Genomic DNA, 72,089 nt, shown 5'->3' with positions numbered 1-72,089 from the left:
TGGATTTCAATAAATTTAAGATAGAAATCATATAAAGCATATTCTCTAACCGCAATGCTATTAAACTAGAAATCAGTCACAAGAACAAAACTGAAAAATACACAGAGAGATGGAAGCTAACTAAGATGTAATTAAACAAGGAGACAACAAAGAAATCAAGGATGAAATCAGAAGATAATTTGAAACAAAGGAAAATGAGAACACAACCCGAGGAGTAATCCTAAGAGGGAAATTCATAGTATTACCAGCCTATTTCAGGAAATAAGAAAAAGCTCAAATAAACAATCTATCTTTAAATTTAAAGAAACTTGAAGAGAACAAAAAAAACAAAGCCCAAAGTGAGTAGAAGGAATGAAATAATAAAGATCAGAGCAAATACAAATGGAATAGAATTAAAAGAAAAACAATACAAAAGATTGATGAATCCAAGAGCTGGTTCTTTGAAAGGATAAATGATTGACAAACCTTTATCTGGATTCATCAAAAAAAAAGAGAAAGGGCCCCCCAAAAATAAAATCAAAAGTGAAAGAGGAGAAATGACAACTGACACCAAAGAAATGCAAAGGATTATAAGAGAGTATTATGAATGCAAAAGCTTATAAGAGAATATTATGAACTACTATATGCCATAAATAGGACAACCTGGATGAAATAGATGAATTCATAGAAACATACAATTTTACAATCTTTCAAAACTAAATCAGTAAGAATGAACAAATCTAAATAGACAGATTACACCTGGTGAAATTAAAGCAGTTATCAAAAAACACCCAGCAAATGAAAGCCCTGAAATTCACATGGCTTCACATGTGAATTTTATCAAATGTTCCAGGAGGAACTAACACCTCTCCTTCTCAAACTATTTCAAAAACTTTAGGAGGGAAGACTTCTGAGCTCATTTTAGGAGGCCAGCATTATCCTAATTCCAAAGTCAGATAAAAACACTACAAAGAGAGAAAACTTGTGGGCTAATATCCCTGATGAATATAGATGCTAAAATCCTCAACAAAATATTAGTAAACTGAACAGAGCAATATATCAAAAAGATTGTATACAATGATCAAGTGGGACTTGCTCTGGGAATGCAAGTTTTGTACAACATTCACAGATCAATAAATGTGATTCACCACATAAGCAAAATGAAGGATAAAAACCACATGATCATATCAATAGATACAGAAAAGCATCTGATAAAATGCAGCACCCATTTATGATAACAATCCTCAGCAAAGTGGAAATAGATATAATATAATCAAAACATAATAAAGGCCATATATGACAAACCCACTGGCAGTATCATACATACTCAAAGGGCGAAAACTACAAACATTCTTCTTAAGATCATGAACAAAACAGGGATGTACACTTTCATCTCTCTTATTCAACATATTACTGGAAGTCCTAGCCATAGCAATCAGACAAGAGGAAGAAATAAAAGGCATCCAAATTGGAAAGGAATCAAAACTGTCTCTATTTGCAAATAACATGATACTGTACATAGCAAATCCAAAAGATTCCACCAAGAAACTACTAGAACTCATAAAAGAGTTCAGTAAAGTAGCAGAATACAAAATTATGAGAAATCAGAATTTCAGAAATCAGTTACATTTTTATATATATGCCAATAACGAACTATCAGAACAATTAAAAAACAATCTCATTAACAATTCCTTTAAAAAAGAATAAAATATTCAGGAAGAAACCTAACCACACATGTAATAGACCTGTACTTGGAAAATTATAAGACACTGAAGTAAGAAATCGAAGAAGATACAAACAAGTGGAAGCATGTAATGTGTTCTTGGTTTCACAGGCCTGCACTCAATTCACTGAGCTACACCAGCCAGGGCTATAATGTGTTCTTGGATAGGAAGAATTAACACATTACAATGCCCATACTACCCAATGCATTCTATAACTTACCTAATTTGTAATACAAAAGGGAACTCACTTGTTTTGCAATTTTTTATGTATATAAATGTCTAAGAGAAAAAAATTACTTGGTTAATTAATCTGTTAAAATATTTATTGTCAAAAATTTTTAACTTCAAAAATAGTGAAAGATAAAAAATATTGAGTAATCTGAATTTGTAAATTTGAAAATTTATTACACTAATATATGACATTTTAAACTATAAGAAAATTAAAACACCTTTTTTACTTACTAAAACCTTATTTTAATGTAGTTTTACATGAAGTTTTATATTGTATATATAGTTAAATGGTTATAACTGATGAATAATAGAGACCATTAATTAATATATCATAATTTAAGCCCTGGCTGGCGTAGCTCAGTGTATTGAGCGCGGGCCTGTGAACCAGAGTATCGCGGTTCGATTCCCAGTCAGGGCACATGCCTGGGTTGCAGGCCAGTTCCCAGCAGGGGACTCAAGAGAGCAACCACACATTGATGTTTCTCTCCCACTCTTTCTCCTTCCCTTCCCCTCTCTCTAAAAATAAATAAATAAAATAAAAAAATATATATATATCATAATTTTACCACTTGAAATTCTAAAAGAAATTAAAAATTCTTAAAATTGTGTTTTCAGTTCTCAAAGAAAGAATTTTAGGGGAAAAGAAGAAGAATTTACAGGAACAAGTATAAAGGACATGTGGACAAAAACTAAGGGGGGTGGAAATGGGAGGGAGGTGGGGAGCACTGGGGGGTGAGCTGGGATGGGAGTAAAAGACAGAAAACTGTACTTGAATAATAATTAAATAAAAATAAAGATACTCAAAGTTCAACTGTAATTAAAAATAAAAAGTAAAAAATGTCAAAAAGACAGCCCTGGCTGGTGTAGCTCAGTGGATGAGCACCGGCCTGCAAACCAAAAGATCCCAGTTCATTTCCCAGTCAGGGCACATGCCTGGGTTGCAGGCCAGTTCCCAGGAGGGGATGCACGAGAAGCAACCACACATCGATATTTCTCTCCCTCTCTCCTCCCCTTCTCCTCTAAAGATAAATAAATAATTTTTTTTAAATGTCAAAAAGAAAAAAGAAAACCCATTCAAAAAGAGAAAGAAAACACAATTGAGCATAGACTTATCTATTAATCTACAAACATGAACAAGGAAAAATACATATGTAAAGTTTTATTGATTATTATTTCATAAATATTTTTAAAGTTATACTGAACTTTACTCATGTTTCATATATACAATTTATCAAAAATAAAAGATGCTTTGTTAGAAGATAAGAATTAACGTTAAACCTAGTGTTATACTCATCTACAGTGTTTACAAACCAGGTTAGTCTAAACATTGTCTAATCATTGTCATTTGATTCTGCCTCTCTGCCTTCTTTAAAGTACTTTATTATTGGTTCTCTGCAGTATTTAGAAACTCTGAGAACAATATGGCTCATCAGAGTATCCTTGCTCATGTTTCAGCCAGGAGGACTAGTTTATGCTGAACTAAGAACCCTCAAATATTGGTAATTTAATTTTTTTTTGCATATTGTGTCCAATGCAGGCTGTCTGGGAGGCCCTAATCAATGACCACTGCCACAGTGAGATAGGACAGAGAGAATCATACACATGACTGTTAAGGTACTCACCAGGAAATTGCACACATCACTTTCCTTTGTGTTATATCAGCCAAGTCAAATCATTTGGACAAACCTAACTTCAAAGGAGTTGAAAAATAAAACCCTACCATGTGTCCCGAAGAGCAAATTTGCACTGATTTGATAACCAGCTATAAAGACTAACTTATCCACCTATTCCCTATAGACTGCATTCTTGCAAAGGCTATTCTCTGATGCCTGTTCTTTGATAATCCCTCCCAAACCCATTTTCTTTTCTCCCTTCTAAAGAGTATTATGCTAAATGAAATAAGCCAGTTGGTAAAAGGCAAATACCATATGATTTCACCTATTATTGGAACCTAAACAAAACAAAGAAGTGAGAAAGATAGAATCAGAGTCATAAAAATAAAGAACAAAGTCACAGTAACCAGAAAAGGAAGGAGGGAGGGAGGAAGATAACCAAGGAAAGAATGGGAAGGGTCAAGTCAAGGAACATGTATAAAGGACTCATGGACAACGACAAGGGTGGGGGGAAGGACTGAATTTGGGAGGCTGGGGACAGATAGGAGAGGGGAGAGTAATAGGCAAAAAATGGAGACAACTATAATTGAACAACAGTAAAAAAATAAAAAATGAATAAATAGGCCCACTGTGTTTTTGGAACTCCATCTCATAGTATACAATCATAATCTCATTTCAAATTTTTCTACTTCCTTCTAAACTAAAATCTGAGTCTCACAAGAAAATTATTGTTTCTATTGCTCTCATAACTATTCACTGTTGTTTTCCCCATAATAATAACTAATAATGCATTTTCTTTAATGTAACCATCAAACAATAGTTTTACTAAAATTAAAGCTTTATTAAAACATGTACAAATTTACAGAACCAAATATAAATAATAACAACTATAAAACAATAACAATACACAATAAAAGCCTAATTTTATACAAGTCTTTTGGTCCTTTTTATCCTTCTCTAATGTCAAGTGAAGATCTGTCACTTAGGCCAGTCTTTTTCCCTAATTATTTTTCCATCAGGTTGACTTCAGTGGCTCTGATGACAACCATTCAACATAATTATATCCATTTTCTCACAAGCTGTTAGTTCACTAACTTACTAAATTCATATTCTATCTGTAATTCATTTCAACTTTCTTGGTAGTAGCCTCAAATTATTTCTATTGCTTTTTGAGAATTTTCAACAAAAATTTGCTTTTTTAACTCATACTTACAGACTTGAAACCCTGGTTATTTCTTTATATATCAATCAGTCCTTTTTTGTGATCATTGCCAACTATCTTGCATTTTTTCCCATTAGCTATTTTGAGTCTTGCCTAAGTCCTCTAGTCCCCAACCCTCCAACTTTTTTTGTTTCCTCTTTCCCTCTCATCAAATTGCCATAGTTTCTCTTTAAAGAGAGACTTGCCTCACTATTATTAAAGAGGGAGGTACTCATGCATTCATATTTGATCCCTGCTTTCTGTTCAAATAGAAAGTGAAAGGAAGTTATTTATCTAAGGTTAATTTTTCAAACTGTAACTGTGGAATACATAAGCATTTTCTCCCTGTATAGTATCTTCAGCACTTTTCTGAGGCCCTGTCCACTACCATTTACCCGTGGCTAAGAGCCTTTATTCTACAAAAACCTCCCTTTCTAAGAGAGATATATATATAGATATATAGATATATAGATATCTGTGGATATATATAGATTAAGATATATATAAAATATATATCTTAATCTGTATATATAGATTAATCTCTATATATATTCTATATATAGAGAGAATATATATATAATCTCTCCTGTTTCTTCCTTTCTCTCTCTCTTCTCTCTTTTCTTCATCCTTCCCTCTCTAATCTCTAACTTTTCATTATTTATTTATTAACCTGTCCTGCACTTTTTCAGTTTTACTTACGGCATTTTTGTCAACATAGGCACAGTCCTCTTTTTTGTTTTTTACTAAATCTAATAGCCTTTATTGTTAACTACCTCCTTATTAACATCCCATTCATTAACATCCCATTTCCTGCTCTGGCAACAGCTTCCCTGGTGGTCTTATGTCTCTGCCTCCTCTTCCTAGATTTTCCTTCATGAAATATTATTTATCTACATACCACTAAGTATGTTCATCTCCAGAGTTGCTTTTCACATCCTCTCATATTCATATCTCACACTCTATATGGTGATACTTACTCTTGTGCCTTCATATATCCATACATTAATTTGTTTTAAGCACACTTGTCCCATTATGACCTCTCTCTACGTCTTATGTGGATGTGTGTATGTGAATGTAACTACTGTTCTCCAAGCTTCACTCCTTGATTCTCTTTTACCTTGTATGGTCAACCAGTACCAGATAAAATAAAATATTGAATGATTCATGTATTCAGTTCACTTGCTTTCTTCCTCATAACCATTTGTTCAGCTTAGGACTATATAAATTCCCATACATATGTTCATATTTTCATTGTTAATGGTCTTTTTTCCCCTACTTTCCCTCTCTTTACAAGTTGTTCTCCATACTGCAGCTCACATAGCCTTTGTACAAGCAAATCTAATGATATCATCCTATTCCTAAATCCTTGGGCATCCCCTGACCTTCCCAATAAAATTCTCATTTTTCCACATGGCATAAAATTTCTTATGATCCGGTTTCTGCCAAATTCTTCAACCTCATCGTTTATAAGTCCTCCTTAAAATGCATGTTCTAGCCATACAGTCATTTTTTTACTTCTGAGCAAGGAAACCTTTTCTAAGCATCCTTCCTCGAGGCGCTATAACTATTGCCTGGGATAAAGTTTCCTTTGCGCCCTGACCCCCATTCTATCATCATTTATTCTCTCTAATCCTTTAGGAAGCTTGCCCTGCTATTCATAATTGGGTTAGTTGCCACTACCTTTTGCTCTACTGCCTAGTGCAACCTTTGTAAGCATCCAAATTGTAAGCTTCCTGAGGACATGAATAGTGTCTAAGTAATACTTGTATTCTTGACACCTATTACAGTGTCTGCTGGTATATAGTAATTACTGCTAGTAGTTGTTGGAAAATCAAGCAGGGGAATTCAGACCTTTTAATCAACAGTGACAAAAAGCTGGCAATACACTAATGGAAAAGCTGGTGAAATTCAAATAAAGTCTCTATTTTGGCTAGTAATATTATGCCAAGGCTATTTTTTAAAATTTTGATAAATGAGCTGTAGTTCTATAAGATGTATCTGGGGAAACTGGATGAAGAGTATATAAGACTTCCCCGCACTATTTTTTGCAACTCTTTTAGAAAGCTAAAATTATCTAAAAATTTTTAAAAATTCTCAAAGCTTTAAAAGTATCACTCCCTCTTGCCCTTCTATTTTCCTGGATTCATAGAGAATCTTCACATTTTTTATGAAATATTTATAAAACTAATGTTGCCTCTTACAATCCTTTACCTTTGTACTATTTATTTTGTCTTTTAATGATGTCATTTATTTATACCATCTTGGGAGTAATATGAGTAAAATTATATGTGACTTTCCTCAAGGCTGTAATTACTTAGTTATCAATTTCTTCACTATTATCTTACAGCTCCTTCTTTTTGATTCTTTTCTGCTTATCAGTACCTCTGATTATAGCATTACCTAACTTTTGTGAAAGTGTTTTAGAATCTTTATTTTATTATGAATCTTTTCCAAATTATTTTTATATTAGATGATACATCCTCTTCCTCAGGATAGCAATGGCCCATGATATATAGCTCAATTAAAATTGTACTTTTTGATAGCATGGAACTTATAGCTGGGAAGAATCTGCAAATGTAACTTTTTCAACTTTCTGCTACCCCATTAGAGGAAGATGCAGCTTTATAGAGTATGCTTGCTTTAAGTCATGGGTTGCCTGGTGAGGCCTACAAAAAGTGTAAGCTTTATACAACCCAACACCCTTTATTCTGGCTTTCCGAAGGTACATCTTCCCATTGTTTCTTGATTACTCACTGGTAGCAGGTGGGAGCTTCACAGCTCTTTGATTCAGTGGCTGATGTGTCTATTCTTTGAGAACACAACTGGCATCTTGGCAGTCAGCATTCTTCAATGATCAGTGGAGCTCAAACAGGATCTCTTGTTTTATGCAGCTCTTTTGCGAAGACTTCAATATCTGTGCCAGCTGAAAAATATCATATATAATGAGCCCTAAACTTTAAATCTAGTGAAGCCTAATTGCCTCTCTTTGGAATACTGATACCGCCAACTACAACAGCACTTTTGTATTACCTTACATAAACTGAATGAATTTGAATTAGACTACCTAATCACATTGAAAAACCAGAGTGGAAGACATTTATATTCTTCTGGCAGATATATATTACTTGCTACTCAAATTGAATGTCTGTTCCTTTTAAAGTTTTTCTTTTTTTTTCCTTTGGCAAGACCACAATTTCTGACAGTACCCTAACATCTCTAGCTATGACAGCTGTTGTATTTAGAATTGACAGGGCGTCTGAACAATTCAGAATTGCTTGATGTGTACACAGAGCCAACTTTGTAGAATGTAACCAATGTTACAACTCAGCTTTGGGGCACTTCAGCCGCCCCATATCTCACCCCTTTCAACACTAAGCCAAGCTCCTGACACACTGGCAAGAGTCTAGTTTCCTTTGGAGTGAAAAGTAGTTCCTGCGGAGGGAGGTAGGAGAATGCAAAAGAAGACACATGTTAGGCATAAGACTTTAGTACATAGATCCCCAGTACTTGGCTTTATTTCTGTGGATTAAGTCATTTTATGTGATCAGTTTCAGTTGTTTTCTTCGTAAAATGTTAATAAAAGGAACTATTCCCCCTGCCTTGTAGAGTTTTTCAGTAATCAGTTTGGAAGAGCTGCTTTTTAAAATGGACAGTTCCAAGCACATTTAAGTCCGTACTGCTAGTGCTTTGCTATGCCTGTGGTATGGCTTTGGGCTCTGGCTTCTGCCTCTACGTTCTCATTTTTGGCTGTTTTCACCAAAGGTTCCCGAATGTCCAAATTTTCTGAGGCAGTAATACTAGCTGGCATCAAATAAAATAATTCATTTATACTGAAATTAAACGCACGCAGAAGCCTGCTGAGCATAACAAACTTAAGTTTTCCCTCATTTAAAGCCGTGAGTGCATTTTCTCTAGGTCTTTTTCTTTCTTTCTTTTTCTTTCTTTCTTTCTTTCTTTCTTTCTTTCTTTCTTTCTTTCTTTCTTTCTTTCTTTCTTTCTTTCTTTCTTTCTTTCTTTCTTTCTTTCTTTCTTTCTTTCTTTCTTTCTTTCTCTTTCTTTCTCTTTCTTTCTTTCTTTCTCTCCCTCTCCCTCTCCCTCTCCCTCTCCCTCTCCCTCTCCCTCTCCCTCTCCCTCTCCCTCTCCCTCTCCCTCTCTCTCTCCCTCTCTCTTTCTTTCTCTCTTTCTCTCTTTCTTTCTTTCTTTCTTTCTTTCTTTCTTTCTTTCTTTCTTTCTTTCTTTCTTTCTTTCTTTCTTTCTTTTTCTTTCTTTCTTTCTTTCTTTCTTTTTCTTTTTTCTTTCAATAAAAAATAAGCGTGGACACAGGGAACACACTGATAGATCTCAGAGGCAGGGGACTAGACCAGCGGAGTGGAAGAACACAAGTGTGTACTGAGGTAACCTCCCAGGGACAGGGCAACAATGTGGTCAAGACGGGGCAGCGGGAGCTTGGTGGCCTGGGGGGGCAGGGGAGAAATGGAGGACATATATAATACTGTCAACAATGGAAAGATAAAAAATAAAAATTATTTTAAAGAATAAAATAAAAACACTAGAGAATTGATTTGAATGTTAAACTTAATAGTGACTTGCAATGATTTTTATTTTAAGACTGTTTACATGTAGAAAGGAGAGAGTTCAACATATGTACCATCTTTGTTTTAGCAATTGCTTCCTCCTTGGGATGTGAACTTCAAAATCACCATTTCAATGAGATTTTCTCTGTGTGTCTGTTCTAAAATCACAGTCCCAGGCCTGACTGGTGTAGCTCAGTGGATTGAGCACGGGCCTGCGAACGAGAGAATCGTGGTTTGATTCCTGGTCAGGGCATATTCCTGGGTTGCAGGCCAGTTCCCTGCAGGCCAGTTCCCAGCAGGGGATGCACGAAAGGCAACCATACATTGATGTTTCTCTCCCTCTCTCCTTCCCTTCCCTCTAAAGATAAATAAATAAAATTAAAAAAATAAAATAAATAAAAAAATAAAATTACAGTCCCTTTTCTTAAATCCACAGCTGTTTTTTTTTTCCTACCTGGCTTTATTTTTCTCCTTGACACCTATAATTATTTTACTATGTGTTGTATTCATTTATATTTTTTAATGTCTGTCTGGCCCCTTAATATGTAAATACCAGGAAGTAAGATAGTTTTGTGTCTTCTTTACTGCTATGCTTTCAGCACCTAAAACAGTGCCTGACATACTAGCATTTCAAACATACGTGTTAATTAAATGATAAGGTTCTAAAAACCTAGGTTAAAATATTTTCCTAGCTCGACTACCATAATAATATTTATTTGAAAACACCTCTTATTGTTAATTTGACTGCAACATGAAATGGTAATTTTCTTCTAGATTGTGATTAATTTTATTATAGCCTGCTGATTATTCATCAAAATTAAGCCCAAAGTCCCATTTTTGGGACTTCTAAAAGCAGTGGTTTTCATCTGCTAATTAGAATCTACTGGGGAGCTTTAGAAACATAGAGATGTCAAAAATTTATCTTGGACCAATTAAATCAGAATCTATCACTATGTGAGGACAAAGGCCAGGTGTTTTTATTTTTGTTTATTTGTTAGTTTTATAACTCCCTTGGAGATTCTGATGTGCTTCCAGGATTGTTAAGTATTAGCCATCACCCTCTGGGATACATCTGTTAACAAAGTAATTACAGGATATTTTCTTTTGTAATTTCAACTTAAAAGATGTTCAATATAAAAAAGCCCCACTTTTCTCATAGACCCTGCCATCTTTCCTAATCAGAATTAGAAACACATCAATATCTCATCTCACTGAGGTGGGAGATAAATAATATCTTCTCAAAGATAACTTCCCTTTTCCTTCAATTCCTCCAAATTGTTTCTTTCTTGTTTTTCTGTAATCTTCAGCACTATTTACAAGTGACATGAAATTTAAGGTTACTTAACTCTGCTAGGTGTGAGTGATTATGTAGATCAGACCTTAATATGACAATTTAGATTGCTGTTGACTTCTCTGGAATTTTAAATGTGTGTGCATTTTATATGCATTGTTTTTCTCTTGGTAAGGGGACTGTACATTTAATTAGGTCACAGTCTCCTGCATGGAGGCTGTGACCTTCAAAGAAGTGAATAATCTCAGGACTAGGTGATCTTCGAATGTGTTTTATTCCAGAAAGTTAGTTTTCTGACTCCCAGAATGCTTGTAAGGATCAAGTGAGAAAACGCATATGAAAGGAAATATGAACTGTAAACATTACACACGTATATCATGACAGCCATGGTTTCATGTGGGAGAAATCAATTATTAGAAATATATATATTAAATGATTTAAAATAGAAACATTCTGGTCTTGGAAAAAAAGTGTGTGGTCTTCAGCAGATTTGCTCAGCGGACAGAGGGAAAAGATGAGTTTCATTGAGCAATGCTCCAAAGCTAATGATACAACTATTTTTTGTCCACAGGAGGCTCTACCACTAAAAATACATTGCAGAAATATAAAAGTAAGGTTTATGCTTTAAGATAAATCTACAACCTATTAGACTGGCTTTTTAAAAAATCTACCCTTTGCCATGTCAGAGGAAAAAAAGCTTACTATAAAAAGCTTTTTCATTAATGGAAAATAAAGCAGGAAAAGTGAAGTAGAATGTGGCAAACTTAATAAAGAGATAAAGAGAAATCTTCAAGAATGTTTAAAATCAGACCTCAAATTGAGTTTACAAATGGGTTTATATTGCACCTTTAATTATAGTGGCTGATGCATGAATTTAGAATCAAGTTCAGTTCTATTTGGCAACTATAAAGCAGTCATATAGAATTTGATCATTTAAAAACGCATTTTAAAAATAGTTTTCAGAGTTCCAGCCAAGATGGAGGCATAGTTAGAGACCCTTCTCTTCCTCACACAACCAAAAGGAGAAAAACAATGAATCTGTAATCAATAAACAACAAAAAGCACCAGAAAATCAAGCTGCATGGAACTCTGACAACAAAGAAATTAAAAGGAAAAAAAACAGACCCCATAAGGCTGCTGACCACATGGGCCAACTCAGAAAAACCTCAGCGGAGCTTCGGACCTTGGGAGTGGGGCTCGCTGCCTCGCTTGGAGGGCTGTGCGACAGGGCTGACTTAAGGGGACTCGGAGGCCGCTGTGGGCAATGCAGTAGGGGAAGCACCCAGTCTCACCCGAGAGTTCATTGAAAAGTATGCTAGACAGGCAGGGGAGCTGCACTGTTCCCTCTGTAGCCCCTGCCCCACAGGCAGAACCACAGTGCAGCAAGGAGTGTTGACCTGCCCAGGTGAATATCTAAGGCTTCTCCCCCTTACAACTTAACAGGTGTGCTAAAACAAAGAAATATGGCCCAAATGAAAGAACAGAGAAAAGCCTCAAAAAGAGAGCTAAGTGATGAGGAGATACCCAGCCTATCTGATGGAGAGTTTAAAGCCTTGGTAATCGAAATGCTCACAAATTTGATTGAGCTTAGTCAAAAAATGAAAAAAAAAAAAACAAATGAAGGATACCCGAAGTAAGATAAAGCAGAGTATTCAGGGAACCAAAAAGTTACAGGAAGAAAACCAGGACTCAAATCAATGATTTGGAACAAAAAGAAAAAAAAAAACAATATCCATCCAGAACAAATGAAGAAACAAGAATCGAAAAAAATTGAAGAGACTTACAAACCTCTGGGACAACCTGAAAAGTTCTAATATCCAAATTATACAGGTGCCAGAGGAGAAGAGAAAGACCAAGAAATTGTAAACTTATTTGAACAAATAAAGAAGGAAAACTTCTAGAGTCTGTCAAAGGAAATAGACTTCCGGGAAGTCCAGGAAGCCCAGAGAGTCCCAAAGAAGTTGGACCCAGAGATGAACACACCAAGACACATCACCATTTAGTTACCCAAGATTAAATATAAAGAGAGAATCTTAAAAGAAGCATGAGGAAAGGAGAGAGTTAGCTACAAAGGAGTTACCATTAGACTATCTGCTGATTTCTTAAAAGAAACTTTGCAGGCAACAAGAGGCTGGAAAGTAACATTTGAAGTCATGAAATCCAAAGACCTACATCCAAGATTGCTCTATCCAGCAAAGCTTTCATTTAGAATGGAAGGGCAGATAAAGTGCTTCCCAAATAAGGTCAAGTTAAGAAGTGATGATGATCACCAAGCCCTTATTATATGAAATGTTAAAGGGACTTGTTAAGAAAAAGAACAAAAATATGAACAGCAAAATGACAAACTCATAATGATCAAATGAACCTAAAAGAAAAGAAAAATAACAAAAATATAAACAAAACTAAGCAAACAACCAGAACAGGAACAGAATCAGAGAAATGGACATCACATGGAGGGATTTCAGTGGGGAGGGGAAGGGAGGAATGGGGCGGAGTACAGAGAAGAAGCATAATGAGTAGGCATAAGGTAGACTGGGAGAGATAAAAAAATGGTATGAGAAACAGAGGACTCAAAAAACTGACATGTACAACCCATGGACATGAATTAAGGTCAGGGGATGCTGGAGTGCAGAGGGGTGATAGAGGGGGAAAAATTGGGAAAACTGTAATAGCATAATCAATAAAAATATTTAAAAATAGTTTTTAAACATTTAATATTCATTCAACAGCTCTGTAAAAATTAATAATCTAGACATTTTTCAGAAAAAAAGGAGCCCTGGCTGGTTTGGCTCAGTGGATCGAGTGCCAGTCTATTAATCAAAGAGTCACCAGTTTGATTCCCAGTCAGGGCACATGCCTGAGTGGTGGGCCAGGTCCCCAGTTGAGGCAACCACACATTTATATGAGAGGCAACCACACATTTATGTTTCTCTCCCTCTCTTTCTCCCTTCTTATCCCTCTCTCTAAAAATAAGTAACTAACAAATATTTTAAAAAGGAAAAGAAAGAAAGTTGTGTCTCCTTAATCTGACCATCTATTTGGTAGTAATTGAGATTTTTAAAAGGTTTTATCCAGATTTCAAGAATGTTGGAGGCAAATGAGTGTATCATCTTTGGAACTTTCCTATCATATGCTTTGCTTTACTTTGTTCACCTGCTAGGCTATTATCTGAAGTAATTATTTAAATTTACTGAGCCTCTTTTTGTTTAAAGGTAGACATTAGAATTTAAAGTGGCATGTTAGATATCTGAGAAAATCATGTGTTGCCACTCATTACAAACAGTATTCCTAAAGGGAGTTAAATGAAATCCATGGAAGGGCTGAATGTTAATTGTAATACTGCTCTGCGGCCCATTTAGTTCAAATGGGTTATAAATTATTTATGAAGCATGCACCACACTAGCAATATTTCTGTTAACTGAGCTCATGACCCTTCTCTTACCTAATCTTTTAGTGTGAAGCTAATAATAAAATGTCCAGTTATTAAGTAACATACTAGGTAAGCAATTCAGGGCATTGGTACATAATGATTCCCCCCTTATAATTTAAAACACTTTTTTACTATTAATACTGCTTTTATGGCCAATTATAAAAATGGGAATATTTTTGTAAAATAGTGAATATTAATCTTAGGATAAAAATAATATAGAATAATAAATAAAATTAATTTTTGGCATTTGTCTTTCTGTCTTGTTTTGCCTAACTCTATGAGATGGAGGGTTCAAAAAACTCAGAATTTATTTATTAAAAAATTGTGTATTTCTTCTTACATGTTCAAAAACCAGTTACCTCCAAAGTACTCTCCATTGGATGCAGTACAACTATCAAGATGTTTTTTCTACTGCTCAAAGTGGTTTTTGAACTCATCATTTTCATGCATTCTAGTGCTTCTGCTCTTTTTGTTTCACCTCTTCCCTACCAGCAAAATGTTTTTCTTTGAGAACTTTTTTTTCATATGAACAAACAAACAAAAAAGTTGCTTGGGATGAGATGGGTTGAATAGGGAGGGTGGAGCATGGGTGTCATGCCATTTTTGGTCAAAAACTTCTGAACCCTCAGTGTGGTGTGGGCAGATGCACTTGTGACTGACCCATACAATGAAATGGGCAAACACAGTGAAAGAGTCTTCAGAAAAGTTCACTGAAGCCAAATGCAGCCTCTCACAACAACACCGGCTGCTACCCTGATACAGATGGGTTCCCAGAACATTCACCTAGTGGGGGAAATCTGTATACTACAAGTGGCCCACCAACCAGAAGATAATTCCATTATTTTTGACCCCCCACTTATAGATGGCGTGTGATGAAATGTACAGAAATGAACACAGGTATTTAAGATATTAATGTTTTGTATGCCAGCTATTCTTAAGGTTCAAACTAGCTTAAATAAATTAGTTAAATAATTTATTTAACTAATAAATGTTGATGCTTTAACAGAAATGTTGACGATTCTTTTTCTATAAGTTAATTTTCTTAAGCAAGTAGCATCTATCTTTGCCTGATGCAATGGATTGTAATGAGTTCAGGGTGTATTCAGACAATTTTATTGCTCTGTATCTAAATGTGCTTTTGACTTAATAGAAGTTTCAGAGAATAGCTTAAAGTACCTAACAGAAAATTTTAAAGATTAAAAACACTCTGAATTTTATGGTCTTTATATAAAATATGTTTTTTGGCATCATAGCTATCACTAAAATTAAACTATGATTCTGAGAAAATCATCAGCACTTATGAATATTTTTCTCAATGTTAAATTATTAATATATATTATACACAGAAAACAGTTAAGTGTTATTGCGAATGTAACCAAGCATACACAATACTAAAATAAAAATGTGATAAAGTGAAAACTCAGCTAGACAGTCTGGGTTCTTTCTACACAGTATCAAAAACATGTTAACTAATTCTTTTCATAATCAAGGAATTAGTTGATTATTTATACTGTTTTTAAGCAGATCCAGCTTCTGGATGACATTCTCTGTCACTAGTTGTAATTTTTCACATTTTAAATACTCTATACCAGAAATCAAGTTATATTTTAGCATTTATTATTTAATTTTATATTTATAGCTTATATAATTTTTCAGTCTTTAACTCTCTTTGTTAGGAATCACATGTATTTCTAAGTATTTTAGAATATTTTTATTAATATTAAAAAATTTATCTTAATTATATGGCTGCAACTTATTATATTACTGAACTTAAGTAATAAATACAGTGCTTACAGTAGTGCATCTTCACAGTCAAAGCTGTTAGTTATCAGGCATTATTATCAACTAGGACAATTCTAAGCAGACCCTCCTCCTATAGAATAACAAAAGGTGGTATGGATTCATTGTAGGTGAGACATTCTCTTATCACCATGAATGTGAAATCTGGAAACCCAGATTCTCCCTTAGCAACAGAATATTTGTGAAATCACTATTGAAGTAAAGATTCATACCTTTCAACTGTGGGTGGTTTCTGACTTGGCTTTGAAGAAAAGAGACATTTCATTGAAAAAGTACCCCAGTGCACTCTAATTCTAAGACATTCTTGCTGGTTCCTGATAACCTACTCCATTTCTCATAATCCTCTTTACGATTGTACATTAAGAAACTGGAATATAAGTGTCAAAAAAAAACTTCTTTCTTACTAAAAGATTATAAATTATTTTTCTTCTGAAAATGTATTTCAATTGAAAAATAGTTTAGTAATTCATTATAATCATATTAAAAAGGGTTGCAAATTAAGAAGTTATTTTAGTTTAATTTTCTTTATTTTTTGTTTAGATTTTATTTATCTTTAGAAAGAGGTGAAGGGGGGAGAAAGAAAGGGAGAGAAACATCAATGTGTTTTTCCTCTCATATGCCCCCCACTGGGGACCCAGCCTGCAACCCGGGCATGTGCTTTGATGGAGAATTGATCCTGCAACCCTTTGTTTGGTTCACAGGCCAGCACTCAATCTACTGAGCACACCTGACACAGTAAATTTTCTTAGAAAAAATTATAGGGTACTGATGGGCATCTAGGTTGCTTCTAGCACTTGGCTATTATAAATTGTGCTGCTATGAACATTGGGGTACAACCTAGGTGCCCCTCAGTGAATGAATGGATAAAAAAACTATGGTCCATTTACACAATGGAATTCTATGCAGCAGAAAGAAAAAAGGAGCTCCTACCCTTTGCAACAGCATGGATGGAACTGGAAAGCATTATGCTAAGCATAATAAGCCAGGTGGTGAAAGACAAATACCATATGATCTTACCTTTAACAGAAACCTAAACAACAAACAAAAAACAAAGAAGCAAAATATAATCAAAGACACTGAAATTGAGAACAGACCAACAGTGACCAAAGGGGACAGGAGAAGGAATTTCAGGGGAAAAGGGTTGCAGGAACAAGTATGAAGCACACATGGACAATAACAAGGTGGGAAGTGAAAACAAGGGAGAAGTGGGGAGGGCTGGGGGGTTTGGCTGGGATGGGGGTAAGAGGCAAAAAACTGTACTTGAGCAACAATTAAAATAAAAGAAAAAATTACAGGGTAGACAAAAAGAAGCTTAAAAATGTTAACAGGTATTTCTCATGTGTGTAAAATTTACTTCACATTTTATCAGTTATTTACATTGAATAAAAACAAAAACATTAAACATATTTTAAGGCATATTTTTTGTGATTATGTAGGCTTTATTAATAATTACAATAATACTTGAAACCCAAGTATGTATTCTAACAATATGTAAATGTGTCTCCTGGAATTTTCACAATGATATATTATATGCTATAATTTGCCCAACCTAGAATCTTTTGGAAGCAAAATTATATGTTGATTTTACTATTGTAATTCACATTATTTGAATTTGATATTAAATATAATATGATTAAAATAATCTTAGAAATCATCAGATTCAGCAATAAAATTTTTGATCAAATGACATCCTATCGAGGCTGAAAGAGGCAGGCTAACCCTCGGGAGCTTTGGCTCTTACCCAGAGCTGCCATCAGCTCTAAGCAGGAAAGAACTGACCCTTTCACCCAGGTTGGCCCCTCACAGGAAATGCACAGCTAACTCTAGAAACTATTCACTACTGGAAATAATCTTGGATAGAACAAGATGTGTCATGCAGGAATGGGGGAACACACCGTCATCTTCCTTGAACAGCTTCTCCCAAGGGAGATCCAGGGGTCCCATCCTCCAGATTGCACCAGAACCCCCGTCAGAAACAGACAAGTCAGCAGCTAGGCTAAGACTAATGGCAGGAATGCTGATAAGAGGCAGGTGCAGTGCTTTCAGTCATTAGTTGACCCACCCTGGGCCTTGTGTTGATAAAAAGCCAGCAGTATGGAGCAGCAAGGACCATCCCAGATGCAGCCAAGCTTGAAGGAGACAGCCACAGACTGTGGATTGCTTGTAGCTTCAGACAGGCTGCCTAGAGGTCGATGGGAAGAGCATCTGACATTGGCTTACACCAGACAACACCAGATTCATATCCAGAAGAAGCCAGCAGGCAAACACTAAACTCTGCTGAGCCAAATTCCACTTCATTCTTTTCCATTATTTGCATTATTTTTTCTCTTGCATAGCTTTTTAACATTTTTCTTTTTCTTCACTGTTGTTCCTGTTTTTTCACTATTTTTTTATTTTAAGTCTTATATTTTATTCTCCACTTTTCTTACTCCATTTTGCCTTTTTCCTTCCCTTTCTTATTTTTCATTACAAATTTTACTTTTTCTTTTCTTTGACCTGTTGTGGCAATTCCTTTTTTTCATTTCTTATTCTTATTATTTTCCTCCTTCTATCCTCTCACAATCATGTTTCTTTCCTTCAGTCATCTTATATTCTTTTTTTCTTATAATATTCTTATTCTCTTTATTAATGTTTGCTCATTTGTCATTGCAATTGCTATTGTTGTTGGGGGTATTTTTGGTTAAATGTGTTTTGTTCTCTGTGTTGTTTTGTTCTGATAGCACCTGTACAACAGTGTTCAAGATGTGGTGAGGGTTGAGCTCTTAATCAGGCAGCTGGAGGGGAGAACCAACCTATGGACAGAAAACCACCAATCAAAACCCAAATATAATAGTAGAGCCCACATAAACTGTGTAAAAGGCATCCATAGAGTATCCAAATCAGGAGATCAAGGAGACTGCACCACTGAGTCCCACAAGAATCCTACCCATAAACCCACCCTCCAAGGCAGGGAGTCGAAACAGATCAACATAATACCCAGAAACAAACAGAAAAAGTCAGCTTACATGGGAAGACAAAGAAACAACCCCCAACTAAAAGGAAGGGAGGAATTCCCAGAAGAAGAGCTAAATGAACTTGAAATAAGCAATTTGTCAGACATAGAATTCAAAGTAATGATAATTTGAAAATATTTCTAAATTTTACAGCTAATTGTATTCAGTAACAGTGTGTTAGAGTGGAAAGAACTTTGGATTGGGAGAAAAAGATCTGAAATCTGCCCTTGCATACAGCTGGAAAACAAAACAAAACAAAACAAAAACTCTGATGATCCTAGAAATTCTTACCTCACAATCAAGTCACCCAAACTTTTTGAACCTCAGTTTACTTAAAGGTTAAATGGGAATGTTTCAAAAAAAAAAAAGGTTAAGCCAAATTCTATAGAACACTTAAATATATTAAAAATTTAAGTCTAAACACATATAAGTTGTCTGATCATGTTGATAGTAATTGAAGTATTCCTGTTATGGACTTATATACCTAGCACAATTTTTCTTTTAAAATAAATGCATATAATTAGAGCATTTGACTACATGCACATGATAAGTGTTTTGATTAGAAAAGAAGGATAAAGAATTAAACTTTACCTTGATTTACTTTTGACTGTCTTTAGGGGATACAGTTTATAAAAATGTAAGAAAATGTATAATCTGGGTTTAAATTGAACTGATTATGTAAATATATTGAAAGTGAGTTGGAGGTATAAATCACAGATGTTAACTTGATGAAAGTTTGTTACGAGCAAAATCTACTGCTCCCAAATCCTAACATGTTAATTACAAGAAGGCATCTGGTATACAGATTTATGCTAAGGAACGTACAGACTAATGTTGGATATAGTATGTCAAAGAGATATGTTACTGTCTCCTATAACTTGCTGGATGATTTAAGATGTCATTATTGCATTAGTGTATATGACTGAAACAGATTGTGGTTATTAAGTATAATTACTAGTATTATAGATAAGAGTGTGTGTATGTTGTACACTTCAAAAATAAATGTAAAAAATTGAGAGTTCAGGAAGAAGAAAAAAGATTTTAAATACGAATCATACTTTTGGAAAAAATATCGTTAACTTTAAATATAAAATAAAAATAATAATCTCAGCATAGGAAGTATTGAGGTAATTTAATATTAGCCAAGCACAGTCCTCAACAATTGACCAAAAGCTCATTAAAGAAAACCTATGAATATTGTGCTGTATTCATCAGAAGTAGTACTTTCCCTCTAAAAATAAACCTTGATGTCTTTTTATGGGGCCTAATATCTTCTGTTCCTCTATGTACAGGTCACCCATGTGGATGTTATTACTTACCTGACTTGTCATAATTGGTGCCATTTAAATATGCTTTCTCAAATAATTCATATAGATTTGCAATGAAAAAGACAGCATTCCTACCCAAAGGTTCCATGTTAACTTTTACTTCCTCACTCTTCACAATTACTATTACAAAGTAAAAGTGACTTACAAAAAAAACCAAAACAGATCTCAACAGAGGTCTAATTCTTATGTCTTAATTGATATAAAAATGCAAGATAAATTTAGAATTGTGCGTTTTTAGTGGCAAGAAAGAATGTTCTATTAATTTTAGGAAATAAAATCTAATTGGTTGTGATTATATGTTATAACCTCAATTGTAAGCATGAATCTTGTCAATGTATCACCTTTGAGAATTATTTGTGACTACTCATTTTTATGCACTCATTTATCAATTATTTGTTGAACACAGTATATGCTGGGTATGCTTAAAGGTGCTGGGTATATAACAGTGAACAAGATATTCTCACTAGATTGTATTCAGGAAGCTTGCAACCTAGTGAGAATATCAAGACAGTAAAGTATTTTCAAAGTCAATATATGTATATAAAGCTGATGATAGTTCTATGCAGAATATTAATATAGAGGAATGTGAAAATGATACTAGGTAGGAGAAAAACACTTGTAATCTACATTTTTCCAGAACATACACACTAGGAGAAGTAGTGAAGTTTTAGTAACTGATAAAAATATATTAAACAGCAGATTATGCTAAATGACAGCTGATGCACAAACAAAAGTTCCCCAGGATATCAATCCCAGCAGAAGTCTCTGCCTGAAATATAGGAGGAAACATAAAAGTAACATGGCTTATGCAGGGTCTTTTTACATGGACAAAACTAAAGTGTCACAATTTAAAGACAATAAGGAAATCATAATTTTTATAAGGAGATAATAGAAAAAATAATGAATAAATTGGGGCCACTTTGTAGAATGATTTGAATTTCATTCCCCATCTCCCCTACTCCCTCATGCCAAAAAAAAAAAAATAATCTCAGGAATGCCCAAATGCCTTAGGCAGATGAATCCAGTGGTTTGATGCCTGATTGGTTTGAGATGGGAGAGAGAGAACTGTCTACCACAGCAGAGAGCTCACTGAAATATTAAGTAATAATGCAAGAGTATAATAACATCTTGCAATAGGATGACAGCAATGGTTGTTTTTATGAAAACTCTATAAAATGAGATATTTTGGGTATTCCATTATAGATTAATACATAGATTGGCAAATATTTAAATAATGCATTAATATAATTTTAATGTCATCACATACTGCTTTTAGTTTTATTTAAAGAGTGACCATAGTTTCCTAATACCCATTTTTCCTATCCAGTATTTAAGTTTCCTTGTGAAAAAGGAGACAGATATAAATCACACACACTAATGGATTGGTCGCTTAGATAATTAAGTCTCCCTTAAATGTACATCTCTACTTAACACTAATATCCATCATATCACATGGGTCATATCTATATATAATTGGTTAGATATGAGTATCTGAAATATGTAGACATGTGTAGGAAATAATATAGCACCTGTAAAATTTCATATTTTAAACACTTAATGATGACAATGTGGAACTATTAGTGAAATGATAGTAAAGTTAATCATAGTGACATAGAAGAACTGCTTTATTCACAGTAAAGTTATTAACAATTGGGGATCTGACAGAGTTAAATTAGCATTTGATAAAGAGAAAAATGGCAGGAAAGATGGAATGACCTTTGCTAAAAATGGAATAATTTGAATATCAAATGTGTTTTTTAAAAGCCCTTTGGAATACAAACAATTTTAGAATATTTTTGCAAAATTGAATGTGTTGTTAATATTATATGTAACTAGTATATAACTAAACATAAGATTATTTGTAAGAATACATATATATATAATTAATTATAAAACAATATTTAAGTATGTACCATACACTGTTATTAGAAAAATTGGGGCAAAATCCAACACTTAATATTTTAGAGGTCATGGGTTTATCATTACTATGATAAATTCCTATTACTTATTGGTGGATATACCAATTTTCTTTTTTCCTTTGAGGACCTTTGTACATTTTTTTGTGATATGGCCTTATTTCTTTCTAATTCAAATAGTTAACATTTATTTATTTCTTCTCTGTGTCAATATGATCTATATTTTATTGCCGCAAGATCTTTAGTCTTAACTTGCTTACTGCATAAAAGTATACCTGCTTATGCAATAAATATCTTATTAAATAAAAATGAGTTTTTAGTTGGAATTAGCATAGTGCCAAGGAAATCTAAATAAATAGTGGAGAGAATTGAAAGTAGTCAACTGTGTACAATGCTGTTAAAAAATGAAATAGAAGGAGGACTACATGTGTCTCATTGATCTGCTTTACAAGAGGATAGAAAGCATTTAGTGATGGCAGCAGAAGCAATTTGCAAGGAGTTGAGAAGGAAGTGGGGCCTATCCTGGAGTGGGATGAGGGTTAAAGATGGAGGCAAAGGAGGGTAATAGCTGCACACATGCAGATTCCTTTCTGCCTAATTTAATTGTGAATGGGGCTAGAGAGAAATAATGCTGATATATGTTATAGTATTTTTTTAGTGTTGATAACATTTCACTTGCTTTTGCTTTCTTCTTTGTTGAACTTGTTTCTTAACTTTGATCATACAATTTTCTGCCTTAAAATTGTTTACATGTTTATGTACTATTTTAAAATATTTTTTACATTTTCTTTTCATATCATATGATGCAAAAGTTTTTTCCCATAAAGAATATAAAATAGTTTCTTATTATGTAGTTATGTCTTTGTTTTTGCATTACACTTTTTAAACATAAAATTTTATTTTGATCTAAGAAATGAGGAATACTTTCCATGTTTAGAATTCATTTTATTTTCCCTTTTAATTTCTTGTGTGTTGCCTTATAAACAAGACACATTAAGTTCTTCTTTGAACAATGATCAAGTGTTCTATAGCATCAAGATACAACAGCAGTTTAGGGTGGTTTTCAAGTGTTTGAAAAGAAGGTACATTTTCTATTTGAAGGATAGTTAGAAGATGAACCTTATTGATTGGATTATTCAGATCCTGAATATAAAAATATGTTACACTTGATCTCTCCCGTTTGTTGAATCTAATTACTACAACATTTACATCAAAATCTCAGTATTTATTATCATTCTTTGTTTTTATTTTAAATTGAGAGAAAAAGGAAGAGAGGTAGAAAGTGAGGGACAGAAACATCAATGTGAGAGACTAACACCAATTGGCTGCTTTTTGTATGTGCCCGAACCTGCAGTCTAGGCACCTAGGCATGTGTTGCTGACTGGAAGTTGACCTTTCAGTTTTTGGGACCAAGGCCAACCAACTGAGCCACATTGCCCAGGGCTGTATCATTCTTTATATACGAGTATACTTTGTTATTTTAGTTGACCTTTTTTTTTTAAACATAAAATTTTATGGCTGGTAAAGTTTCAATTATTTGTTAAGTTTCTTTGTCACATTTAAGATTTAAACTTTAAAATTTATTATTTACATTAACATTAATAACATCTTTCTCTTTGTACTTGTGTGGTATATAATTGATTCCCTTTTGTATTCCAAACTTTCCACTTCACTTTTCTATACCTATTATTCTTCTATGTAACATAGAGTGTTTTTTTTTTCTTAACTCAAGGCCTTTTTTCTTATATTATTGTTTATTTGTTTTGGTGAGTAGATTCCTTTTACATTTATTGTCAAATAAATAAAACTGTTATTCTTTTTTCTTTATTTATTTTTTAAATTTTTCACTGTTTTTTACTTTTTTGCTCTTTCCTTTGTTCACGTCTTCTTTAATTCTGCCTGCCAGCCCCCCACCAGCTCTGGAAATCTGGAAAGCACGAAGTCTATCTTTGAAATATAGTGTTGTTCCCAGTTAAAAATTAAGCTTATATGCTTCTACTTAATTTTCCATTGCTATACTTCAGAAGCAAGGAGAATCTGCAGGGTGCACTGTATCTAACAGACTATAAGTGAGGGACTGCAGTTATGCTATTACAAGTCCTCACTCCAACTCCACTGCTACTCTTTCTGGGAGTTGACTGTGCTCTGTGCTTTCCCCCAGTGTGATGTAATTAACATACGCTTACACTGCGCACTATACCTATGAAAAGTTTTCACATTTAACATTTATGGACTAAGTGCTCACCTTAGTTCATGTCTGTCATGACTTATTCATTTATCCTCATGCTCATATTCAACAAATAAAATTTAACTTCTCTGTTATGTGTCAGTCAATGAACCAAAAGATATAACAGAAAAAGCAGACAAACCCTGGTCCTTTTGAAGCACATCTGTGAGTCTTTTTTTGTGATTAATTTCACATTGCTAAGTAAAGTCTTTCAGGAAGGATAAATAGAAGACATATTTCCTGAGTCTGTCACATCTATCAATATTTTTGTTATACTCGATATGAATAACAGATTATCTGTAATTTGAGTTGTATGCTTTTTCTTATGAAAACTCCAGTAAGATATTGTTTTGTAGCATCTAAATAAACTGTAGAGAATACTGAATACTGTTTTTCTCCCTGCACACTTTGTTTCCTTGTTTATATGTAGGACTTTTCCTTAAATGTCATGATTCAATGATGTCATTATAGCATCTTACTGTTGAATATATCTTATTAACATTTCTTGAAATTTACAGTAGGTCTATAAATCTTCAAATCTTTTCTCTGTATCATGAGAGTTTTTTTATCATTGTTATTATTCATTGTTATAGCTTTGAATAGATGTTTTCTTTTTTGTTAGTTTACATAGTCTTTATTTTTAAAAATTTAATTGTTGTTCAAGTATAGTTTCCTGTCTTATATTCCCATCCCAACCCACCCACCCAGCCCTGCTCCTACTCCCTCCCATTTCCACCCCCCTAGTGTTTGTCCATGTGTCTTTTATACTTGTTCCTGTAAACTCTTCCCCTTTCCCCCTGAAATTCCCTCCCCTCTCCCCTCTGAACACTGTCAGCCTGTTCTCTAGTTCAGTGTCTTTGGTTATGTTTTGCCTGTTTGTTTGTTTGTTTTGTTGTTTAGGTTTCTGTTAAAGGTGAGAAACTATGGTACATTTATGTAATGGAATTCTATGCAGCAGAACAAAAGAAGGAGCTCTTACCGTTTGCAACAGCATGGATGGAACTGGAAAGCATTATGCTGAGTGAAATAAGCCAGGTGGTGAAAAACAAATACCACAAACATAGTCTTTCAAACAGATACAGAAATGACCTATGGTTTGAATTTAATTTTATACTTCAATATTCTTCTGAGTTTTTCAGTGTATTGATTTTTGTTTTATTTCTATTAGTTCACTCTTGCCTTTTCAAGCTTCTCTTCTATTCCTTAGTACATCAGTTCACCATATACAATTGTTTTCAATCTGAGTTCTCCACTTGCATTAATTTTCCTCTTAATTTATGTTTTGCAATTTCCACCTCTATTTTTCACTTAGTATACTCAATTTCCCCCTTGTTTCTTTACAGTTCACATTTTAAAAACACTGTTCTATTTTGTTGCCATTGTATTTATTTACTATTTTCTTCTTGGAGAGACTCTATTTCCAGTTATCTATTTTTATTGTCCTCTGAATGCTATGTTTCTTTTTCTTCCTTACTGCTTCAGGAGTTTATAAAAATATTGCTGTTTTCTATATATTAATCTTTCAGTGTAGCATAAAGTTTGCCACTCAAATAGTGTTTGTAACATCACATTAATTCGTCCTGTCAAGTATATAAATTTTTCTGTTTCATTCTCCTCTTAGTAATAGCTGTATGGTGGGAATTGGATTGTTTCTAGTCTCTGCTCATCTTTCTCAGCTAACTGAGAAAGTTTAGCTCACTTTCTCAGCTTAACTCAGCTAATAGCTGCATGGGTAGGACTTAGGTCCACTGAAGCTTCACTGGGATCAATTCTAGTATTTGTTGGTTTTGGAAATTTCTGTCCTCTGGCCACATCAGGCTGCACCTGCAATGGTTTGTCATTCAGGAGCATTTGTCAGTGGGGGCTAGAGTTGGAAAATACATTCTGTTTTTTTTTACCTGTATCTTCAGGAAACTAGCATATACATAGGTGGACTTTTATTTACTGGAGTCCACTTTCATCCGAATGAAAACTCATTCATATAAGTATTTCTGCCACCTTTTGCCTCAAGACTTGGCCCTTCTTTCAAAATCCCCCAATACTTAAGGCCTTGAGTTTTCTTCAGCATCCTGCCAAACACAAGCCTGAAACTCAAAAGCCTTGAGAGAGTCCTCAAGAATGTTCTATATTATTCTCCACCACAACTGATTCTTAATGAAGTTTTGAGTTGATTTGTGATGTGATGTTCAGTATTTTTTAAAATATCCTCTATCTGCCTGTGATTCTTCAGAATTTGCGGTATTAGGTTGAAGTTATGCCCAGTTAAAATGCAAATCAAGTTTTGGATTCTATTTTTTTCCACTATCTTTCAAAGATGGTTTATTATATGCATCCCTTTGCTTCCATGTTTCCTGAAAGATGTGTGTTTAAAGCCATGAAATCCACTTATTCTTTCCTTTATTTCTCTTGCTCTAGGAGATAATTGTACTTGAACAACAATAAAAAATGTTTTAAAAAATCCTGAATTTTGAATGTTAGCCAGTGTTGTCTTGATAACAGACCAGTGATTGTAGGGGTAGTTGTTCTATCCCATTCGTGAATGCCCAGAACACAGATTTGGAATGTGACATAACTGGATGCTAATTTGAAGGCTGAAAAACCTGTGTGTAAGTTCTTAGCATTTCAAGGACTCGCAGACAATGAGTATGCTCTTCATTCCACTTATTTTAGCCTACTCAAACATTCTGTAAACAAAATTATTACCAGGAAGCTTTATTTCTGATTTAATTACAGGGCATTTTTCTTGAAGTTCCTTTAAAATTTAAAAAGCATTTATTGGTTTCCATGGGGCTTTTAAAAACTCTTTGTCCTGTAAACTTAAGTGATTACTTTAAGTAAACTTCAAGTAATTCATTCACTAATTTCAGAATTATATTTTAGGATCTTATTGTAAAATATATGCCAATATTTTGCTCAGTTTTCTTTATTGGTTACATTGCACTTATCATAAGGTAAATATAGGATTTGAATCTGTAGACAACAGAATTTATTTATGAAATTTGCCTCAACTTGATTGAATGAATTAATATTTGAAAGTTATTATGGAGATATGATAAGTGGCTTTTGATATGTTATTTAATTAAAGATGAGCACCAAAAACGTTGAATGGAAGGTTAGTGTTTCTGTCAGCTGGAAAAGAAATCAACCTGAATAACTTCAGTAGTTCATTAATAAAATATGACTTGTATAATTTAATTATCTGTTCCTCAACTTTCTAGTCTTTATAGTGAGCACAGTGCAATGGAAACATACATCTTGTAGGAAGGAATCTAAATAGGATTTTTATGGATAACTTTCATTGAAAAATTTGAAGTGCTCTACAGGTTTCAATATCCCCCAGTGTTATATGTGAAGGCTGTTTCTCGGGATATTGACATTGTTTGCCCAAGGTCACACAGTAATTGGCCAGACTAGAATTAGAACTTTATATTCTGTACAACATTGGGTTATTTGTAATTAAGAGAGAGTTTTTTTCCTTTTTCTTGAATGTGTAACAATGCTTATTAGGTTTTAAATGGGTGATGATGACTAATTTACATACTTTAACTAGTTTAATATACTGTAATTTTTAGATTGTATTCTGATTGAAGTCTTGTACTGTTAAAATTTTCCCTTCAAGGAAATTACAATGTTAAATACCATAATAAGAAAAGCTATTCACTTTACTCATTTTGTAAAGACAACAACAATGATAGTTTATTATAACCTATTTTCACAACTTTCAAGAATAATATTTAGTGTCCATTCATATTGCCTGGAAATTTTCAAACCTTAAGATCACTAAGCACTAATTTATTTTTTAATTATTTATTTGTTTCCATTTGTCATAAGTGATAAGATTTTAAAAATAATGACTTTATATAAAATAAAATGTCAATTAGAAATGATGCTACTGATAAAATAAGCAAACATTAGAATTTGTCACTTTATTTACAAAGTGAATAAATATAATGCATATGTGACAAATATAACACACTGATACATATACACATATGTGCAGGTATATGCAATGTTATCTTTTTCATTAATTTCTATATTACAAAAATGATTTTGTCAGATTACTTTTCTCCATATACTGTTGTAAATTAATATCATAATATCTCTAAATAAAAGAAATGTATGCCGATGTTAGAAGTTACAAAAACAGAACAAAGCTGCTCTTCCAAGTTCACAAATCATTATAGTAATTATTAAATTTACTCTTTCGTATGTGAATCTGAGAGAAACTTTGCTAGTTTCAAGGTGAACTTTTTCTGAATTATTATACCTTTTATTGTCGATGATAAATTTATTATGTTCTGCTATTTCCAATTTTTTCTTCTAAAAGACAAAATTACCCAAAGGCAAAATTACCCAAAGCTGATTGAACTTAATGTGATCACATGAGCCAGATAACAATTGGTTCCAAATTTTCATGTTGGGCAATTTAAAATGCTTAAATAAATATTAGGTATTATAGAAGGCAATAACAATTTAAATTTCTTATGATCATACATATTAAAATAATCAGTATATTAGATGCACTAAGCACTCAATTTATTTGTAATATAATATCTTGATTTACTCACATTTAATTATTGAAAATGCTGTTAAACGTATTTTACATGAATTTTTTTCTCCATGCATCTCTTTTTGAAATACTTTTAGATAGGATTTTTGTTGTGAATATGATTATTTCCTTAAGAACAATATTTAAATATTCTTTACCAGATTTGCATTTAATTTGAGTCACTTCTAGGATGTCATAGATGTTTTCTTTGTTTTTTGACTTCACTTTTACAGTTGACACCATTCCAGATGTCCCCCCATTTCCCCTCCTTTGCCCACCTCCATCCAGCCCCCGCCCTCCCATCCCTCTGGCCATCACCACACTGTTGTCCCTGTTCATGAGTCATGCATGTATGTTCTTGGACTAATCCCTTCACCTTCTTCCTGCAGTCCCCCACTTCTGACAGCTGTCTGTCTCACACATCCATGCCTCTGTTTCCGTTTTGTTCATCAGTTTAATTTGTTCATTAGATTCCATATATAAGTGAGATCATATGGTATCTGTCTTTCCCTGACTGGCTTAACTCTAGCCACCTAGGCACAGGAAGAAGGAAAGGAAAAACAATACATTTTTGAATATTTCATGTTATTCGCAACATTGGCTAATGAATGTTACAAAGGAGGTTGTTACTGTATATAGCACAGTTAATCCTGATACTGGGAAGATGCCCAGCAGTTCCTGCTCAGCCTTGTCAAAGCCACAGTATCCTGTGGATATGGATACTGATACTTCACTGCCACTGGTATATATCCCTCCTTGCAGACTACATACTCCTACTTGCTTAAAAATTATTTCCTTGTTTTTTTTTAATGTTAAGTAAGTTCCAGGTTTGTGGAATACAGTTTAAATTATTAAAAGCAAGATTCCTGATTTCTGTAATGTGAATCTCAACAAAAACTTAATAGCACAACCATTTAAGTTTAAGATGTCATTCTGGATTAAAAATATAAATTACTGTATTACTGACTTAACAAATCAGGAACATCTATAAAGGACAAATGGATAAAATCAAAGGGGGTAGGATTGAGGGTGGGAGGCAGGGATGGCTGGGGTGGGGGGAGTGGTGGGGGAAAATGGAGACAATTGTACTTGAACAACAATAAAAATAAAAATAAATAAATAAGAAGTGTTGAAAAATAGGTTTATGTTTATGAAGTATGAAAATCAAATATTATTTTCACATGTTATTTTTTTCTAACCTTATTCTAACATCTTCTAAATAAGGACTAATGAACACCAGTTGATTTACCGTGTTCTCATTAATGTTATGAATTCTGTAATTTAAAATGTATGTTAAACATCTTTCACTTAATACCATGCCACAAGATTTTTATATTTTATAATATTTCAAAATTAACTAAATAAAAAGTATATTAAAAAACTGTATAAAGTTTGTCAGGTGTGTTTAAAATTTTTACTATGGTTGATATACAGTATTATATGAGGTTTAAGTATATGGCATAGTTATTCATTTATATACTTAACAGAGTGATCACCACAATAAATTTGATAACTGTCACTGAGCGAAGTTATTATGACACCATTGACCATATTTCCATGATGTACACTTCATCCCTATGACATTTTTTATAACTGGAAATTTATATTGCTTATTTTTCTTCACACTTTTCACTCATTCTCCCATCTCTCTAGCAATCATCACTTTATTTTCTGTATTTATGAGTTTGTTTCTTTTTTGACTCATTTATTTATTTATGTTGTTTTTCAGATTCCACTAATAAGTGAAATTATATGGTATTTGTGTTTTTTCTCTCTGGCTTATTTCATGAATACCAACATCTGTATTGTCACAAATGGCAATGTATCATTCTTTTTTTATGGCTGAGTACTATTCTTTTGTATGTATAGACCATGACTTTTTATCCATTCAATGATCAATAGAACTTAGGTTACTTCCATATCTTGGCTATTGTACGTAATACTGCAATAACATAGGAGTGTATTTATAGTTTCATTCTATTTGGATAAATACCCAGAAGTGAAATTACTGGGTCATATGCTAGTTGAACCTTTAGTTTTTTGAGGAACCTCCATATTGTTTTCCACAGTGGCTGCCCTAATTTGCAATGCAACCATCAGTGCCCAGGTTCCTTTTATACATACTTTCACCAACACTTGTTATAGTTGTCTTTTTTGATAACAGCCAACCTGACAGGAGGGAGGGGACATCTCACTATGGTCTGATTTGCTTTCCCTGATAATTCATGGCATGGAATACCTTTTCACGCATCCTGCTTGTTGGCCGTCTGTGTCTTCTTCTTTGAAGCAATGTCTGTTCAAGTCCTCTGCCCATTTTTTAAACTTAATTTTTTAAATTTATTTATTTTTTGAATTGATTATGCTGTTACAGTTGTTCTATTCCCCCCTTCATTCCCCTCCACCCTGCCCCCCAACCCCACCATTACCCCCCTTTAGTTTATGTCCATGTGTCTCAAGTCCTTTAGGTTCTATATTTCCCATGCTATTCTTGCCCCCCCCCATCTATTTTCTACCTACTGTCTATGCTACTTGTTTTCTGTACCTTCTCCCCCCATCTCCTCCTCCCACTCCCCTGTTGCTAACCCTCCTTGAGATCTTCATTTCTATGTTTCCACTCCTGATCTAGCTGTCCTTTTAGTTTGCTTTCGTTTTAGGTATGGTTGTTAAGTTATAAACTTAATTTTTTTGATGTTGCCGATATGAATCCTTTGTATATTTTGTATTTCAACCTTTTACTAGATCTTTTAATTGCAAATATATCATACCATTCAGTGAGCTTTTTGTTTCATTGATGGTTCCCTTCACCATGCAAAATATTTTAAATTTGACATAATTCCACTAGTTGTTTCTTCTTCTTCCCTTCCTCCTCCTCCTCCTCCTCCTCCTTCTTCTTTGCTTTTTTTGTCCTTGTTTGGGGAGACATAAAAATATTTATCTTAGTATGATGTCAACATTTTACTGTTTATGTTTACTTCTAGGAGTTTTATGGCTTTGTCTCACATTTAAGTCTATATTCCATTTTGAGTTCTTTTTTTTTTACGTGGTATAGGAAAGTGGTCCAGTTTTTTTTTTTCATGTAGCTGTTCATGTTTCCCAATATTTATTGAAGAGATTGTTTTTCTCCATTATTATATTTTTCCAAACTTTGATACAGATTAATTAATTATATAAGCATGAACTTATTTAGGGATTCTCTACTCTGTTTCATGGATCTATTTGTCTGTTTTTGTGCCAATACATACTATTTTGATTACAATATCTTATAGTATAATTTGAAATCAGGGAATGTGATACCTCCAACTTTGTTCTTTTTCAGGATTACTTTGGCTCTTGGAGAACTTTTGTGGTTCTACACTCATTTTAGAATTATTTGTTTTAGTTCTGTGAAAAATGTCATTGGTATTGTTATAGAGATTGCATTGAATCTGTTGATTGTTTTGGGTACTATGGACATTTTAGCAACATTAATTCTTCTGATCCATGAGCACAATACATTCTTCCATTTATTTACATAATTTTCAACTGCTTTCATCAGTGTCTTACAGCTTTCAGAGGTTTTTTACCTGTTTGGTTAACTTTACTCTTAAGTATTTTTTTTTATGCAGTTGTTAATGGAATTGTTTTCCTCATTTCTCTTTTGGGTATTTTGTTATTAATTTACTATATTATCATATTTAGTTCTTATTGGTTCATTTTAATATTTTCTTTGTTGAAGTTATTTCTACATACATGCTTCTACTGAGTTCATTGAGCATTCTTATGATCATTATTTTGAACTTTTTACCTGGTAAATTGCTTATCTTAATTTTGTTTAATTCTTTTTCTGAGGTTTGATTTTGTTCTTTCATTTGGAATATATTCTTTTTTTCCCCTCATTTTGCCTAATTCTTTGTGTTTGTTTCTGGGTATGAGGTATATCAGCAGTGTCTTACAATATTGAATGTGTGGCCTTACGAAGAAGGTGTCCTATAGGCCTCCGTGGCTCAATCACCCCGTCATCAGAGCCAGGTACTTCAAGGTTGTCCCCTCTGTGGGTTGAATGCACACTCCTGTTGTGGTTGTGCCAGGACTCTTGCGAAGGTGCTGTTGGGGGAGGCTGGCCCTACACCTGGCTGGCTGCAAGGTCAGGCCATGACTTCTGCCAGTGCACTGTTGTGTGGGGCACACAATTGGCTTGGCCATCTGTGGTGTTCAGCTGCAACTGCTTCTGATGCTCTTGTGTGTGATATAGGCCTCTGGTGGAGACCCCACAGTGCCTGGTTTCCATTGTTGATATGTGTGGACTGGCCACATGAAGTGGGGCACTACTCTGGAGGGGCTCTGGCACCAACTCCTGGGTGATGGGGGACAAAGCACCACTTTGTAATGTCTTGGATGCATGCTGTCTGGGATGGGCAGGTTGGGCTGAGTGAGTTAACCAGGGAACACTGGTGGGGTGAATTTTTAGCAGGTTAATGGAGAGTGTCAGAACTAGCTCCCACTAGCATGGGGCTGGCTAGGTAGAGAAAGAATAAAACAAAGTCAGCCAAGGATAAATGGTGCCCATCATTAACTCCAACCCCAAAGAAAGTCCCAATATATACCCATTCCTCTGGCACATGTCCCCAATTTAGTCAGTATATCTGCTTTACCTATAACCCAGGGGCTCCTTTTCTTTGTGCGTGTCCCGCATCTCCCAGCTGTGGAGCCCAATCTGGGTCTCCAACACTTTGCTCCTCAGGGGGAAACTTCATGGCTGTGATATCATTTGCACTGTGGGTCTGAGTATGTGGGTCCTGACCAGGCCATGTTGCTGCCCCTCCTACCACTGGGATGTGGAGTTTTCTTTATATTCTCAGTCATAGAGAATCTGCTCCTCTGGTCCTCCGATCGTTTTTACAGATAGTTGCTCTAAGTATAGTTGTGTTTTTGTTGTGTCGTTGGGAACAGGTAAATCAAGGAGCTTCCTGTTTTGCCATCCTGACCCCACCTCCCAGGTGTGTCTTTTCTGAGTTGAGGCACAAACAAAAAGAATCACAGTGAAGATCATTCTTTGTCTAGTGTGTGGCATTTTCAATATTTAACTCCTGCTGATGTTTCGTGTGCTATTTTTGTCATATTTTTCCATCAAATAGTTCCTTTCTAGTTTATATTTTAAAGATAAATGACCATGCAAAATGTTTTCAGGCATCTCTTTAATTAAGAAAAATATTTTATGATTATTTCTATAGCTATAACCATGACTTATTTATGCATATATTATGAATACTCCTATAATGACCTTATAAACAAAGTAAATTAATTGAAATTGTAGGAGAACTTTGTTCTTTGTATGTGTGTGTATTTTTTTTGAGCATCTGTTATGTTATAGGTACTATGCTGAGACTGTCATATGGGTTTTTACATTGAATTTTTACAGCTACCAGATCTGAAAACCAAGGCTCAGAAAAATAGAAAACTGGTAAAAATCATGAAAATAATAAAAACCAAGTCAGATTGCAAAATAAAAAAGTCCTAAACTGATTTTTTTTTAAGAATAGGAAGGTTTGTTCTGGCTGGTATGACTCTGTGGATTGAGACTGGCCTGAGAACTGACAGGTTGCTGGTTCTGTTCCCAGGCAGGGCACATGCCTATGTTGCAGGGCAGGTCCTCAGTTGGAGGCGTGAGAGAAGCAACTAACCGATGTATCTCTCACACAGTGGTGTTTCTCTCCTCCCCTTTCCGCCTCTCTTCCACTCTCCAAAAAATAAATAAATACAGTCTTAAATAAATAAAATTACAGCAACATACTTTTAAGGTCGAAGATGTGGGATGGTGCCTCCTCATACGAGTAAAATCCCAAGGCCTCTGTAAAAAAAAATAGAAATTTGTAGAAAGAGTTTTAAATTTAATATTGGTGTTTATTTGTTGGATAATTTCTTTTTACTATAGCTGTAAAATGGATATTTATAGCTCACAGTGAGTTCCCCCTTCCTTATTGCTATCTTGACTTTTCACTCTTCCACGAATTTTAGCATGAGCTATTCCTGCTATATAAAAATCCCCTTGTGATTTTAAACACGAGTACTACATTATAGTTTAATTAACTTTTGCTCTCGTTAATTGCAATGCTCCCAAAAATTATTTTCTCAACTGATGCACATCTTCTTCTGTCCTTATACCATGGGTGGTAGATTTATTTTGTTACATTTGTGCCCAATACTTTCTTTCTTTGTTGCTTCTGTGTGAATACTAACTTTCAAAGGTATTCTGGTTTTTAGTTACTTATATGTAGGAAAGCAAACTGGGAGAATGTTCCTATTTGCTGAACATGCTTTGGAATTGTTTAAATTTTCTATGTGGGCAACCACTTCATTTGTTGATTAGTTGTTTCTTTTTTTATTGTTCTATCTCTTTTGCCCACTTTAAAATCAAGTACATTGTTAAATAGAAGCAGGGATAGTGTACTGCACTATCACTTCCCTGTCTTTAAAAGGAATCATTTTTAATTTTGCCATTAGTTTTATATTATTATAGGATTTTAGTTATCTTCACTAGGTTAGGGGATTTCTCTGCTACATACATTCCATATGTAGATATTAATTTTTGCCAAGTGACTTTTTTATTTACCATAAGAAACATATGGCTTTTTTCTTTAATCTACTATCTTGAGTAAATTAATGTATACATAAGATAATGTTGAACCACTTTTATATTCCTGAGATGAACTCTGTTTTATCACAAGGTGTTATTTATAAATGTATGGTATACATTTTGATCACTTATAAATTTGTTTGCTATTGACAAGAGGCATTCCCTTAAGGGTTTTATTTTTGTTTTGTTTGAGTAGAAGTGTTTTTCCCCCCTCTGGCTAGTTTTACTCTCTGCCTGTGGTGTTCTGCGTTTTCACTTGTATGTGTCAGGGTTTAGTTCTTCTTGGGACTTCGTCTGAAAGTTCAGTTTGAGAATGCACATCTTTCGTTACCTCAGTGAAGTTTCAGCCACTATTTTTTGAATCTTGCTTCTTCAGTGTTTCCAGTTTTTCTCACTGTAGCTAATATTAGGTAAATTTTGAATGTGTCCTTCCTTAATCTCACTTAACCTATATGTTAGGTGATTAAGACGGCTCCACAAATTCACAATCCACAAATTCTCTCTTCAAATATAATGAATTTTATTATAGTTATTATATATTTCATATTAAAAAGTTCTTACTTGGTTTTATTTCTTTTTATCTTTTAATCATTATACTTATGCTTTATCATCACTTTTAGTGTACTGTATTATTATTATTTTAGGCTTATGGGTTTCTGGTTGGTTTTTTTTTTTTTTTCATCTGCTGATACTCAGGACAGATATTTTTTTGTATTTCTTTGTAAATATTATATGCCCTGTTGTATAAATTACTGTATTGTGGATGTATGTTTGCTTCTACCTGGTATCCTAGGAGAATGGCTGGGTCAACACTGAGTTATATGTTAGGTTTTTGGCAGGTTGCTTTTCGCATCAGAAAATAGTGCCCAAGACAAGTAATGACTGATTTCAATACTGAGGCTGTTTTTTTTTTTTTTTTTCACTTGGAGTCAAGGTACAAAAGTTTCTATGTTTTATGGTCTTTCTGAGCCAGCGAGCACACTTTTCTGTTCAGTTTAATTCCCACCATCTTAAGTAGGAATTTCTTTCCACTCCCAGACTTGTACACACCTCATACTTATCACCTGTACTTATATGGACACTGTATCTGAAGGATACAGATCCCTGGATCCACTTCCTCCTTCTTACTTATGTCAAAACAGCAGCTCATTCATTAGTTGTTCCTGTTTTTATTTCTTTTGTTTCTGACATCTGGAATTTCTTTTTTCATGGTTTGTGTGACCTTTAATGCTTTTATTTGTTTTTATTTTTTATTGTTCAATTACAGTTATCTCCACCCCCCCCCATTATTCTCTCCTGTCCTACCCATCCCCCACCTTCCACTTTCAGCCCACCCTACTATTGTCTTTTTCCATGGATCCTTTATACATGTTCCTTGATGACCCTTCTCCTTCTTTCCCCTGTTCTCCTCCACCCTCCCTCTGGCCACTGTTAGTTTGTTCTTAGTTCCATGTCTCTGGTTCTATTTTGCTCACTTGTTTGTTTTGTTGGTTAGGTTCCACCTATAGGTGAGATTATATGGTATTTGTCTTTCAACGCCTGGCCTGATGTATTTCACTTAGCATAATGCTCTCCAGGTCCACCCATGCTGTCATGAAGGGTAGGAGCTCCTTCTTTCTTTCTGCTGCATAGTATTCCATTGTGTAAGTGTACCACCGTTTTTTGATCCATTCATCTACTGATAGCCATTTAGGCTGTTTCTAGCACTTGGCTATTGTAAATTGAGCTGCTGTGAACATTGGGGTGCATAGGTTCTTTTGAATTGGAATTTTTTCTATATTGTATTTAGCTATATGTATGTTGAAAAGTTAGTTGGTTTTTCCAGGCTGATGGAATAGTTGGTTGGACAACACAGCATCCTCCTGTGCACCAGAAGGTTACTGGTTTGATGCTCAGTTGACACATGAATGGGAGGCAATCGATCAATGTTTCTCTCTTTCTTATCTCTGTTTCCCTTAAAGCAATAAAAACATCTTTGGGTGAAGATTTAAAAAAGTTACTTTTATCCAACATTTCTATATGGTTGTGGTGAAAGTACTTCTCAATTGGTTTTGTTCTTCAACTTTCTGAAACATGAACTCTATAAAAAGCAATTTAGAATTACTCCTTTGATCATGTATAATCACATAATAATATATCATAATAAATATTATTTTAAAAAATGTAGTTACTGAAAAGAAAGTAGAATAATATAAAACACTTTTGTGAATTATGAAAACCCAGAATCCATTAATCTAACAAAATTATATGTTACTTTATGATATGTTTTACATACTTTACTCCACATAATATCTAATTTATCAGAACTGCAATTATAGTGCACATGACTGTAGTGTGTTTTTTAACACTGTGCAAAATCGGATCTCTTTCTTATAAGTATATTTTAAAATCTACATCAAAAACAGCCATAACATTTTTAGTAATTGGTTATACTATCATTTCCTAATGTTGAATTTTTAGCTTGCACCTGAAATTTGACAGTACAGAAAATGCTGCAAAAAACATCTTCAAACATGTTATCATTTTGTTTCAATTTTTCACCCTAAAAAAAGAGTCCTAAAAATAATATTTATTTGTCAAAGGACATGTTCATTTTCTGTGGCTTTTCTTACATATTGCCTATATTATATGTCTTCTAAAGCATTGTTCAGATAGATACAGCATTCCTAAATAACTATTCAATTTCAATACATTACTTTCAAAACTTATTTTATGTTTTTGACTTTAACCATTAAAACATTAGATTAGAATTTACATTTCCTTTTCTCGGATAAGTATTTTATACACTCTTTTCCTTCCGTGTATCATTTCTGTGTTCCCTGCTCCTCCTCGTCCTTCCCTCCCTCCTCCTTTTCTTCCAGTACAATTTGTTTGTCCAGCTTTGGTTATTATATACTCATATGCATTATTTGTTTATTTTGGGGGCTGACATTTTTATCATATATTCGTATGTGGATGTAATTGGTCATCATTTACAATCCCAATTATCATTCTTTTATCTCAGTCCATGTACATATGCACCCATATTTTATTTTTTCTTTTTATTTTCCATATAGGAAATAAATTTATTTGCATTTATTTTCCATGTTTCAAATGAAAAAGCATGGATTTATGAAGATCTGCGATCTATTTACAGGATTGGCAGTATGGAGAGGATGCTGAGTGTGGGGGGAAGAGTGTTGTGGAGAAGAGTCGTTTCCTGAGTAGGTTGGGGTAATAACATCAAAGAGATTGTTGCAAAGACTCTGCTCTTGGTTGCTTCCAGGAAGAAGGAAGCAGGAAGTATTTAAGGGAACAGAGTCACTGAAGGACAGGGGGCCAAGAGTATTTCTGGGCAGCAATTACATTTGCTTAGTATGTAAAAGATGATAAAATATGCTTAAAGTCTCTTGTCAGAATTTGCTACTCTCATCACATCTTGCTGATCAGCTCTCTTGTATATTGCCACTGTATCACGTTATCTCTAAAAGTGCTTCTCCCTTTTCTTGGACTTTTCCAATAATAAAGAGTTTGGTCATCATTATATTAGTAAGAAAATCAAAAGAACAAAGGGCTATTCCAGGAATTATGCAGAAACTTTACATGGAAATTGATTCTGATTCTTAAAACAACACAATAAATTTGGCAATATTATCACCTTTGTGCAGGTGCAAGATCTAAGAGTGGGACCCACAGCTGCTCATGGTAGATCCAAGTTTTTAGTCCACTTCTGTGCTGCTGAAATTGTGTGCTCTTGTCCCCACTCTACACTATTAACGTTAGCATTGTACAATAGCATAGAACCTTTTCTCAGACTTCCTCAGAGTTCTTGGGCAGGGCAGACATGAGAGCAATTGGCCATTAGGTCTGAACGAGGACAGATAGGTAATGTCTGGGCACTGGCCAGAGTGCATAGGGCAGAAGGTGAACCTTTCAATGGTAGACTGGTTGGCACCATCCATGAATCTCAAAAACTGTAGTCATCTCTATTATACTACATACTTTTATAGGTTTTTTCTCCATTTTTTTCCCAAAAGTGCACCTGTGGGACACTTGACATCTATACTATTCACACCTGCTGTCTAGTAAGTTTTGATGTTAAACATGAACACTATTTGAAAGCTTTCTGTGAATTGTGCTTCTAATTTCCCTCTTTTTCTGAATTGCTGTGGGTTGTCATAATACTATTAGTAATTCTGTCTTTGTTTAGCAACGCTCACTTTTCCATTTGAATAATTGTATGTGTGGTTTTCAGATACCCGATCCACATTGTGTTTTACATATCAGATATTTTCCTTAGAGCCAGGCCCACAGTGTCACAAAGATTGTTCTCTAATAGGATTTATTATTCACTTACAAATAATGGAGCAGCAGGTGGTGTCTGTCGGCCTTCATTTAGACATTGACTCTGTTACTGCTCTTATGTTATTTCAGTCAAGATATTACATTTCACAAGCATCAGTTTTTTTCATATAATTTTAAGAAGGGCCTTAGTAGCCCTGGTTGGTGTGTCTCAGTGGATTGAGGTCCCACCTTGCAACATAAAAGGTCCCAGGTTGATTCCCAGTCATGACACTTGCCTGGGCTGTGGGCCAGGTCCCCAGTAGGGGGCACACAAGAGGCAACCACAGATTGATGTTTCCTTTTCTCCCTCCTTTCCCCTCTCTCTAAAAAGAAATAAAAATTTTAAAAAAGGAAGTGCCATAGTAAAAACGGTATGCTCCTCATTAGATTTTTGGAGGACTAAAACAAATACTGTGAGGAAAAGATCTATCATTCAACAACTCAGAGGCCAAAGGCGTCATAGTGTTTGTGTTATTATCAACAACAATGGCACAAAGACCATTATGTTTACTTAAGGTTTCACTCATTTACTTTTTCTATGTATATTTTTCAATAAATAATCATAGTTTCAAAAACTATGTTTTGAATGTATTTAGAATTATGCTATACCTATATATTTATTACATCTATATAGTATCTACTACTTGGAATTATGTAGCAATTAGTCTATAGTATTTAGAGTCTACACACAGTTTTTAGTTTTGGAAATTTTGTTAGCCTGTTTATTTACCACTTTTGTATGGTATTAATCGGAGGATCCAAGTCCGTTATATATATTTACATCTTCTTCTAAATATCAATAAAATGTTATCAGTAGCCTCTTTTTTATTTATGTGTAAAAACTATTGCTGCTAATGTGAGGCATACCTAAGATTTTGCCATCATCAGATTTGCTTCTGTGATATTTTCTGTTATCATTTGTCTTTTCTTAATGGTCTTTACTGAAGTACATAGTTGTTGGATTATCTATCACTTACCAGGATTGATGATGAAGTCTTTTTTATTATTACTAGTAGGAATTTAGCTGATTCTTTCCCATGCTTTCAGGGTTATCTATAAGTATTCACCTCTGTAACAAGTAGCCCTATTCAGTCTTCTACTTGAATTAACAAGAGCCTCTCTAATTGAACAGTAGGGACAGCGGCAGGTAGCCATGTTTGTTATTGAACTGGAGGAAGTTATCACCATCACTTGGCTCTTATTATGGTTTTGGGGTATGTGGTTATTACTTAAAGGAATTCTTCTCTTCTTTGAAAGTATTTATTGGGTGATATATTATTCTTTCTTCAATAAAAAATATTGATCAACAGCTTAAATTTAATGACCAACAATTTAAAATTTTTACATATTGACATGTTAACATTGTTCCCTGAATTACACTTTCATTTCTATGGGCAATGACACCATTAATTTACCATATGAAAAATGTAACATTTTAGTGTTACAAATTTGGTTAACTAATAAGGTTAATCCTTGATTTGATTAAATTTTGGACATGGAATCATAAGTAATTCATAGGAATGTTTCTTTTTTTGGTAGGTGGTACATGCCTTTCTGTGAGGTGGTATTCCCCCTCACAGCATTTATAATGATCGAAAATATTTTCCCATTTATAATGCTTAAGTTGTATATATGTATAACTATATATCTAGTTGAAGACAACAAATACTTATCCTTTATTTTTTAACAAAGAGTTATTTTCAATCTTTGTGTAATCAACTTCGAGGTCCAAAGTTCTCTCACTTATTTATTATTTTATGTTATTTTTAACCTCTGCAGAGTAGAAGGGGTATTTTGTGGTAAATTTTGTGACAGTTCACAGTTCTGAAGTTGTGTTTATTTCATCTTCATAGATGAATGACAGCCTGCTTGAGTAGAGCAAAGTTCTTGAATGACTTTTTTTGTAAAGCCGAGGTCATCTATTACCTTCTGATGTTGATTGTTACTTCAGAGAACCCTGTAAAATAATGCTTTGCCTTCTTTGAAATATATTTGCTTTTATTCTTTTAGAGACATAGGGGAAATTTTTCCCTTTCCTTGAAATCTGAAAGTTTTCTTGGTAATTTTATTGAGGTCATTGTGAATGCAATCTCAATTCTTTGAAAGTTCTGGAAAGTTTCCTTTAATTTTGTATTTCCACCTTAAGTTCTTTTGTGAAGAGATATAAACAAAATGAATTGCAATATGCAGCTTATTCTTGAATATTAATTCAATTCTATGTTTTCTGTATTCTATAGTCAGTCAATCTCATGTGTTTTTTTCTTGCTATCAAATTGGAATTTATTTTATATGCATTTTCAGCTTAACTTCTGATTTACTAATACATATTTGTGTAACATAAATTCTAATATATGCTTCTTTGATGACTTTTCAAGTAAACATATTTTAAAATTATAACAAAAACCTGTAGTACCAGCATTCCAAAAGTATTAATGAATGTACGATATTCATAAGTAGAAAAATGAATGCAAATATAACGTACATTATAATACCTTAGAGTTCCCTATTCATTTTTGACTCAGCATTATGTCACAGATATTACTTACAGCATCACAAAAAATGTTGAAATTTTATAAAAGCAAGAGGAAAATATTATATGTGATGATATTAAACAAAGACAAAGACTACTATTCAGTTGATAATTACCAATGAGAATATACCTACAATTTATATAGTATTCCTATAGTCTGTTGATTTTATTGATCCAACACATTTTATTTTTATAGTTTTATACTTTAAACATTTTCATGGCTTTAATAAAACATTACATTGATCTGAATGGCTCTGTTAATATTAAGGTTCTGTTAATATAATGTTTGATGTATTAGTGTCTCTTTTTACCTATTTCTATATACATGTATAAATGTACAAATATATGTATATGTGGATGAGCGTGTGTGTGTGTGTATAAAATGAATAATGCTGTGAAGGACCTTACTAAACAGATATCCATGCAAGCATTTCTACCCATTCTCTTAGGAAAGCTATTTAGAAATGACAAGTTGTATCTATCCCTTGCGTATTTTTTCATAGCTCCAGTGTTTCTCTGTCTCTGCCTCTGTCTCTCTCTTTCTTTTCCCCTCTCTCTCTGAATCTAGGAGTGGATATTTGTACTTTCCATCTAAGTCTAGTTCATTTGATTGCTAACAGAGTGAACTATCTGAGTTTATTATCACATGATAATGGACAAGCCTATTGCTATTCAGCTAACCCAAACTACCTTGAACACTGACCATAGGGGAGAATGAGAACATACCTTTCTGTACCTATGAAAGTCCCAAGCCCCTCATGCTCAGGAATTTGGATGGTAGCAGTATCTTTTGCACTGAGGAAGCAGGCTGGAGTGGTGCCTTTAAACTTTTGTTTCTAAGATCATAACGTAGTTAGTCATTCCATTAACTCTGTCCACAACATGAATTCTCAATGTAACTTGCCCTCAGCCAGTATCCCAGGCTTGTATTTGTTGTTACTTTCCATTTCCCACTGGAATGGTATTTTGTATCAATGCTTATACGAATCTGGATTTTTTGTTTTAAGGATTTTAACTTATTTCAGTGTATGCTGCATATTTCTGTGTGCGTGCTAGTGTATGCGAATTTACTTATATCTCATAATTTCCACTGTGTATTGGGGAAGAGGAATAATCAAAAGGAAAAAGAGACGCTGTCTTCCATGGCATGCTAGTTTCCACAAACTCTTAATAGGTGCTCCTTGGAAAAGTATTCTCTTACCGAGTAATTTAGAAATGATGGATTACACAAATTTAAGAGGAATCTATGGAGGCTTTAATACACTAAAATGGGTTTTGAATTTTTAGAATTCATTTGAACAGCATTCACTACTTTTCCCAGAACAGCAAAAAAAAAATATTTCCTGTAACTAGTGTTCCTTGAGGCACCCTTTACCCATATTAACTTTCCCTCCTAGACACCTTACCTCATCTCAATGAACTGTTTAGAGATGGCCCACTGCCACTGTTCTGAGGGGTACTGGTAGAAATAAGGACATCTCATACACATATTCCAGAGAGAGATGTTTCTGATGTCTCGTTCCCCCCCCACAGTTTGCCACATACTCTGCTTATAGCATATTATGTACTGAATAGTGTAAGATGTGCTGAAGACAGGCTTTTACATGAGGCAGACTTAACCCTGTCTCTTCTGCCACCTACTCGAGGTGTGTGATTTGGTGAATTATTTTACCTCTCGGGATCTCATTTTAATCATTATTAAAGTAGAGATCCTAATATTTTTCTCAAAAGTCACTAGGATAGAGAAGACTCATTTGTAGATTATACAAAGTACTCCTACAAACATATATTTAAAAGAAAGACTATCTAGATGCCTAATATTTACATAAAACATTTTTCAACATCAGTTCTTCAACAGGGAAGTGCGAATTTATAATGAGATACCACAACAAAGTACCCAATAGCATGACTATTTACTGACAATATTAAATTTTGACAAGATTATACAGAAACTGGATCTATAATTTTTTTTGATGGGAAGAAAATTGCCAGAGCCATTTTGGAAAACTCTCTGGCAGTATCCACTAAAAATAAGTTACTACTAACCCTTCCTCTAGGAGAACAACCCACCAATTATACTCCTAGAATATTAAGCATTCATAGCAGTTTTAGCTACAGACAAAATCAACAAGAGGTGGGTTAACGGTGGCCTATTTCTATAATGGAAAGCTACACTACTGATATATGTAGGAACTTTGAAGGATCTTTCAGAAGGAACCCGGACTTGATAGATGATATGATGCATAACTTTATTGATGTTAGGTTCATGAGCAAAAAAACTAATCTGTGGCAACAGAAGTACAAATAATGGTCGCCTCCATGGAACTGTCTCTGGATAGGTATCGAGGGAAAGGCAAAAGGGAACTTTCTTAGGTAATAGAAACACTCAATCTGTGAATCCAAATGACCATTGTATTGATGTATATATACGTAAAAAATGTATTCAGCTGTAAATTTAAGACAGGCATGCTTTAGTAAGTTTCTGACTATGCATTGGTTTAATTAAAAACTGAAACGATTAGATTAACGATGAGATACACTATGTGTAGTGGACAATACTGGCATTTAGTAAATTCTCAGTAAATCAAGCCTTTTGGCTTTTTAAGTTAGTCTGAGATGGATATAAGTTATGTAAAGTCATTCTGAAGAGGCAACATACTTGATATTCCTAGTTCGTTTTTGTACTACTATTAATTGGAATCAATGTATATATATACTGATGTACCTCATTTCCCCCTCACAGTTTGCCATATGCCCTGGTTATTATTATATTATACTTAACAGTGTAAAATGCTCTGAAGTCAACAGGCTTTTGAGTGAGAGTACTAGAGATGGCAATGGATTATATTCTGTTTCATCTGCAGGCTGTTTGATAAAAAATAAGGTAGAATACAATAGAAAGGCTTTGATTTATGGCATTGCTTGCAAAATTTGAGTAGTAGGGGAAGATGGCAAACAGGCATCTCTGAAGCTGGGGCATATGTTGTGTGTCTGAGACTACATCAAATCCCATTTCACTATTCTGTCAGAATTTATGTCTTTTTTCACAGAAAAGTGTTGACTGCTTGATGACTGTACCATGATAGTTGTTCATGAAAACAACCAAATAAGAACAAAATAAGAATTGTTACTTTGTTAAGATATAGTTTGAATCTCTGAATTTATCTGAAAAAGATTTCCACCCTTGACCTTAAAAAAGTTAACATAAATTAATGTAAGTGCCTCCACATTTGATGGCGCCAACCAAAGCTGTCATGCTCCGTGGTTCTATGGTGACTGCAGCATCCATTACGCAGAGGCTCTGATTCACTTTTTTATGGGGCTTTAAAAATGGTTATCAGGTTTTTAAAAATGGTAGCTGTGAAATAGTGTTTGAGAACAGCACTTCAAAGCTATAACCCTCTAGTTTGTTCTGTGTTTCTGTTATGTTTTTATAGGTTTCCATTTGTCCTGATGCTGAAGTTGATTAGTTTTATCAGGTTTTATGAATGGAGAAACAATCTCAAGTAGCTTATTTAATGAGTCCAGTCTAATGTGCATTTCATCTTTATGTAATAGACAAAGTCTACAAGCTATTCTTTCACATGGTTCTAGTGAGCCTGAGGCATAAACAAATTTTAGTGGGCTTATAGCAAACAAACCTACATAATAAGAGCATTCAAAGAAACCATAGACAGGATCAGAGATTAGAAACAGAATTCTATACTTTTTTTACAACTATGCATTAAATATTCTGTGATTTCCTAGCAGTACAAGCCAGAAACAAAACAACAAAAAAACCAACCACTTACACAATTAGTCACATATAGTTTTATAATCTACTTTAAGTAATCACATTTAATCATATTCATTAGGAGTAATAGGTACTTTTTTAAATAAATGAATGCTGGAGCAGAATTTATACCATGGCAATGCTGAACAAAACAGTGAACAAAGCTTTACTGGACCTCAAAAAAGATGAATACTTCCCATGAAGTATCTACTTAAATTGGATGCTGGAGGGTAGTAGAAGAAAAAGAAGAGAGCAGAGGGAGGGGGAGAGGGAGGGGCGGCGGCAGTGAGGCTGGGCTCACAGAGCAATGAAAACCACAGTGAGGTAAAAAAAATGCCTAGGTCATTGCAGGGTTGCATATTTGTCATTAACCATAAGGCATGACTGGGGCACTGAGTGAATATATGAATGTACCCAAAGTCCCAGATCTTTGAACATGCAAGTGTGATTTTAAAAGCGAGCTCAGGACAAGAAATGTAGGAATAGATGTTTCTGCTTAATGGGGCAATTGGGTGCATTAGGTTTATAAAGGGGGATAATAAAATGATAGAAGTAAACACTGAAGTTAATGATAAAAAAAAATTTCAAGAGTCATAAGAAAGAGAAAGTAGAGAAATAGAAGAATCACAAGAGTTACTGCACCCAAGCTACTGGAGAGCATTTTAATAAAGCTGTGGTCAGCTATGCTACTTAGGTCTGAGGGAGACTGAAAAAATTAGATTATCATTTTCTGTCAAGAGGAACATTGGTTAGCTTTGAGTGAGGAGTTTTCTTTCAATGTAGCGAGACTAAACCAATGACAAGGACATCAGGGTTAGCTGAACGATGAGAAGGTCTAGAAAAATTTTAAACAATTAGAAAACCTCAGATACACTCTTTTGCCTCTCTGAAAAAAATACTTAAAAAATTTTCTGTCTTCCTTTTGATCTCTGTTTTTACACTATTGAGTTTTGTTTTATTTAATCCAACAACTCTCTCTCCATATATATATATATATATATATGTGTGTGTGTGTGTGTATATATATATATATATATATATATATATGGAAGAACATAACAGCAATGTGAAGATTTTTAGAATTAAAAATAAACAAACAACAGGCATGCATGCTTTGATTATAAGGAGACAAATAAATAAACTAAGACTCCAGAGGAGAAAGTAATACATTGAGGCAAATTTTGAATAAAGCTAGAAATCAAAACAAAAAAAAAGAAAGTCTCATGATGAACAAATATGCTGAGACAGGAACCTTGGGAGAGAAGAAATTAAAAACATGGCATACTGCTCGGTGGGAGGAGGAGAGATGGCCATGCACAGTTGTATCTTTTCAGCAAAGTAGGAAGCACGGTCTCCTGTAGTGATGATGGGCTGGTAGACTGGGGCATTGAGAATAATTTCTCCTGGCATAGCTACATTTTACAATGAAAAAGTAGGACATCAACTTTAGATTAAAAACGTATTTTAGGAGATTCTAGACCCGTGAATCTTTGAGAACATGCATTTTCACGATCTGAATATGAAGTCCCGTGACATTTTATCCAAAATCACCCACAGCTGATGCCATGAGGTAGGAACAAAGAGGAACAGTTATGTGTGGCTTGGGAACAGGTGGCAGATGGTCAGGAAAGTGGGGGAATATGTGGCTTTTGTTACTAAATAACTAAAATGATAACACAGAAATCCAGGTAACAAGATTCCGGATATTGAGGAATGTCCTGAATTTTGTTTGATAGATATAGTTTGCTAATTTTTCATTAAAAAAGGCTCAAACGACTTGTGATTTTCACTATTAAAGGGCACTAAAGATTGGTGGGTAAGATCCTGCCTTATGCTACTCTTTGGAAAATACTCTGTGAGTGGTACTTTAGGGATAAGCCTTTTAGAAAGCATACCTCCTGGAGTGGTTAAATAACTATGTATGCAAGTCTAGTGAACTTTCTTAACCATTTTGACTTTGGCTTTCAGAAGACTTATTTCCAAAAACCACAAAAAGGCCCTGGCTGGTGTGGCTAAGTGGACCGAATGCCGGCCTGAGAACCAGAAGGCTTATTTCCTTAGCCATCCATTAGAAACCAGTAGAAAGATGCAACTTGAGTCAGGAAAGTATGGAAAACAAGACAGAAGGTAGAGCTTGAAGGTCAGGAAAATGAACGGAGGACAGAGTTCATTGGGGAATTCATGATAAATTAGGTTATGCTTACTTATTTCTTCACTGCCTACTCATACTTTTAAATTCAAATTGATTTTCCCCCAATGCTACAATAAAACTGCTCTTTTGAAGTTCACTAATGACCTTGTTTTCATTTTGTTAATTGAACTTTTAATAATCTTTTGCATTCATTTCTATTTTCCCTTCCCATTTTGAGATACTACCCTGTCACTGCTGCTAAAATGTTCTCTCCTTGAAGTTTTCTTATGTTTGTGAATATTTGAATATTCCCTCTAGATTCTGTGGGGACCTATTCATATCCTTCTTTGCAAGTATAGTCACTGCAATGAGCCTTTTAACCGAACTTATGCGCTTTCATCCTCTCTTCATGTTTAAATATCTCTTGGCTGTGCTAAATATATCTGTAAGCAAAAAAGAGAATTCACATTATAGTTTTTACAGTAGGTATTGCACCTTACTAATTCTAATATATGAAAACTTCATCTTATTAGTAATTTGTAGCATAGGATTTTTAGAGGCATTATACTTGGTAAGTTAAATGTAAAGATACCCAATTATTATAAGGTTTAAAGATTGGACAATCAATGAGTAGATGTTAACTAATGAAAAATTCACACCCTATGGATCACAGAGGGTTTTTTAATGTGTTCTATTTGGAAATAATAATTTAATAATAAGGGCTCTTCGAATAGCTTTAAAAATGCTCTTGAAGTGGTAGTTCCTTACGCTAATCTCACTGATGAAATCTAAATTGTAAATTAGAAAATACATAAAAAAAGATATAAGAGATTTTGAATTCAAAAGTTTATAGCAAAGGACAACTTTAGTCTTTGGTATGCTTTTATTTCTGTTTCTTTTTATTCTCAGAGAAGAAATAATTAAGTATTAATTATAAAATAATACCTTGAAATGTTACTGTGAAATTTCTATTCTATTCAACACAAAACTAGGGTCAAGTTCAGTTTTGTTTGATTTTAATCAAATGAATGTTCTCATTGTCATTTGAGAAGAGTCTAGAAAAACAATCCTTAAACCTTAAAATAAGTATTAAGGAAGGATTGATATTAAGAATAAGTAATTAAAATGGGCCTAAATTTCAATGGGAAAACACATAAATCCTTCAAAAGCCATTATGTTAATGAAAAACTTTTGTTGATTTTAACAATAATAGCAACATAATATCACCTACATTGTGCCACACACTAATTTAGGTGCTGAACATATCAGATTAATTCAATCCTTTAAACAATACTATGAGGGAGCAGCTATTTTAGTCACCAGTTCATACTTGATAGACTGCGGTGGAGACATGCTCAAACTCATGCAAGTGGGAACTGGAAAAGCCAAGACTCAACCCCAGGAGATCTGGTGAAAGCTCTCATCCATGTTGCTAACCTCTACTTCAATTAAAAAAAAGAAAGAAAGAAAAGAAAAGTCATGGGATTTACTTTATCATGCATTAAAGAATGATAACCTGTTATAGACCAAGCCATTTCATAAACTAATTCTCTAGAAAACTAAGGAAATAAGAAAATGGAATTAAGCAAACAATGACTTGTTCTTCTCCTTGACCCTAGAGCACCTTAAAACAGGTTTATATAAGTAACAGAGTCCCATATTGGTATGTATTGAATTGATGCATATTTTGCTCTTTGAGAGGCTTAAAGTGTGTAATGAGTCAAATTGACCAGAAAAAATGTAAATATGCTTAAATGCTGTTAAAACCTATTGAATGTGGTGGATTAAAAACATTAAAAAGCCCCACTTAAATAAAGTGTCAAAATTATTTATCAGGTATCATTAAGTGGTACTTATAAAACCCTTTAGGGCAGGGGCATCAAACTCATTTTCACCAGGAGGCCACATCAGCCTCATGGTTGCCTTCAAAGGGCCGGATGTAATTTTAGGACTGTGTAAAAGTAACTACTCCTTAACTAGGAGCAGGGAGCTCAGTGCTTCTGCCAGGTAGAAACAAGATTCTGGGTCCTGATGAAACAAGGCAGAGGGCTGGATTCAGCCTCCGGGCCTTGTGTATAACACCTGTGCCTTAGTGAATTAAATGTCTGTCAAGAATATACATCTTGATCTTTATACACCTTATAAATATACATCTTATAAAAGTACGTGTAGGTTTTTATAAATTAAATGTGTTAACCCATACAAAAATTTTGGAAACCTAAATAGATAACCATTATTTTCCTATCAAAGAATGTTAAATGCTCCTCGAACAATATCAGCCACAACTGAGTAAAACTTAATGGTAAGGCAGCTGTCAACATTTAGAGAGCTCTTTGAAAGTGTTCTGAATCAAACATTTTCATACCAACTAATGCTAATAAAATGGTTTTAAATAATGACTACAAACTGATCAGTGCATGGACTGAGAAAAGTACATTAGCCAAAAGACCTGGCAGCAAAATATATGATCATCCTTTAATAATACAATTCTTTCCAAGGGCAATAGCTTGATTTGAAATAGAATTGGGCTCCTCTCTTACTTTATACATACTTAAGAATTCATAAAAGATATACTATAGACTGGGGACTATTAATTCTGGAAGGCTTTGAATAAAGCAATAAATATTATGGTGCATATTCTTAACATGAATTATTGACAAATTGCATGACTTCAAGAATACGATTGCTCACAGTTCCAAACAGCAAGCTAACGTGACAATTAGATAAAGGAGTTAAGCCTGTAGTCTATCATGTGACAGACATATGAGGCCTTCTAAAGTCATGTTGGTTTTCCTTTAAGTTTAAGAAGAGATGAGTGCATTTTTATTAAGTAGAAAGATTACTAAGTTAATGAAACATTTAGCAAAGATTCTAAATTTAGGAAAGCATGGAATATTAGGAAGAGGTAGTAATGTGCTTAGAGGATCCCTTCTCCCTTTACTTGGAGAGAATGAGCTTCCTTCTGTGTGCAAGGCGCCCATGGGTGTGATTCGATGCCTTGAGTAGAGCACAGGATTGGGAGGGGGGTAGGTAGATATCATCTCTGCCAGCTATTAGGCTGCTTCCTTGGCCAAATTAATTAAACTTTCTTAGCTCTAACTTCCTCATATGTGAAACAGAAATAAAAGTACTCAAACTTCCTCATATGGGAAACAGAAATAAAAGTAATTCTCATTTTAGTAGATAGTTATAAAGAGGAAACCACACTGTACACATAAAGCTTGTACCACAATGCGAGGTAGATTTAAGGGGTCCATTAACTTACTACCTTACCCTCTTCCTTTCATTTGTATTATCTATGTCTCAGATAAACCACCATTTACCAAATATTGTACTTTGTGTTTACCTGATTTATATGATATCAAGAGAGAACATGGCAACTCGTGGCCTTAAGACACTGTGGTATTCATTGTCACTTCTGTCTGTGCAGAGAAAAGTGAATGGTGCCAAGCTTTCTGTACCCACAGAAACACACATCTGCACCATTCTGTATCTGGCCAGTATTCCAAGGTCCAGGGTATACCTGATGCTCTAATTATAGATTACTCATCACCCAAGGCCAACAATTTTTAGGACTCAAGACATTAAGGTAGGGATTTCTTCACAGTGCTTTGTTAAAATAGAGTGTGCAGTATAAGCAGCGCAGTCATAGAAGTCAAAAAGACTTGAGTTTGTAGCCCCAACTCTGTGCATAATGTCCAAATGAGTTAAAATAGTTCAGCCTCTGCTTATTCATACATGCATACACAACTATATATACACCTTCTATGTAATATAATGTTATACATGTATATATTTACAGACATCCTTATTTCCTTATAAGCTGTCATGAAAACTGTGTGTGCCACTCTCTAAAATTGCTGTGCAGCATGAACATTCTCACCATTCTAAGAACCCAGTTTGTGCTTGATCTTAATTTTTCCTGTTAATGTGTTATCTGAAATGCCTAACTGGCATTTTCCATGGTCTGATATATGACCAAGCATGTTAACACTGCTTTACTTAAAGTAATAGAGCAGAAAAGGATAGTCAGAGAGCAACGCGTCCAACTTCCTCACTTGAAGAGTGAAATGGCACATTCTGTCAGGTAGGTCAAAAGCTCATGTCACGTGCTTACTGGTATGAAGCTCTCCTGCTTCCCAGTCTTGTACCTCTGCCTGTACTTTCTGTATTCCTCTCTGTCCTTATAAGATAAAAACAAGCTAATATTTATATGTAGTGTGATGTTGCATTGTTGCTTCTCGATGCTCCAAAACATAAAATGTGAAAAGCTATGGAATGAAGCTGGGAACAGGGGAAGATCATGTATAAAGAATTAGATTTCAAAAATGATACCTGGCTGCAGAGGTACATGTTTCCCCCAAACCCCACAGAAGTCAGAGCGTTCGGAGGGGACTGTGGGTAAGTGGAAAATGGAGGTTTACAGTGACACACAGTTAGTGCCTACAGTTACCTTCAACCAAAGTTGATAACAGCGCAAGACCTGATAGAGAATGTGGTTGGCCTCACTTAGAACTTTCTCATCAATTTACCCTGTAGTTGTTTCTCAGCATACCATGTACTCATGAAGAGGCAGCTAAATTAGCTAATAAGAGCACTAAATTGTATAGCCACGCAAGCTCAGACGGACCTCTTTTTATCTGCCAGTGAAAAGCAAATCCCTTGTTGAGTGTCAGGAAATCTGGAATGGAAACTCTTGTTCCTAAAAGGTGCTACTGCTACAGGAATCACCCTGCTGGGATACATAGGATTGAAGTCGGAAAGAATTTTCTCTCTGAACCTCTATTTCTCAACCCCTTTGTAAAAAGATTGTTACTATGTTGTTCTGAAGTGCTTACACTTAACAAAAAGTATATTTAGTCAAATAATCCTACTTTGTAATTATGTGAAGAGTTCTGCAAATGAGTCTTTGCTTGTGCATGTATAAATTTCTCCCAATATTCAATAGAATTGAAAGTGTATAATTGTGGCCAATGTGTTATGGCATAAACATAGGCCTCATCATTTCTAAACATATGTTTGCAGTTCTTTTCAAAGTAATCACTCTCTCCATGGATTCACAGGAATTCTTTTTAAACACCCATAATATTGAAACTATTTGTCTCCTTGATATGCAAGTCTCCTGAGGCTAATGGGTAATTAGGCCAGCAGGTCTTTTTGCAAATAAATCAAACATCAACTGTAATGGCTTCCTGCCAAGTACATGAAATGTACTTAGGCACACTCGGGTCACATTCGATTTAATGATGTCTTGATCCTCAGTTTGAAAAGAAAACTCTATGATTTTTTTAAAAATCTGGAGTATAGTACTTTTACTACACTATTTGTTTTTCTCAAACACTTTGGGAAGAATATTGGGTCCCACTAAAAAAAGGACAAGTTCAAAATACTTCATCTTTTAGCTCAGTAATTGTTGTCAGAGCAAAGGAATTGTTTTAATAAAAAGTTCACCCAAACTAGTACCACTGCTCAATAGTACTTGCATTCATCTCTTTGTGAAGCCTGGAATATTCCACAAAGCTGCAGTTCCAGACCCTTTATAGTTTCTTGAAAACACCATCTCCTCCTGCACCTTGTTGCTACACACACACACACACACACACACACACACACATTTATTTATTTATTTATTTATTTATTGTCATTCAACTACAGTGGTCCCCATTTCTTCCCAATACCTGTCCCTGCCCCACCCACCAATGTATTAAAAAGATGACATGATCTGCCACATTATTTGGTTAAAGATGTCAAATGTGACTTTTGGCTCCCTGTATTCCTTCCTACACATCCTCGTATCTTTACCTCATTCCTCCTCTTTTTATTCCAAAATAAACAAAAAAAAGGACTTTTATGATTCTAAAGGCTTACCTAGTTGGCTCGGAGTTGGATACCTCAACCTCTAGACATTGTGTCATTAATAATCCTTATTAAATCCTTGATATTGCTCTCTCTATTTGGCCCTTTTTACTTTTAAGTAAAACCATTTTGAGGTTCTGGGTCCTAACTCAAAACAAGAAAGCAAGCTGATTAAGACCCTGCACCCAGTCCAAAATACCTTATGCTTGTTCTTCTTTTCTTTCACACTAAAATTGTGAAAAGTAGACCTCACTTTTATCTCACTTTTTTTTAACCTCTTCTCACTTCTCACCTTGTCTTGACTTTGCCTGTTCCTCTGGTACCTGCACTCATCATTAGGCACAATGTTCTTGTTTGTTGTGTTAGTACTTTCCAAATCATGTCCCTAAGTTCAACCCCTGCCCTCAAGCAATTCCTTGTCCCTGGTTTACTCTATTTTAATTGTATCATTGTATTTCCAATTACACCAACAAAATTCTAATTGTTTACTGAGTTCAGTGTAGATAGTCTATATATTTTTCAAAGCTATTTCTTTCTTTTTATTTCTGTTGCCACAGCAGTAGTTTCGTCTTCCTTTAATTCATTGCTCCTTCTGCAGACATCTCTTCACTAGTTTCCTTGTTTCTAGCCCCTCTCTACACCTGCCTCAAACAGTAACTTTAAGGATGCCTCTTCTGTTCAAGTTCTTCAAAATAAACTGTTGCAACTCAGATATTCTGACTCTCAATCAACAAAGCTTTCTGTGATATGGTGTGATTTCTCTTTGTGGGTTTAGCTAGTACTGCTTCCCTGTAATTAATCTCTGCTCCAATCTTAAGTATTTCTTGTTTTCTGACGTTTTTTCCCTCTGTGTTGTCCTCTCTGTCTCTCTTTCGTTTCTCTTTCTAACAAGAAATGCTTTTCCCCAAGGAACCTATCTGTAACAATATCCTGATTCCTCTTACCCTTCGCTGATCTCAGCTGAGCTCTACTTTTCACTCCTCCAGAGAAGTAGCAGCTACTTTGCACTCCTCCTAAGAAAATATCTGCCTTCTGTTTTATTCATCTATCTAAAATTGTCACTTCTTTTACTCTAATTTCTGTGACAGAAATGGCATTATAGTTGAGTTTAATATAGGGGAAATATTTATTTAAGGAAAAATCTGTTAATTTGAAACAAACAAAACTATTTTGCTTAGAAAGATTGCCTCAGCAGTATGGTTCCAAAATCACCAGATAACTTCATTTTACTTCACTGTAATGGATTTAGAAGTTTCTTTTAGTTCATTCTTTTGTTTTTGTTTTTGTTGTTATTTTTCATCATATCATCATCTACTTCACTGCTTTCTCAAACAAAGTTTAGCATCAGCCTTCCTTTACATTCTTTGCATTTGCCACAGTTGATATGTATCTTGTCTCTAGTAAAGTAATCATTTTATACATGTTACCATTTGTCCTTGAATGCTGGATATAAAAAAGTAATAATATCATGTCCTAAGATATTGGTGTAAAGATAATAAACAAAAATCAATTACCTGTTAATATGACCTCAGAAGAGTTGAATAATTCTGACTATATTTTTAAAATATTTATATCTATAAAGCTTTTTTAAATCTACTAACCATCATAGAACTATGTATTATTCATTTGGCTATATTGCCTTTGGTAAGTTGTTAGATATCTTTATTTTATTATTTAAAATTATCATCTTGTCTATTTTGAAAACATTTAAATTGAATGTGAATTAAATGTCACAGAAAATAGCATATTTTGGAATAAAACAGAATAGAGGTAAATAAACTAAGGTTTTGCAGTAGATAATACCAGGTACCTACATGAACTGATGACTTCATTGATTATTATTTGTTTTCTAAGTATACTGGCAAGCTATCAAAAATATATCCACATATTGGGTTAAATGCTCACTGGGCAATTACTGACCCTTGACTTCAATGCATACAATCTAAACTTGGAAGGAATGTGAGTTTTGATTAACTGGTTTAAAGAAAGCCACAATCAGTTCACAATACTGCTCATTAATATAAACAGAGCAAAGCAATGCACAGGGAACTGATTAAAAAGCAAGCTCTAGGATTTCTTATAAGAGGTTGAGGAAATATTATTCACGAGGCTTGTAGTAAACAGTTCTATGTAGTTCTAACTTATTTTTTTAATATTCTGAAGTCTGGCACTTTATAAAATAGCATTGCATTTAGCAGTAATGGACACTGAACAGAACAGAAATCCACTGTATTGAATAGAAATCCAAAGCAAAAGGCAAGTACACCTCACTGAAAAGCTCTTTAGTAATAAATCTTATTTGATTTGGAAATATCTATCTGTATTCCAAGTAAAGAAAAATGCATGAACCATCAAGTAACACAACTTAAGGATATAAATAGATACATATTGAAGTAAAGGAATATGTTTGAAAGACAATATCAATGACCTTAGAATGTTTGTTTTTCACTATTATTGTGAACTCTTTGTGACCTCATATAAAAGAAAATTTTACGGGGGGTACTAGTATGGCAAATTGAGTTTGATTCACGAGATAGTTGATGAACACTACATCGAGTATGACTTGCAGGCTAAGAAAAGTGAGTTTAGAAGATTTACTACCATAGATTGAATCTTGCATCCCACCATAAACCCAATGTGTCATTATACATTGCTTTATCAGATTGTTCCACAAGGTAGAAGAATTATGCTGCAGGTTTCATTAAGTTTTTGGCACATGTGACTGGATTCTAAGAATATATAGCCTCAATGTGAACATTTTATTGTAAACTGACTTTATTTCCATGAATTCACATAAGCACTGGACTATAGCACATAAACTCGGGACTATATCTCTAATAAAAACACAAACATCATCCAGTACAGAATATTATTCTCTTTCTTAAATTGCTCACATTGGAAGACAGACTTCAATTACTCTGTCCCTTTTTCTAGTTATCTTAAAGTGTAGAAATATGTGCCAAAGGAGGAGATTTTACCTGCTGTTTACATTTTTTAATTTTTAATTTGTATCCCGATAAATTTAATTAGAGGTAAGCTACCATTTCTCCTAAAGACAGAATGCTTGCTCTGACTTCACTCTTTAGAAAATGTGAATGTATTTGAATAGTGGAACTATTGTCACAAAATTTCAGACCTGGATTCATAAGTTTTATTCTCCTCTTTCCAAATAAGACTTTTCTTGACAATAGGGTCAAATTTACTAAGTGCATACTGTTAAACATTATTTTAAGTGCCTAACATATATTAAACCATTTAATCCTCAAAAATAAGCCTATGGTGAAAGTATCATTATTATACTCAATTTAAACAGTTTTCATGTGATTTCTATTTCTGTGAGTCTCTTCCTGTTCTGGTTGTTTACTTTGTTTTTGTTTTTGTCCCATGGAGGGTTACCAGTGGGGATGAGGTGGAGGAGAGTCTCAAAAAAAGGTACAGGGAATAAGAAGCATAAATGGCAGGTAAAAAATAGACAGGAGGAGGTAAAGAATAGTATAGAAAATGAGTAAGTCCAAGAACTTCTATATGTGAGCCATGGACATGAAATAAAGGAGGAGGGAATGCTGGAGGGAAGGTGGTACAAGGCAGACAGGGATAAAGGAGAGAAAAAATGGGACAACTGTAATAGCATAATTAATGAAATATAGTTTAAAAGTTTTCAAAACATATCCATTATCTCATATAATTACTTTTTTAGCCTGATGCTTTTTATAAATATATCAACACAGATCTGTTGTATCCATTTATTTCTAGCACATACAGTAATTGCATAATGCATATCAAGATAGGCTAATTTATCCGTTCAACAGAAAGTATAGGGCAAATGTAGGTGTCACTCTATATAGCATAAGCTGATAATTAGTATATAAAATTAAGGTCATGATGCTACCAATTTTACTGCTTATTTAACATTTGTTTTAAGCAGAACTAATGGCTTATTCATATTCACCTTTATTGTTCCCTTTTAAATTTACTTTTACTGCCTTTAGACTCGACAATTCCACTGCTGGGATTATAGAGTAAGAAGCCTGAAACACCAATTCAAAAGAACCTGTGCTCCTCAATGTTCATAGCAGCACAATTTACAATAGTCAAGTGTTAGAAGCAACCTAGGTGCCCATCAATAAATGAATGGATTAGAAAACTATGGTGCATTTACATGATGCAATACTACACAGCAGGAAGAAAAAGTAGTAGCTCCTACCCTTTGCAACAGCATAGATGGATCTGGAGAGCATGATGCTAAGTGAAATAAGCCAGGCAGTGAAAGACAAATACCAGGTGATCTCACCTATATGTAGGACCTAATCAACAAAACAAACAAGCAAGCAAAATGTAACTGGAGACAGTAAAATTAAGAACAAACTGACAGTAACCAGAGGGGAGGTGGGAGGGAATAAAAGGGGGAAGGGGAAATGGTTTTTCAGGAACAGTTATAAAGGACACATGAACAACGCCAAAATGCGGTGGGATGGAGAGTGGGAGGTGAAGATGGCTGGGATGAAGGGAGTAGGGGGAAAAATGGAGACGAGTATACTTGAACAATAATTTTAAAATGTAAAACAAATAAAATTTTAAAAAAGAAAAGATGAAAAAGTATAAATTTTAAAGTAAATTAATACTTTTTTATGAGAATCTTGAAATGCTACTAATCTCATTTCTCTATTAGCTTCCAACTCCTTTTCTCTATTAATGCTTATTATGCTGTATTACCTGTTTGGAATAAAAACATGAGCAAATTTGAGATCCCTTGCTAAACTTTCTATGTCTTTACAGTCATCTTTCAAAATATATTGGATTACCTTTTCCCTATGCTTTCTTGAAAACTGAGAACAGACTAAATTTATCTTTATTGGTCAAACCAATAGTAACAGTCACTTACCCATTAAATATATATTATCCTGTAGTTTAGGACTAACCATATTAAATTAGAAAGCACAGCTCAAATCTATATAACCAAGGCAATCTTTTTGACTGTTTAATATCCTTTCTCCTCGGTCCCATTACCAAAAGAATGGTGACTTTGCCAAAGAATAATTAAATTTGATAGAAAAGTAGATTGAATAAATATATTTTCTTTTTTAAATTTTTGTTTCAATGCATTTTTGTCTTCATGTTCTCCTCATTATTCTCCCCTGTCCTACCCACCCTCACATTCAATCTTCCCTCACTCGTCTTTGTCCATGAGTCCCTTATATATATTCCTATTCTTGACCCTTCCCCTTCTTTCCCCCTTTATCCCCCTTTCTCCTTCCTTCTAGTCACTGTCAGTTTGTTCCTTATTTCCATGACTCAGGTTATATTTTGCTTGGTTGTTTGTTTTGCTGATTAGGTTCCACTAATATGCGAGATCATGTGGTATTTGTCTTTCACCACCTACCTTATTTCACTTAGCATAATGCTTTCCAGTTGTGTCCATGCTATTGCAAAGGGAAGGAGTTCCTTCTTTCTTTCTGTTGCATATTGTGTAAATGTACCACAATCTTTTTTTAAGGCTTTATTTATTTATTTTTAGAGAGACAGTAAGGGAGAGAGAAAGAGAGGGAGGACCTGTGGTTGTCTCTTGTGTACCCCCTACTGGGGACATCGCCTGCAACTCAGGCATGTGCCCTGACTGGGAATCAAACTGGTGACCCTTTGGTTCACAGGCCCACACTAGATCTACTGAGACACACCAACCAGATCCGTACCACACTTTTTCAATCCACTTATTAACATTTCTGATTACATTTACTCCATAATCAATAAATGACTATACATTCAAGATATTTCAGCTAAGGACACTAACTCAAATCAATTGGATTTGACCAAGCTCAAGAACTGTATATTTTAGAATTCTACTGGAGAATCAGCTACTGTTAGTGATTTCATTGGTTCCTTGAACATTGATATTTAGCCTATACTAAAATGAAGAAAAAAATAACTTTTTTTAAGTTGAAAATAATTTTTCAACTTTTCTTCTGATTTTATTTTCAATCAGCAAAACAATTTGTCTTGCGTAAGCAGATGAATTTAGTCTTGCTAACTGGGAAACAATGATTAGAATTGGCTAATATATATGGCACTGCATAGGCAAACATTAACAAATAAACTAGAAAATACGTCTTTTTTATAATAAATACTTATGTTACTAATGTGCTTATTTGCCTATTTGTCTTATGTTTATTTGACTCATACTATTCATATGTGGATACATTCTGATTTAACTTTCTTTTAAATGTGGTGGATATGGTCTGGTATTGCAAAGATTTTTAGAATATTATCATTGCCACTCGGCACTTAACTGGAAATATGAACTCATGACAGATGATTATGAAGAGTGATAAATCTGATGATAAGGATAAATCAAGGTGTGATGGGAACACAAAGTAACAAATGCTTTCTTGGAAAGGATGGAAAGTTTCCTGAGAAATGAAAACATTTAAACTGGGGCTTGAAATATAATTGTAGTAAGTTAGATGGCAAATAAAATATAGTTTTCTAAGTAGAAAAAAATTCATTTGAAAAGTAGAGTAACCATAGAACCTGGAACTCCTAAGAAAATTCAAAATATCCAGAATGGCTAGACTACCTGATGCATGGGAGAGAAAAGGGGAAAATCATTTTGGTCTCATAGCACTTGTACAGAGGTGATCAGAGATCAAGTCAAGTAGGTCTTTCACCCTATATCCCAGGCATGCATTTGTATGTGTGAAAAACAGTGGAATGATTGTAAGGTAACTGATATAAAAGACTTTCATTTAGCCCTGGCTGGCGTAGCTCAGTGGATTGAGTGCAGGCCTAAGAACAGAAGGATCATGGTTCTATTCCCAGCCAGGGCACATGCCTGGGTTGCAGGCCAGTTCCCAGCAGGGGATGCACTAGAGGCAACCATACATGATATTTCTTTCCCTCTCTCCTTTCCTTCCCCTCTAAAGACAAATAAATAAAATATTTTTTAAAAAGATTTTCATTTAAATACATTACTCTAGCAGCATTATGGATGTTAAGCTAGTGGGAAGCAAATTTAGAATGCAAAGAAACAAAAATATGCATTGGAAATGATGAAGGCTTGAACTAGATTATGATATTAGAAATATGTGCACGTGTGCATATTTTAAATTCTTTGAAATGCTTTTGGTTTTTCTTTGAATTTAAGCCTAAAAATAATTTTCTTAAAAATAGAGGTAATAAATGTGTGAACAAAGTGATTCAGAACTCAGGGGTGTCATCTCCATGAGTCTATATTTGGTGCTTCTGGACCCTTGTAGTTCTAAATTGTACTTGGAACGACTCATGGCCCTGGTGATTGGGGATAAAGTAAACAGACCCAGAGAGACGGTCTGTTTTCTGCAACCTTAATATTTGCTTTAAGTTCAGAAAGTATCCCCTTTCTCAGAAAGATAATCTATTAAAATTGGCTATTTTTTATATTATTGGTCTTTTGGGTGAAAAAGCCTACCTGACTTTGATTTCTCATTGTCCATTGCTTTGGAGTTTGTTCTGTAATTCTACAGCATCATTTATGAATTTACTACTCCACTCTTTGAATTTTAGCTCTGTTCTCACTAATTCATTTGCTACTATCTTGCCCTACCTTTCTTTTAATATTCTCTCCAGTTTTTTTCCTTTTCATTCAATTTTACACTCCACTCTGTTTTTATACAAAAATTACCAGCAAGTTTCCAGCCGTTGATTAAAGTATATTTCTCTGGGGTTTTCATATCTATACTGACATAATTTATATGGCAGAACTGTATATTTTATAACAAATTATATTGTAAAAAATTCTCTTTAAAAATTCATAGCAGTAACTTTAAAACCTAACTCAATTGACAACAAAAATAAAGCTTCTGCAGTCTTGGGAAATATTGTTTGAACTTATTATCTGAGGCAACCTCTGATGCTACAAACCGAAGATATTTGGTTTTTATAGTTTTCTATGTTACACTCAATATTAGTTATTTTAGTGAAAATGTATCTATTATGTCACCTAAGTGTAGTTGTTGTTGTTATTGAGTATAATAGCCATAGATTTTCTACTATTTGAGTAAAACCTTGATTAGGACATTTTATTTAGTAGATCTAAAATTTATATTTGAAATTATTACATTATCTTTCTAACTTTTTGCTGAAGCTATTCAAACACAAAATCACACACACACACACACACACACAAAGAGAGGAGTACTTTGAAATTTGCAACTGAATTAATAGGGTAAAATAATTTAAAAATCAACAGTACAGTGTAAGTACATATACCAAGCAAGAAACATTATTTGTGACAGAATGTTCATGTCTACTGCCACCCTCTTCACATGCCCTCTTTCTCACTCCCACAATATCATAGAGTTTTTTAAAAGGTGATTAGAGAATAGAGGAGAATAAAGAAGAGAAAATAATAGTTGAATTTTTTCTGAAGTCTGTGGTTTTCATATTTTTCTTTTTTGTTTGTTTTGTTCCTTTTCTTTTAATTTTTTTTAAAAAATATTTATTTATTTATTTTTAGAGAGGGAGAAAGAGAGGGAGAGAACCATCAATGTGATTGCATCTCACACGCCCCCTACTGGAAACCTGTACTGCAGCCTGGGCATGTGCCCTGACTGGGAATCAAATTGGCGACCCTTTGGTTCACAGACCCACACTCAATCCACTGAACCACACAGTCAGGGCTTTTTCTTCTTTTTCAAACTCAGTTTATAGTTTGCACAAAATACCTCACATTTGGTTTTACTCCTGGTCCTAGTAAGTTTCTGGAATTTAACTAGACATCGAAGTGGCCTTTTGCATTGAAAGTGAAAGCATTGAAGTGGCTATTTTGCATTCCATTCTCCAGCTTTAAATGTGTTCAACTTCACTACAGAGTGAACTGATATTTCATTGAGACTTTAGTGTGAACAGTCCTATGTTTTGTCTTTTTATGATAGCACTTTTTTTCTTGAATAAATTATAATTTTCCAAGAGAAATCTAGATGTAGGGTTTTTGTTTATTCATGGCTTACTATAACCAAAGCATCAGTTGCTCAGTCTTAGTAGTGACAGTGCTTGGGAAATACTATTTCTCCCTAGTTGGTCCATGAAATCTTTTCAGGGAAAGCATTCAAATATATTACTGCCACAAAACATGCTGAGCCAAGCCAAAGCCTCTGTATCAGTTGTTTATTGCGGTGACATAAATAAAATGGTTTAAAATATACTGTGAGCTGAGAACTTGAGTTGGGTGGCAGTCTTCAGCAGCAAGAGAGGGTGAATTACAATAAGCAAGCTCTTTTTAAATCTGTGATTGTGTCATATTTGTTAATGTCCTATTTAGCAAGCAAGTCCCTTGTTCTATGTTGTTGAACCAGCATCTGCAATGGAAGAGACTTCAGAAGTCATGGATACAGAGAAATAGATCTCATGGGGTCATTTTACCATGGTCCCTGTCCTCCCATCTATTCCAGCTCAGTTAGGGAGAATGTGGTCATGAAGTAGTGACAACTATCCAACAAACACTGAGATGGTAGATAAACCTTTCATATGTGTGATGACAGTCTATGTTCTCTATTATATGTGGACTCTGAGTCAATGAGTTTTATAATGGAAAGATTCCAAAAACATTTATCTTGGAATCTTAATGCCAACCACTGTACAAAACTGTGAATATGGAGATCTTCAGAGAGATCCAGCCCTGGCTGGTGTGGGCTCAGTGGATTGAGTGCCACCCTGTTAACCAAAAGGTCACTAATTCTATTCCCAGTCTAGGGCACACGCCTGGGTTGTCGGCCAGGTTCCCATTAGGAAGTGTGAGAAGCAACCACACATTGATGTTTCCCTCCCTCTCTTTCTTACTCCTTTCCCCTCTGTCTAAAATAAATAAACAAAAATATTTAAAAAGATCCACACAAATTGCTGAAATAAGAATTACTAAGTAAGTAGAAATAATAATTGGTAAACAATGAAAAACAAATAAAAACTGTTGCCTTAATGGAGTGTGAAATTATCAAGTTCACAGAAAACCTAGAAATGATATTGACTTGTGTCCCAAGTCCCATAAAGTTCTTGAGGTTGAGGTCCAACTTGGAGCCCACTTACTTTTCTCGATGCCTAGAGTAGTGTCTATCACAATATAGGCACCTGATAATTGTGAAATGAATTACCAATGAATCATAAAAGCAAGTAAAAAAGGATGACTTAAATATGAAATACCTTTGCTGAATGTTGACCCTAACTTAATCAATATGCTACTTTGAAAAAATCATGCTTTTTTCCCCAAACCTTAGTTTTATATTAATAAAATAGGCTGTATGGATTTACCTGGTAAAATAAAAATGGAATAATCTTTTTCATGGATGGAAGTTCTCAAAGAGAAACCATAACACTCTTCTTTGAATATAACTACTGCTCAGCATGATGTCTTGCATTTAGATGCCCTCAAAAATAGAGAGAAATAAATTTAAAAAACAGACACAGAAATATTATGGTGTTCATTGAAGTAACCCTCAACTTTAAAGGAAAATCACAAACCCTGAAGGATAATTAGACATTAGTCACACATACTCTAGTATCCTTGATGTAACTTCTGATACCCAGCTGTGTTAATTTTTGGATTAGAATTTTCATGCCGATTTTGTACTACATGATCTGAAAATAAGACTGGAAATACTACATTAGTGCTGATCAGATTTAATTGGCAACACCTTATATAGTGTCTGGAAGTCCAGAAAAAGAACTATCAATTTGGAATACTTTGAGTATATTTATTTGTTCATTCCAATTTGTGTGAAAAATTTAAATCTGATACATCGAATTTTTTAATTCACACTGGTTTTCGGTATGGTTTATATTTTCAGAGTGACAGAGATTTTCTTTTCTCTCTGATTTTTCTTTAATAGGCTTTCCTTTTTAGAGTGCTTTTAGGTTCACAGCACAACTAATGGAAGAGACTTTCTCTGCTCCCTCCACCACAGCACATTCAAAGCATCCCCCCATCACTGATGTCTCTCACTAGGATGGTCCATTTGTTACAACTGAGGAACCTACACTGACACATAATCACCATCCAGTCTACCTAAGGGATGACTTTTGGTGTTGTATGTCCTATTGGTTTGGACAAATACATAATGTCATGTATCTACTCCTATACTATCATACAGTGGGGTTCAACTGACCTAAAAGTCCTCTGTCCTCTGCTTATTCATCTCCCTCCACCCCAACCAACACTGAGAATGACTATTTTTACTGTTTCCATAGTTTTGCCTTTTCTGGAGTGTCATAGAGTTGGACTCATATAGTCTGTAGCCTTTTCTGATTGGTTTTTATCATTTGGTAATATATATTTAAGGGTTTTTTTTTCATGGCTTGATAGCAGTTTTTTTTTTTCAGTGCTAAATAATATCCCATTGCCTGGGTGTACCTCAGTTTATTTACCCACTCACCTATTGGATGACATCTTAGTTGCTTCCAAGTTTTGGCAATTACAAATAAAGCTGCTATAAATACCCAAGTGAAGGTTTTTCTTTGAATAGAAGTTTTCAGATCACTAGAATTCACCAAGTGTATTAAAATGAACTTATAAAAAGTCTGTCTTTTGAAAGAGATTGACTATCTATAATTGAACTGTGGCTTTCAAAGTGTATTTCAAATTTCAGAAAGTCCCATAAGGATCACTAATGATGAAGAAAAGCAATTATATAGGGATGGTATGTCCTGGAAGTTTTTTAGTCTTTAAGGAAACATAGAACTTATAAAATGAAGTCACAGTGCTGTGCTGAGGGAGTGGTTACTGCATAGCTACTGATCTCAGCAGTTAAGAAACTGCTTCCCAAATGACTACCCAGTTAAGCTCAGCTGACACATTGGAACTTAACTGACAAGTTGGCACATATAAGTGGACATTTTTCAACCACATTTAGTATATGTTTAGTTCTCTGAATATACTGGCTCTTAAACTTTATTTTCAGGACTCTCCTGAACCAAGCCTCAGGCAGTGGTAATTTTCATTCCTACATGGCATGCTTGAATGCTGGACAAGCTCATGGACAGAAAGCCTCTGTGTCAGCAATTGGGACAGAGATTCAGCCAGATAAAACAAGAAACACAAAAGATAATATGAGAAATAAAATTTTAAATAATGTATTTTTCTTAAATTGATTATTCATGTGTTAGGCATTGGAAGAGGTTACAGTTAGTCAATTCATAATTGATATATATATATGTAAGACAAAATATGTTGAATGCTAATTCCTAATGATTTAGTCTATTTCAAAAATGGTACATAATAATTCCTGTCTTATACATTGTGGCACAGAGTGGAGTATGATATTTAAATGCAAGGCCATTTGATTGCAAAGGGTAGGAGCAGAACACCCTTTCTTTTCTGTTAATTTTTATGAATTAATTTTATTGGTTTACTCAATTATATAGGTTTCAAGTGTACAATTTTATAATACATAATCTGTATATTGAATTATGTGCTTCACACCCATAGTCGAATTGCCTTCCGTCAACATATATTTGATCTCCTTTTTCCATCACTATCCCCTTTCTCTTGGTAACCAACATAGTGCTGTCTTTGTCTATATGAGTTTTGTTTGTTTGCTTGTCTTGTCCATTTGTTGTTTTCAGTTTTATAGCTCACATGTGAGTGAAATGATATGGTTCTGTAAATTTTTAACCTAAGTGATAACACAAAAAATTTATGTGCATGGTTTACATGTTTATTTACACACACACATACACACGCACACACACACACACTCAGACAGATAGATAAGAATTAATCCTACTTTGTGACCATAGACTAACCTTTTCAAGAAAAAGCACTACCTTCATTATTTTGATGTATTGTCACTGTCAGAGGTATCTTGAATGAGCAGTTTATTGAAAGTGTATAGCCCTTTCATGATCTTAGAAGGTAGATCATCCAGATATGGATTATTCTCACTATATAGAATATGTGTGTACATACAATTTATAAACAAAATATAGGTAATGTTAAAGATTTGACATGTGGAAACATCCTGTAGGAGTCACACAAAAAATCATTGTCACTTTCAAACACCCGATTTATTTTTGTGCCTTGAATTTTAGAATTCATCTTTTTCTCTCTTTGTTTTGACTATTGTGTAAGAGCCAAAGTGTGTAACTCTCATTAAGTAATGAATTATACAAGATAATAAAATATGTTGTATGGATGAAAATCCATTTATGTTCATACAGTTATTCATTTTCCTACTATACTATAAATATTTCTTTAAGCATATTCAAATATTTTTAGAATGAGCAAAATAGAGTATAAATAAGAACAATTTAAAGGGATTATTTATAATAGAGTTCTAATGCAATGACGAGCAACTTGACATAACAAAAAGATCAAAGCAGCAGGAACAAGGCAAATTTGGACTGAAAACTTGCCTCTGTCCATCATTAGTCATAAGACCACAGGCAAATCACTTTACCTGTCTGCTTTTCAGTTTCTTTCTTTAAAATTGAAGCTACTGGATAATTATGAAAATGAGCGTTAAAGTCTTTGAGAAACCTAACACGCTATTTGAGTGGTGTAAAGCGCTCTTCGGATACCTTATTACGTTGTTTTACAGACAGTACTTTATGGAAGATACGGATTTGTTGCTGGGTCCTGTTCATTTGCACCGTTGGCATTGGCTAAAACTGAAGGAACAATCATTAATGTCCAGTTACATAGCTTGTACTTTTGAAATTTAGCTTCACATATTTCAAGTTTTCAATGGCTTCCTTGAATCCTTGAAGCAATAATGCCTCTTGTGGAAGAAATACTGAGCAAAACTGCCCTCCAAAAATATCTTAATTCTAGAGTTCAATAAAGTTGAATAATAGACACTTTTCTTTTTTACATTTGCTTTCTAGTTTTTCCTTCTCAAATCCTTGTCCAGCTCTTGGCAGAAAGCCTAGAGTCTGAGCATCACTCAAAAACTCAGAGAGGGAGTGTAAATATTAAGGTGCACTAAAGTAGTACAAGGAGCAGCACACTTTTACTGAGACTCACAATCTAGCCAGATTTACAAAATTCAGAAACATGGAAAAATCAGTGATTTCAACTACGTGTATGGAAGTTCTGATGCAAAACAAGAATACGTTTTTTCAAAATGCATGCAGAGAAAAACTATTTCTTCACCAATAACAACCATGAGGAAAAATGTTGTTTATATTTCAAATAGCAATTACTTACCCCCTGAAGTTTCAATCAATTACTTGAAACATAGGATTTGTTATGATTCTGTTAGCATTTAGTCTGAATGAGGAGATATTGTAATAAATAATGCTAATTGGCATACTCAAATAAAAAGGGTCACCATTGTCTGATACATTTATCTTAGATCATCATTCTCCAATTTAGATCATTTAACTTATTGTCTTAAAATGACTATTAATTATAGTTATTAATTAAAGAGCAATACTAAATTTTGTGGCCTCAATGCTATCATATAATATATTGGCATCATATTTTCTAATTTAAAAAGTACCTTGAGGTACATTTTTATTTTGAAATAATACAAAATTTTGTGACATTTTATGGAAGATTGAGATTCAGAATGAATTTATTTGAACATATTTTAGGTAGATTGAGAACTAGATACTCAAAGATTCTTACTGAAATATTTTTAATTTACTATGTAACATAATGGAGAGTCACAATAGCTGGAATACATGGTGATTTATTCATGAAATTCATATATTTTGAAATAAACATGGCAAGAGTCATCTATTTAATGGCATTTCAAAACAATTCTTTAATATTATGTCCCAACCCTACATTGGATATTTAATTAAATACAGAAAGAGTCAATTAAATTTGAAATAAGTAATTATTGTCTAGCATCATTGTAAACATATTTTTTGTGGGATACAATATGTAGTCAAGTGTCTTAATATGTCTCTTTTCTATCTTGACATTTAAAATTGCATATTAATTGTTTTTATAATTTTCTGAACTACCAGAGGCATCTTTGGAATTAAGAACACATTTTCCAAAAATTGAATTTATTCAATAAATTGCCAGTGGGCCTCTAAATGTGTAATGGATTAAGAGATTGTATTCTGACCAATTAGCAGCTTAAAATAGCTCATAGTTAATTTTATTCATTCTATGGTTAGTTTTTTATAGATTCTTAAAGAGGTTTTTAACTATCTATTTTAAAGGTATTTGTTAATATAAATGTCATTACTAATGTGGCCTGTTACCTCCTAAACACAGAATTTGGGAGCCACCTTTTAGTTTTGCACTTTAAGTGATTATAAGGTTATCATGTTTTTTTCCTGTACTGGTTTTTAACTTTATTTTAATCCTTGACACTGTAGATGTCACCTTTCCTGCCTGCACTTTTCCTGCCAACATCATCATACTCCCTGTCTTCAAATTATACTGAATAGCAACAATAACCAAAACAGCAGAAAAACAGACACACGGACCAATAGAACAGAGCTGATAGGGCAGAAATAAACCCACATGTATATGGGCAAATCATTTTTAATAAGGAAGCCAAAGACATACAATGTAAAAAAGAAAGCCTCTTCAATGAATGGTGTTCAGAAAATTGGAGAGTCACATGTGAAAGAATGAAACTACTGTTTATCCTCATATACAAAAAAAAAATTGGTCAAAGATGACCTGAAACAATATGTTACAGAAAAGAAAACATAGATAATTAACTTATGGACTTTGGTCTTAGAGAAGATTTTATGAATTTGACCCCAAAGGCAAGGGTGGTAAAGGCAAAAATAAGTGAATGATGATACCAAATTAAAAAGCTTCTGCACAGCAGAAGAAATCACCCACAAAACAAAAAGGCAACCAATGAATGGGAGAAGGTATTTACAAACAACAATTCTGACAAGGGATTATGATCTAAAATATATAAAGAATGCATATATCTGAATACAAAACAAACAATCCAACTAAAAAATGGGCAGAGGACCTGAACAGACACTTGCCCAGAGAAGACATACAGATGACCAACAGATGTATGAACAGATGCTCAACTTCACTAGCTATTAGGGTGATACAAATTAAATAAGTGTTTTCAATTGAGGGACACTTGTATTTTATCAGTTTAATAAAATTATCAGGTTTGAAGTTTAAATAAACCATTTGAGTCACATTTTGGAGAATGAATTGAAGAACTGAAAGAGTGGGATCACTGATGGTTTCATTAGTCCAGTTCTGATCTGAGAAGTAGTTGGCATAGTGAAGAAAAAGAGAATACAACAGGCGTTTAAGGAGCTAGAGATGACAGCAATTGGTAAGGACTGGCGTTGGAGGAAAAGGAGGACAACTAGGATAAATTAGTTGAGAAATTGAAATTGGAAAGAAATCTTTCAAACAGTGATTGTGAACTGAGCAAATTTAGGATTTAACAAAAGGAAGAGAAATGATAAAAAGCCTCTTTCGGGAGGCTCATACTGATGGCATTGAGGAATTCATGAACTATTATTTTAAATATTATTCACTCATACTTTTGTGTATACTTATAGTTTGTTTAATCTGCAAGAGTCAGTTAAATAGCATTGAGTAGTTAATTTCTTATTTATGTATATATTAGTGTAGATGTATATATATATATACACACACATTTATATATATGTATATATATACAAATGCACACTCATGTACCTTATTTATGTATATATGAGTGTATGTGTGTATATATATGCATGCACACTCATATATACATATATGTATATGTAAATTTGGGTGGCTAATGCTATTCAATTTTTCAAAAACATAAAGAAAATCCACATAAGCAAAACTTTTTCAACTTTTCTTCATTAAGTTTTGTTAACTTTCAATTAATACCAAGAATAAAGAGTGATATGGTGGCTTCTTGTACCTCCTAAAATATAAAACTGCTTTCTGAATTATAGGTATTTACAGATTTTATTTCAAATGAAATTTGTTTCTTTTCTGGCAGAATGAATAGTTTTACGTGGCCTATTGTACATCTTTATATTCCTATCTCGAGTCAGAAACAGAGGCAGAGACAGAGGAAGAGGTACACACACACATCTAAGATATTTAACCACTTTAAAATCACAAATGGTGGAAAGTATCATTCATAGGTTTATATTAACCTGAATTTTATTTTTTAATTTTTGTTATTAAACTAATAAATAATATTGCAATAAAAGTACCAACATTTGCCTACACTTAGAAATGTTGAAGATATTAAATGGTGTTCAAAAATGCTTTATTATAAGAATTATAAAATGTTCTGAATTTCTTGTTCTGAACCATAAAATAGTTTGTCCATTAGTATATCTTTTATGGAGGGAACTACATTGTGAGTATTGAATTTATTCAGGTGAAGTTATTTATATAGAACTTCACTCTTACTAGGCCATAGACTATTATGTAATTGAAGGTACTTAACAGTAGCATATAGATTAATTAGTGTCAGCACAGAGAGCTGGTAAGAGGAGAGCCATAGGGAATAGGATAATCTTTGTGAATTAAGACAAATTCTTTCACATCTGAGCCTGAATTACTTCATTGGAGAAAGGGGAGTAGTGCCCTACTTATTCATAGTGTTTTAAGGAAAATTTTCATAAAATGTATTAAAAATTTTATTATAAACTTTAAATACTCTGTCAAGATAAACATTTGTTTACTGATACAAGTTACATAAGATTAAACAGGTATGTTTTATTTCCAGAAAAAAATGTGAGCCCAGGATGAGCTAGATGGTAATGATGATAATTAGATAATCATACCTGGCACTTACTGAAGATTGATATCCCAAGCATTAGTTTACTTAACCCTATGAGACAGATACTATTATCATCCTTATATTATTTTAAATATTTTATTTATTTATTTTTAGAGGGAGGGGGAGGGAGAAAAAGAGGAAGAGAAAACCAATGTGCAATAGATACATTAATAGGTTGCCTCTCGCATAGGTTGCCAACCTGGGACCTGGCCTACAACCTAGGCATGTACCCTAACTGGGAACCTAATGGGCAATGGTGCAGTTCAGAGGCTGGTGCCTAATCCACTCATCCACACCAGCCAGGGC

The sequence above is a fragment of the Artibeus jamaicensis genome, unplaced genomic scaffold (genome assembly GCF_021234435.1).
Source record: "Artibeus jamaicensis isolate MK-2021 breed Jamaican fruit bat unplaced genomic scaffold, CSHL_Jam_final scaffold_1964, whole genome shotgun sequence".
Lineage (NCBI taxonomy): Eukaryota > Metazoa > Chordata > Mammalia > Chiroptera > Phyllostomidae > Artibeus > Artibeus jamaicensis.
This window is presented reverse-complemented; position numbering follows the sequence as displayed.